At 33.6% G+C, this 72,089-nt stretch overlaps 4 protein-coding genes, 2 long non-coding RNA genes and 1 pseudogene across 20 annotated transcripts in view; 2 read left to right on the forward strand and 5 right to left on the reverse strand.

Annotated features, from left to right (window-relative positions):
• The first annotated feature begins 1,607 nt into the window (after positions 1-1,607).
• Positions 1,608-38,175, forward strand: LOC105429547 (uncharacterized). Of its 3 annotated transcripts, none has more exons than XM_089080390.1 (4): positions 1,608-2,750; positions 30,711-30,955; positions 33,581-33,731; positions 34,710-38,175. In XM_089080390.1, exons 1-4 carry the CDS (start codon positions 2,591-2,593, stop codon positions 37,868-37,870), a joined length of 3,717 nt encoding a protein of 1,238 aa, XP_088936516.1. In that variant the 5' UTR covers positions 1,608-2,590; the 3' UTR covers positions 37,871-38,175. The 3 variants fall into 3 exon arrangements, with proteins under 3 accessions (XP_088936516.1, XP_088936518.1, XP_088936517.1); XM_089080392.1 differs by lacking the exon at positions 1,608-2,750 and adding an exon at positions 29,804-29,901; XM_089080391.1 differs by lacking the exon at positions 1,608-2,750 and adding an exon at positions 30,057-30,182.
• Positions 2,691-7,118, reverse strand: LOC148936062 (uncharacterized). Its single transcript, XR_016139986.1, has 4 exons — positions 6,532-7,118; positions 3,911-4,016; positions 3,584-3,735; positions 2,691-2,821 (listed from the first exon to the last, which is right to left on the reverse strand). It is a non-coding gene; the product is annotated as an uncharacterized LOC148936062 (long non-coding RNA).
• LOC148936063 (uncharacterized) lies at positions 20,619-21,716 on the reverse strand. Its single transcript, XM_089079291.1, has one exon. It carries the CDS (start codon positions 21,708-21,710, stop codon positions 20,631-20,633), a length of 1,080 nt encoding a protein of 359 aa, XP_088935417.1. The 5' UTR covers positions 21,711-21,716; the 3' UTR covers positions 20,619-20,630.
• A 4,184-nt stretch (positions 38,176-42,359) lies between the features above and the next one.
• LOC105429416 (cysteine-rich PDZ-binding protein) lies at positions 42,360-44,624 on the reverse strand. 4 transcript variants are annotated; one of them, XM_089080398.1, is made up of 4 exons: positions 44,541-44,624; positions 44,146-44,215; positions 43,907-43,981; positions 42,360-43,830 (listed from the first exon to the last, which is right to left on the reverse strand). In XM_089080398.1, exon 4 carries the CDS (start codon positions 43,791-43,793, stop codon positions 43,491-43,493), a length of 303 nt encoding a protein of 100 aa, XP_088936524.1. In that variant the 5' UTR covers positions 43,794-43,830; positions 43,907-43,981; positions 44,146-44,215; positions 44,541-44,624; the 3' UTR covers positions 42,360-43,490. The 4 variants fall into 4 exon arrangements, with proteins under 4 accessions (XP_088936524.1, XP_088936525.1, XP_011640677.1 ...); XM_089080399.1 differs by lacking the exon at positions 43,907-43,981 and having other exon boundaries at positions 44,541-44,559; XM_011642375.3 differs by lacking the exon at positions 44,541-44,624 and having other exon boundaries at positions 44,146-44,534.
• A 177-nt stretch (positions 44,625-44,801) lies between these two features.
• Positions 44,802-46,552, forward strand: LOC105429418 (uncharacterized). 2 transcript variants are annotated; one of them, XR_968093.3, is made up of 3 exons: positions 44,802-45,136; positions 45,828-46,121; positions 46,196-46,552. It is a non-coding gene; the product is annotated as an uncharacterized LOC105429418 (long non-coding RNA). The 2 variants fall into 2 exon arrangements; XR_968092.3 differs by lacking the exon at positions 44,802-45,136 and having other exon boundaries at positions 45,147-46,121.
• Positions 46,553-53,889: 7,337 nt separating this feature from the next.
• On the reverse strand, positions 53,890-56,272 carry LOC148936064 (uncharacterized; annotated as a pseudogene).
• A 9,615-nt stretch (positions 56,273-65,887) lies between these two features.
• dia (diaphanous related formin 1) overlaps positions 65,888-72,089 on the reverse strand; it is a 23,294-nt gene continuing 17,092 nt past the window's right edge. For 7 of the 9 annotated variants that reach the window (XM_089079826.1, XM_089079820.1, XM_089079825.1 and 4 more), the window contains 3 exons: positions 69,899-72,089; positions 69,244-69,325; positions 65,888-68,720 (listed from right to left, as the gene is read on the reverse strand). The exon at positions 69,899-72,089 is cut by the window's right edge and continues 77 nt beyond it. In XM_089079826.1, the coding sequence (XP_088935952.1) occupies positions 70,763-72,089 (1,327 nt within the window). In that variant the 3' untranslated portion in view covers positions 65,888-68,720; positions 69,244-69,325; positions 69,899-70,762. The remainder of the gene's footprint in view (positions 68,721-69,243; positions 69,326-69,898) is intronic. The other 2 variants (XM_089079828.1, XM_089079827.1) reach the window with 2 other exon arrangements.

A 72,089-nucleotide genomic window follows, 5' to 3' on the forward strand; every position in this document is an offset into this window, starting at 1 on the left:
ATATTTGTCATTAAATTTGTGGACAAATTGCGATTCCAATGGATAACCAATTCTAATGGATAACCGGCCAATTAAATTAACCGGATTTGGTGAAAGTTATCCTAATGACCGATTCCATTTTTAATAGATACATGTGTGTACTCTTCATTTTTTTCTAATTCTTAGAACTAGAAAAAGATGAGCAAGTTAAACCGAGATTAAAGTAAATCTACGTTGATGAAATCGGGCATAAAAGTGATTTATAAGCCTCTGTAAGCCATTTTCAAAGGTACTTTTATATCAATAAAAGAAAATTCAAAATATAAGCTTTATATTTAATTGACAATGAGAGCAATTAAGTGTCATCCAAATTCAACATAAATGAAAAACGTGCATTGAAAACATAGATATACAAACAAATTTTATAGATATTTCTAAAAAATAAATTAAAACAAACAAAATTATAAAAAAAAAAACAAAATTATATCGTGTGCAATATTAAAATATAACAACATAAAGAAAAATTTGTGAAAATATATGAAATATAAAAAAATAACATTGCAAATGGATCAAAGTAAGATATTTGGACAATGACAGCGCTATATTAAAAAAGTTTAAAATATTTATTGGAACAACATTCGCGACAATTTCAAATAATTTTTATACAGCATTTCATGATTATAGATTATTTTTAAAAAGCAAATTTAGACTATTCTAAAATAATTTATTATTCTCCTTTATAAAAAAGGAGATGTTAAATCGATACTCACATTTCTCGAAGTTTATTGTTGGCTCTTTTTCGCGATGCCGATTGGTTCTCTCGCTGTGCTAATTTCGTGAATAGCTGTGATTATATTGATCTCACAGAGAATCGTTTGACAATTGTGTATTTCGCAAGAAGTTAAAAATATTATAGTAACAATAGTATAATAGTATTATATTAATTAAAAGATAAATAGCGCGCGCGCAGCGCGCGTTTGTAATGTCTAGTATTTATGAAATTTAATATTCGTACAATATTATTATATATTAATATTCTTATTGTTATAAAATAATTTAGATAAAATAACAATAATTTATAACAGCATTTATTATAAATTAAATTTCTCATAAATTAAACATTCAACTCACAAATTTCAGAGACAAACAAAACTACGAAATTTGCTAACACTATGCTCTCTCTCTCTCCCTCCCTCTCTCCCTTTCTCTCTCTCTCCATACACATACATATACCTAAAAATAATAACATATAACATATATATATATATATATATATATATATACACACACACACTAAAATATACTATACTATACTATTATATTTTTATTTTATATATTTTTTTTATATTTTTATTTTTTTTGCTATACTATTATATTTTTATTATATTTATATGTTATTATATGTTATACATATGTTGTATATGTTATTATGTTATACATTGTTATGTTATTATGTTTATTTATATTTAATTGTAAATTTTATATATATATATATACATTAAATTTATTTTTATTTAATTTTATTTAATATATATTATTTAATATATATTAAATTTACAATTAAATATAAATTCATATTTTCTTTCTCATTCTGTGAACATTTTAAAAACAATTTTAATAATAATAACGCAAGAATGTTAACCTGTTGAAAAATTTACATGTACGAAAAAAATCCGATTGAATTCCTCACTGGACTTCCGACAATCTTCCCACTCAAACGTTCGTGTAGGGCCGGCCCTGATAGTGAGAAGCGTCAACAATCTCCCTCTTCTCACCGGCCTCCGCTGACGGAGTCAGAAGCACCTGTTGCTTGCCTACCTGTTTTACTCGTTTCTACAGCACCACTCCGTCAGTACGTCGCATGGCGTTACGGCGAGAGGAGTGCGTGTTGGATTCGCGACGTGAGAAAAGCGTGCGCGCGCGCGCGCGCACACTACGAGCGCAAGTAAACGTGTTTGTGAAATCGCAAATTCGTGGAGATGTTTCGCCAAGGCGGCGTTTTCCAGATCAACGACTGAAATCTGAGAGGACTTGATCCATTGTCCGCATATTGCCGGCCGATCCATCCGCGTTTCGCGAATTAACTTTCAATACGTTACATGTCGTATCGGCGGCAATATCACTTTTCCATCTCCGTGGTAACGCGAGAACCCACGAATTGGCGCCGCGTCCACCGTCCACGACGCACTTCTCGCTGCGGGGGAATACCGCGCGCGCTCGAATGCGTCGTTCGTTTCGAGTCGACGGTTACGATAATCGACGACAATCGATCTACAAAGCGCCTTCAAATTTTCGCGTTCGGCGGGCAATCGCGAAAAAAATAACAAAAGAGAAAGGCAGAAAAATAAAATAGAAAAACAGAGGAGGAGGGGGAGAGAGAGAAAGAGAGAGAGAGAAGAGTACAGAATAGTGAATCTGTTATCTGAAAACTTTTTATCGCTTCACATTCGTTCACACGCGCGAAACTATGCGATCAAATTGATGAGGAAAGAAAGGGAGGAAGAAAACGAAAAGAAAAGGAAAGAGAGTGTGAGCAAGCGGTAAGAACACTGCGACCGGTTGAGACCGCACGAAAATATGCGCGAGAGGCGGTTCTGAACGCGAGCGAGCCATGGAGGACGCAGCAGCAGCAGCAACACCAGCAACGGCAGCGCAGGATACCTGCTTTGGGACGGGCAGCGTAGCCGGAGCCGTAATCGGGACCTTTCTGACGACGATCCTTCTGCTCGTCGTCGCCTCGCTTCTCTACCGGCAGTGGCGCCGACATAAGAGTGAGTCTTGTCTCTCTCAACTTGTTGATTCACCAATTCGCGGAGACACTTCTGCGGCAGATCTCGAAAACCTAGAGTCGAGTTTGTTGAGGTTCAAATGAATGTTTTGACGTGAAATAACGTAATGTACGGATCATGAAATCATGATATTTTGAAGGAAAATAACAGGAAAATCTATTTTATGATTATAATTACAATTCTAATATTTTTTCTTGAGAATGTTTTTTCAATTCACTTTTTAAAGTAAAGAAGAAATAATTTAAATTAGACAAATTTCTTATTATAACATGCTTAGTTTATCCTATTATTATGTTCACTTGGATTTAAATTCGAACTTTGATTGTATCAATATATATATATATATATATATATATATATATATATATATATATATATATATATATACGTATAAACAATAAAATATGACATTGCTCGGTCGACAGGATCTTAGATGTTTAATAATTTTGCTTTATTGAATTTATATCTGCAACTTCAGAACAATTGTTTATCGCAAACTATGTATTTTTAATGGATTTGCGCTGCAGTAGCACAAAGCTGTAATTAAATTATTCTCTTTTAATTGATAATTAAATTTTTCTCTTAAGAGAATTTTTATATAATTTTTCATAAGAATAAATTTCGGAGTAACAGAGGCAGGAATGATTTCGCGAAAGAAGGAAAAATACATATTCTTCGAATATATCCGCTTTATATTTAGGGATAAAACATCACTTCTTTCATTTAGAGATAATACCGAGAATGTCGCTTTTGGAAAAAAATGAAATCTTGTTCTTCCGATTAGAACAGAAAAGATAAATTGCATCATAGCTTACCGCAGAACAATAAGCCAATGTCATTCACAGGAATAGAAGCGAGAGGGAATGCACTTCACACTTCAATGAATATCCCAGTTTGAGCATTAATTGATGCTATTTTTAAAGGTGGCTCCCTCGATGGTTTGTTCTTGCTATTGCCATATTCTCTCCTACATTCAACGAATTCTCTTATTAATACAATATATCATTTATTCGATTCAAATGAATGCTTAAATGTTAGTCAGATGAAATTAGAACGTTCGATTTGTACGTCACGTTCGATTAACGCTTAAAGTTGCTCGACGTGAAAAATTTGGGAAAGGAATTGAAAGTGATTTTACATACCTTGACACTTTTCATACGAATTAGTGGTGTAAACGAGTCGCACGGTGCAAGTTTCCACGCGAATTTTACCGAGTGATTTGAACGATCATTTCATGATCGTTCGAAGCTAATTTTCGTAACAGAAATTAACATTTTCATTAGGAAAAATCTATAACGGAGAACTCTTGTTGTTAATAGTAAAATTTTAGAAGAAGCAAATTACTATAATTACACTGAAAACCATGTTACATTTGTTACATGTTACATTTTGAGACGAATTACAATAAATTGTAATAAATTTTATTTAAGGAAAATCTAAAGATTTTGTAGACTTTTCTCTATCTTTTATAGATTAAAACAATTTTTTAATAGAAAGTCCTTAGAAAATTACAGATTATAATAGAATTTTATAACAATCCTATAATATGTAATTTTATTATATTCTATTATATAAAATTATTATACTATATACTGTTAGTATTATAATAAAAAAACTCCATTAAATTTATCAAATTTAAATTCAGATTAAGAAAATGATGATACATTTGCATGAAAATTATTTTCTTATTAAAAAATATATTCTTAAAAGTATATTGTTATAAATAAAAAAATATTGATTTATGCAGAAAAAATTATTTCTTTAAATTAAGATAATTTTATTTATTATATCAAAATATTTGCTTTAATTAAGTAAATCATACTCAAATTGCATTATAAAATAAAAAAAATTTTTTCTTTTTAAATAAATATATAATTTTTTTAGATCATTAAATTTTTCTTTGAAAGAAATTTAAAAATCTGTTTTTACTCTAATAAATAATAAAAAGAAAATATATTTTTAAATATAAAAAAAATCTTATTTTGAATTGAAAAATTATTACATTAAAATTTTAGAAGTTGTTTTCTTTACATAGCAAACTTTGAGTGACTGTGATAGCACACATTGCAATTTGTCATTTACTAGGTCAGTTCTATAAAATAAGACAATTCTATTTCTATAAAATACAGAAACCAATATTTTATTTTAATCTTGAATTTTATTAATTAATATTTTAAAAGATTAACGGGAAATTTCAAGAACATGATGGATTTAATACACGATGGATACCTCATATCGGAGATGCGAAAGATATATTCAATCGTGTTTTTTAATTACGAGTTAGCTGTTAAGAAATGCTATCTATGAGATTAACTATTATCAGATTAACAAAAAAATATATTTTTAAATAAAGAAAATTTTTATTAAAGTTTGAAAATCTTTATTTTATATATAAGTAATTTATTTTAAAAACTAATATAATATGTTTTTAAATAAATCTCGTCATTTTATTTGAAAGAATTTATTTCTTCGATAAAACTTTCATTTACTTATTTTAATATAATTGCGCGTTTAGTATTATATTTACTTTTTTCAATTGAGCAGTTGAGATCTCCAAGATATATTTAATTTATATTAATAAATATTATTTTAATATTTGAAAAATTCTTTTCATGTTAAAAAGTCAATTACTATTTTTGAGGAAATATTATTGACATTAAAAATTTGCAGATTTGCAAATAAAATTTCAAATAAATATTTCTTGTATTCGAATAAATATTAAAAAGCAATTTACAAAGAAATTTACAAATTATAAAAAATTTTTTTAAATTAAAGAAATGATATTTTAAAAAATGCTATTTTACATTAATTTAATAGAAAAAATTTTTTGTTTAATATGTAATTCTACATTGTATAACAATATAGTTTACATTCTATTATATAATATTCTATATAGTAATTTTTCTATTTAATCTTATATATATTTCTAATATATAATATTATACGTGGATTATTCTTTCTCGAAAAGGAACAGAAGATACAAAACAATCTTCTTTTTTACAATTTGCAATATTAATAACTTTAATATCTGCATAATAAAGAATTGCGACAAAACTTTATTCTATCTTAAACATAAGCCGGATGCGACTATTCCGAATATAAGAATAAGAGATTGATATCTTCAGTCGTAAGAATAGTTGTATCTCATTAGTATTGTATGTTCTTACAGATTCGTGACAATCGACTGCATTTTTGTCGAGATTTTTGCGTAGTCGTTGCCACGCACGTATGATTCGGTCAGTGAAAGTAATTTAATATGCCGATCACCGTGGCAAATATATCGGTATCTGTTACGTTATTTGATGCCGGTGAAATTCCGATATTATATATGATATGTGAATGTCATCCGTATCTCTTCGATTTTCTTCTCTTTGTAAATTTTTCCTAATTTATATTACATTTGGATTTGCAATGTGAGAAAAGTCGTTGTTGTTCGCTTAGCAGATTTAAGGCTGGAGATGTATTGTTTTTACGACAATTTCCTTACACATTAAAAAAAATCATTGTCGATTATTTTCCTTTTTAAGAATGCGTTATTTCTCGTAAGGCCAAATTCTCGGAGCCAGCCATGACTTCGCGAAACAAAAGGGAGTAAAGAATTCTTAGAGGAAATACCACTGCCATTGTAATGCCGGCGGCAACAGCAACCGGTATGTACATGCGTGCATGTAATGTGTGTATGCAAGATGTTAGTTTCTCGGTGAATTCCGACAAGCGGTATCAACGTCGTGAGTGTTCGCGAATCGCGACAAGATTTACGTACCTCAGGAGAAACGCGGAAGCGGCAGGTATATGTACCTCTTCTACCTGTTCTCGTTCATCCTCAGTAACACGAATGCTCGATATTTGACGATAGAAAGCGACAACAGAAAGCTCAAACGTAACGAGTACTTGGAATACATTCGATGATATTGATTTGATTAATCAGCAAATGTTGAATCTCAAATTTGGACTTCAAAGTTCACTTATTAGATATATAATTCTAATTCATCTCTTAATCTTTAAAAAGATATAATCCTTGTGATGTTCTAATAAAGCTGACAAAGAGAGGTTTGCAATTTTGCATAAGTTTACGAAGGCTTTTGAAACGAAATCAGGTTGGGAAATGCTGGTATAAGCAATCGCAAAGAATAATACGCAGATCGATCGACAATTCTATCGACACGTGATGGATTCGTTTACTCGAGCGTTGAAATGCGCGTTCTATTATCGGATAAGAGATCTGGCGGCGTGCTTTAATAAAACTTCTAATCCCCTCGCATCATAATTTATCATTTAAATCATATTAACAATCTTAAAACTTATAGCACTTATTTATAGCACTGTTGGAAATCATATGTTTTTTTTTATCCCAAGTCAATTGTTCTGGCGACTTTTAATTTTGGGAATTTAAAAATGCAATGCTATATCCTAGGAAATAAAATCGATTTGAAATAGGCATAGCATAATTTAAAAAGAGAATTCAAAATAGAAAGATGTTTTGTTTCCTAATTTTATTTATTATTTTATTTATTTATTATTTATTCTAATATTATTTATTTTATTCTTCTTATTTTAAAAGTTATGTTAATATAAAGTTAATATATAATTTGCATATTATAATTTTAAAATTTATATTAATGCATATGTATATCCTATTATTTTTTTCTATTTTATTATTTACATACACACACACACACACACACACACACACGCACACACACGCGCGCGCGCGCGCGCGCGCGCGCGTGTGTGTGTGTGTGTGTGTGTGTAATTAATATATATATATAATTAATAATAAATAAATATTTTTCTACTAACACGTATCTAAAACAGAAAAATTTTTAGGTTACATACAAACGCGATAGTTAAGATTCGTTTTTTATTTTTCCCTTAATTTGGCGTTTATGTCATTTCTCGCATAATCTCGACGCCACGATAATAGTTACGAAATCGCGAATTCGCGAATGTCACGATAGTAAGAAATTACAATGATGCTATATATTCGCATGCAAGAATCCGAGTAAGTAATTCACACCGCGGCGCAAGTTGTAAATGTCACACTATATGTAGACACAGACGCGTGGGGTAGCATCATCATGACAAATATGGCCTGCGCCACCTCTGATCCTCTCGGCATGCCGCGGTGCGACGCGAGGCGACGTGACGCGAGGCGACGCTCGCACTTACGCACTCGAAGGTCATCTCATTAGCCGCTTGCGAGAGTCGCTTGCGAGAGCGTCCGACAGCGAGGATCATTTCCTATGCGGCGATTATGCGGAATGTCGAAATGACTAAAAGTTATGTCACCGCGGAATGCCGCGTCCCCTCCTGAAATAGTATTTCTTCACAGCCATGGAGATCTTTGATACGAAAATGCCAGGAACCGAGAGAACACTCGTAAATTTTTAACGATCCGCTAATGAGATCGTTATCGAATGAAGGATTCTTTCCCGATTCGAATGCCGTCGAAAGAGATCATGTCGCATCGAATTTTACATTCTCGGCGGCCAAGGTGGAACGATTCCCGAGCCGTAATCATCGGGCATCGAGGAATACGTCGGCCCACCTCCGGGTGATTTGGATTTGGCTTAAAAAGCGGAGGCAAGTCGATCGACCGTGCGCACGGTTTCATACCGGTTTTCGAGCGAAAACGTGGATCATCCGCCGCCTGCTTGGCTCTAGGTCGAAAGAAAGGCCGATCTCAGGGGCGGCCGTTAATGGATGGCATTGTACACGCGCGCTTACGCTTTCGAGGTACTCGCGATCGGCAATAGACAAACTCGGCGAAGCCGGCGAAGGTCTTTAGAAAGTGCGGCGGCTTCGGGGCTCCTAGCCGGGTCGTTGTGTCTGATACCACCGCAGGCATGTCGCACTATGCGTATGCGTGCGTGTGTCGTATTTCATTTTAAGACCGCGTTACACCGCGTGAAACGCGCTTAAACCGCGTTAAACCGCACTAATGAACTATAATATTTGTCTTCTGTTCCTAGGCTACAAACTTTCTATCTCGCTTTTGTTAAACTTCAAATATATATCTATTTCATTTTAATTACAACAAATGTACAGTAGTTCAAAAAACAGATCAATATTATTGCTAGTTACTTTCAAACTATTGAAAATTGAGAATTGGGAATTAGAATTCAATTAATTGGAACAAGATAAATTAAAATTATTCAATTGCTTGAACTCTTATTTTTAATTCACAATTCCTAAATATTTCTATGTAAATCTCGTGATACAAATTCAATACAAGTTTTATGCAAACCTTAGGATTATTCTTTGAATCATTGATCTAATATGATAAACGAATAAGGATTCGATTCTTGATTGAAAATTGTCTTGACCTGAAGTGTGAATTTATTGTTCTCTTTTTATAATAATATCTTTAATCAATTTACACTCAAAATATTTCGCTGGTCCAACTAGAATTTTAAATTAAAATGTATTGTTATTTTTTTGTACTTGCTAAAAAATTTTCTGTCGTATGTTGTATGTATAACAACAACATTTTATTAATAGAATGCAAAAAAATTTAGATTTCGTAACTAAATCATAGTCACTTTTATAAGAGATGTGATTGGCTCTTATCTATCTGGGTGTCACAGAGAGACTTTCTTGCTAAATTTGACGAATTATTCAGATATAAATTCTGTCTCTGTCTTCTGTCATCTATATTGATTAGATACAAAACATATCGCGATATCGCAGTGCTTATTACCTACTCATTTATCTATTTTAACTAAAATTTTTTGTATCTAAATAATTTTTGCTGTAACCGTAAAATCAAAATTTTTCTCAGTGTAACGAACGAATGACTGTCAAATGCACAGATGGAACTATGTAAAACAATATCGAAGATAGACTTGAATTACTTAAATCAGGATATTCTCTACGAGATTTTTAAAAAACGACACATCTTTACATATACAATATCCTGTATAGAACTGCAAACTACGAAATTGCAAACGAGAGAAAATAAATACGATGTAACAAGCGTCATAATAAAATATCGATTATCGACCGTTACTATTCGGACTTTCATCTCTCTGCGCTTCTTTCAATATAATATTTTTGTCGATTCGGACAAAACTCGGCCGTTAGGTACGCGTGACGCGGCCTTTACTCCTCTCGTGTGGAGGCACACCGTAATCTCCACACGCAGACGCGTGTTCACATGCTGAAACACGCGATTCACGGCGCTTAACCGGCTGATTCTCTCGCGGCAATAAATTACTTTCACGAAGTTGCATGTCAACGCGGCGTTGCGAGAATTGAATCGTGCGTGATCCGGACGACGCGACGCGACGCGACGTTCCGTTGCATAGGTATGACCGATGGCCGTCTGTGTCGCGATGCACCGTCGCCGCGCTGTCGTCGCGGAAGAGATACAAACATTTGCGATATGTCGCAAGCAAGGAGAGCAAAGACACCCGGTACATGCGGGCACTGCGCGACAAGGCTGCATCACATGCTGTATTCGTTACTGACTAGCCATCATTTATACGTAATGACTATCTGTTTACTGTCGCGTGGAAGAGAATATCGATCCTGTCGAATATTTTGAAACATTTAATACAACACGAAGAGCCAGATATATACTTCCAGAATGAAATGCGCGAGAGTAAAATATAAAATTATAGCGAATGATCGAAAATTTAATGTCGAAACGAAACGAAACACGGAAAGAAAGAAGACGCGATCGGAAAAGTGTTGTTCATCATAAAATCGTTATATCTAATTTGTATCCAAGTCGTAACGAATTTTATTTTCTTGTATCTCAAATTTTAAACTAAAGCAGTAAAAATTTAGCGATAATTCGATATTTTATTTTGAATTTATTCGCAGTAGGTGTATTAAAATATATCATTATTGTAATATATAATAATCGATTCGAGTTTTCTCTACCAATTCTTAAAGAATCATTTCTGATGATTTCAGGATCATTTAAGTCACATTCTTCATATTTCTTAAGTATTTTCTTATGACGTTCAAGTTTCGTAATATGATAATGTGTTGATAACTTGAAAGAAAATTTCTATGTCATAAGATTTGAATACGAAGAATATTGCTTGTAATGATGAGATTTCTCCATAGAAAGAACAGTTTTACTAGAATATCTAAAAATTTGGTCAGGGATAAATTTGAAAATAATTTCGTTGGATGCTCAAATTGGTCAGAATATAAAAAATGTTTACATTATTATCTTATTTAACCGTTCTATACATAATTATTTTGATAGCTCAACAAAATTATTTTCAAATATTTTATATCAATCTAATCCAACTTTTTAGGAATTTCAGCAAAAAGATTTTTTTTTTCGTATCAGTTTTCCTCAATAACTAGCCGAATTTTACTTTACATATGTTCATTTTGAAGATTACTTTAAAGTATTACAAGTATTATGTAAAATAGAATGGTGATGCCGAGATGTCGTAAAGGTTGCAACAAACGCATCAAGATAATACGTCAAGGATATAAGGTGTCATGGCAATGAGTGGTGTGGGCAGATTACAAATTGTAAAAAAAATGCGAGACATCGTTTTAATCGCAGCGATTAATCGCAATCTTAGGGCTGAAGAGGTTTATATGTCGCGAAAGTGCACGTCAATCTTCGAGATAGAGGAGATTGAATCATCGCCTTGTACTTTTCACGCAGCATCGCGTGTGTAGCGTGACAGAAAAAAATGCGACAGATATAATAATATAATAAATATATAATAAATACAGATTCATTTTCCACACAATTCCAACGAACTTATGATTATATCGCTAAAAATTAGCCATATAAAACTATATAAACCCGCTATATAAACGAATTTACAAAATTCAACAAATAGGAATATCGTTAGTCGTTGCACTTTCCTTCACCTAAAAAGCATTTCACGTAAAGATCCATAGATTGTCCCTAGAGGGTTAAATACTTTTTTTCCGCTTAATTAAAGAAACATCAAAGCGATGGAAGAGAAAGCGTGCGAAAGAAATTTATCGGATGCATCCGCGAAATTCGTCGGCTACAGTAAAACGACGACGCGAATCGCATTCGAATCTGGGACAACTCGTATGAGAATCGGTCTGCGAGTTTCCCACACCTTCCATTCGCTCGACGATAGTTCTCGGCGCACATAAGAAATCTCAATGTGTTGAGAAAATGGATTAATAGTTCACTTGCAAATTACGCTCGTTACTTACATCATGTACAATTGATGCGATAAATACGCGAATAAAAATTCAAAAAACGTATTGCGTTCATGTACGCATGAAGATTAATTATTATTCTTCAAAATTGTACTCGAGGTATTAATTAGAATGAGAAGGCTTATATATGTATATCGTTGATAAGGAAAATAAATCACGAAATTACGAAATTGATCCGCGGTAAAATCTTTCGATAAAAAATGTCCTGGAATGTGATAGAAACATTTGAGCTACAAAAATTATTTTAATAAATTATTAACAATTTTAATAAATTATTTATTATTTTTTTAGTACAGAGAATTTTGTTTTAGCTTTAATATATGTTATTATTCTCTATTCCTCACATCTTCTTATGTTATTTTTTTGTAATTAAAATTTTTTGTAACTTTTGTCCGAAAAAAAAACGTTTATATTATCATCTCTACAAATTAGCAGAAATGAAGTTCTCTCTGAACTGTCGACATTTCGACAAATTGATTACGAAATTCATAAAAGTTTCGTTATGCAAGCTGCTTTTTATTGTCTCTTTGTGAATGTATACGCCTCTTAACGAGGATGTTCTTCTTCTTTGCAGCGACATTATTCTATTAAATACGCGGTTGCATTAACGCGAAGTGACGCAGTTCCATGAATCACGATGTGCTCGTAATCAGATCACGCATATACATGCGCAGGAGGACATACGCATTGTCCAATCTTCATTCATAAACAAGAGCATTGTGGGACGCACAAAAAGGAAAAAAGAACGCGCACTAGGCCGGGCCCATTTGATTCAATGGGATTTTCGCTTTCCATTAGAACGCAGAAGCGCGCCCATCTGAGCGTCTCAACTACGGGGAGCGGGAAAGTTTCGATTAGAGTGGTAATAACGTCTTCCTGTTCGAGATAAAGTGAAATATTTCGAGTCGTATATACGCTTTTAGAACAAGATTCTGTGAGACTTGACACAACATCGCGATTTTCTCTTGCACAATTTCACAAATCTGCGCAAATTTGGTAACATTGCGACAAGAATTAATGAGAGTTGAATTTTATTTATTAAAATGTAACTTATTAGAATATATAAAAAAAGATGATAGAACATACAACGTATGCACGTCAATAAAATAAAATTTAAAACATATGTATTAACAACAAATAAAGAAAATAAGAACTATAAGCTCAGTAAGAAAAACGCAAACGTTATTTTTTATTTGTTTATTGTTTATATTAGTATATTATTAAAGCCCTATAATTTATTTATTATGTATATGTGTATATCAACAATTTTTTTTGCTTTTATAATTTTTAAATATTTCTTGCGAAAATACATTATTAGCTTCTTCAATGAAAAAAGAATTGCAGCATTTTTTAGAATATATCTAGAAAATATTAGCTTTATGTATTATTGGTATTTATTGGAAAATTGTGACTTCTCTTTCTCGGAGTGAATAGATCTAATTGATAGAACTTGATAAAACAAAACTTCCATTGAAATCATTTTCAGCTTTGAGAATCATTTCTTTAAATTCTCAAAGAGATTAGACCCGATCGTCTAATCTTTCTCAAGATCATTCGAATGCACAATCTATCCTGTTGGAGAGCTATGGTATAAAAAAGGTATAAAAAAGAAAGAGTTAACTGTTTCGTGTTATGGCAGTGGCACCGTACAGGGAAAATTACATTGTACGCGCGGTTCCATTGAATCACGAGGAGGAGAAGGAGAAGTAGAAGGAGGTAAAGCGGGGCGAACTCGCGAAATCTGGGCGCAGAATGCAGGACCGCATAAGAGTGCTACTTTATCTGCTCGCGTATGAGGGAGATATCGGCGAACGGATTTCGCGACTTGACTTTGCAGAACGGAGTTCGGCGAACACATACGCGGTCCCGTTTACACCGGGTGTCCTATGATTTTCGCAACTACTGATGCGTGTTTTTCCGAAGAAAAATGTACCGATCCTAGTAGCGGCATGATCGATTCGCCTCAGTTCTGCATGGATCAATTTGTGGAGCGATACTTTGTCCAACTTTTCATTTACCATATTCATTTACATTTTTATATCATCTCGTTCTCATTTCTTTTTCTTTTTTAAAAAATTATTCTTTTACAATGATTACAATATCAAGTAGAGAGTATAAGATAAAATAATAAAGAAAAATAAATATATTCGTGTGTAGCGATTTGCCATTTTAAATTATTTAAAAAATAGCATACTGTCTAATTAATGGTATGAGTTACTTAACTAATTAAAAGATTTTATCGGTCAAATTTAAAATTTTCATAACAAGTCCGATAAATACTAATGAAAGATTCATGAAAGACCTCATTGCACGATATTTACATGATACATTTCTATTAAAATTTAAGAAAGTAAAATAAAAGCACGGGGGAAATTACAAGATATAGCGAGTTTATGCGAGCTGCGATATCTAAAGTAGGGCAATACGCGAAGGCTACCAATTGTTGACGATGCAGTAAAAGATAAAACTGGCGGCTGACAACCTATTGTCACTTGATACGCACCTCTTACATAATAATAGTAAACGTGTTCCTCTTAGCATACCTATTTCGGTGAAATCTAAAATTGTGCACGAAAGTGTGGAAACACCTTTTAGTTACAGAATCTATTTGCTTCTCGATTCTGTTAACAAGAAATAAATAATTGTTCGAAATTCAATTCGGGAAGATGTTTTCCTCATATATTATTTCTACTATATTAAATTGAATATTACATTAAATTGCAGACGTAACATAATATTTCTCAAATAGGAAACTTTTTAAAATTTAATCGGGACCCAATCTGATTTTCCAGAAATCACATAAATTCTAATGGGAAAATAAAGATTAGAAGTATAATATGTGAAAATCCTAAATTAAAAGTTTAAATATAAATTCTATATGTTCTTTCTAATTGTGTTTGCAAAGTTCTTTTTTTATTTTTACTTAGTTATCAGAATTAAGTAAAACATTTGAAACACTTTGAATATCTACGAAATGTAAAACGTCTTACTGAAGTTCTTTTAAATTGAATGTTTTAAATGTAACAATATACTTTGTTATTTTAAATATAAAATAATTTACATGTTTTGCAACTTTGCAGAAATTGATAATAATAATGATGGATGATTGTTTTAATCTTTGATATTTACAAATCCTGCTTCCAGACCGTATACAAATTTTTTAATGTTCCTGTGTTATTGAACTTCCATTGAATTAAATATACCTTGTTATGAAACAGAGAACATGAATGAAAATTTTCTTGTATATGTGTAATTCTAAAATAAATTACTTCTCTGTAATAAGTTATCTCTTCCGCATTGATCGATCTCTTTCTCCCATTAGACAACTACATTTCATTAATACATCTCATACATCTCATAGTTCTTTGGAAGATTTCGCGTTGTCGGATATTTAGCGCATTCGTGCATATTACAAGACAATTATCTGTCTTTCACTTTGATGCATTCGGAACGCATTCGTGCGTGCTCTGTCTTTCCAGAGAGAAAGATATAATAAACATATCTTTCCGGCAATAAAAATCCGGCATCGTACTTCTGCCACCGCGTTCGTTCAACCGATTCTACTTACTCCTCAATCGAAACAGATTGACACGTGAAAGAACGCGAGGAATAATCTTGTTATCTTCCGTCGGGATCAATAACGCGGTGTTCTTACGCATACAGCCGCACGAAATTACATAATGGAAAGCAATCCCACGTTGCGCTCTACTCCGATTCGGATCGGACGAGATCGACGTGGACTGGGGTCGCCTCGTTTATAAAAAAGTCTCCTACTTTTCCGCGCGGCGTTTCTTTTACCTCTTTTTCACATCTCCGAAGCGTGATTTACGAGTCACGCATCTTCGCACGCGCGCGCTCGCGCGCTTTCTCATGTAATTTGATTTTCTATATGCACGCGCGGCAACACGAATTTCGTATTTAGCGAACGAAAGGTATTGTAATGCTTAACGGACGACTATCTCAATTGCGTGCATGTGATACTGGAAATTAACATGTTATTACAGATGTTGTAAACGAGAATAGAGGTGGAACCGGACGTGGCCTTGAATGCAAAAACTGGCAAGAGTTTTGCATTAGATGCGGTTTGAAATTTATTTCGGTGGCTTTCGTAGCGATTCAACAGGGATGCGTTGGAGAAGCCGCGATGCGGCAAAATTTTGAACTTCGCTAGGCATCTTAATCCTAGCTATCTCCGCGATTATTAGTTTCCCATGTGAATAAGATGTAACTATCAGGTATCGTCGTTTGATATTTTATTATCAATACCGCCGACATTTCGCACGGCGTTCCAATTGTTAACGGCGATTGTTATGAAGCGCCGCCGACGAGTTCCGAATAAACGCATATGTTTGCATGTACACCACACCGCGGCGTGCGTACGATGTAAATAACAACGATAATGACGCCTTACCGCACGCGTGTAAAGCCCAATGGTGGCTGCGGCATGTGACTGCGACAATAAGCTCTTGAGAACACGAGATAGGGGAATGCCATAGCAAAGCGCTGTATGCCTTATCATCGCGATCGAGACGTCACGAAATGTAGAATGTAACGCGAACTAATTAACATAGATATTGTCGCGTTCGCGGCGTTAATTCCCGTGATCGCGATACTCGGCGGAGCGCTCTCGGAAAGGAAGAACACTGTTTTAAGAAAGACTCGCTCTTTATTAAACCAACGGTACAGAAACGCGTCCGGCCACCGCAGAATCCGGCCGTCAAATCTATAAAACAGTCGGAGAACGACGCGTTGCCAAGGGCCGATCCTCTATTCGAACTCTTATCGATTGATATTGATTATTTCTTAGCAGCGCCGAACGGAATACCGCACGGCCGCAACACTGCCCCCCTCTTCATAAAATTGTCGTCCCGACAATTCTTCCTCTTTCAAGAACTTCTTCTTAGGAAAAGACTTCTGGGCTCCTGCGACTTCCTGCCCTACCCTGGGCTGCTGCCTCAGGTTACCGGGCGCCGCTACTTCCAATCCCAGTCTTCTCTACTCTTCAGAAGAATCTTGTTCTTGAAATTCTCGCGCGTTTCACTCTTGACTCTTCGTCTTGAGCTTTGCGCACTTCTCTCTTCTATTTTTCGGGCAAAGTGGGGGTAATCGTCGTGGACCCTTTCGTCTTTCTAAAAGACACACTAAGCCCCTGCCTCGGCATTCGCCCATCGTCCCCCGGAAAAACCACGACTCGGAAAACCGGGGGCGAAGCAGACTTCTTTTCAGTTTGAAGCACGAGCCTGAAGATCTTGCTTGGTGGTCAGGCTCGAGGATCTCCCCACGACGCTTCTCACGACGGAAGGAAGCTTAAAGAAAAATAAAACAGAACACAGTAACTCAAAACAATTAACAAGAAATAAAAGTAATGTCGAAATTGGAAAACCGGGCCCCGAAAATCTCTACTTAAAATTCTTCCCTTTCCCTATACGGAGCTAACCTGTCAGCATGCACAACCTTGCTTTTCCGACCACCTGAACGAGAAATACAGAAAACTACATCACTAATTTTCTTAATTATCTCAAAAGGCCCCTCCCAATCGTTCTGTAGTTTGGGAGACCTACCCTTCTTACGATGAGGATTAAATAACCAAACCTTCTGTCCTTCCTCAAAAACGGGATGCCTAACCTTTCGATCATAGCGGCACTTGATCTTCAAAGACCTTGATTCTAATCTCTCTCTTACTCTCTGATGAATTTCATCCAGCTTCTGCCGCAAATTTCGAACGTACTCCTCCGCTGACTCGGAAAAACCATAACTGGGAGGAGTACCTCTTAGCAAATCCATCGGCAAGGTAAGATCTCTTCCGCAAAATAATTCTGAAGGAGTTACGCCTGTAGCCTCATGTTTAGAGGTCCTATAGGCAAGAAGAAACATGGGAATCCAACGATCCCAATCCTTTTGATTCTCTTCAATAAACTTTGACAAATACTGTAAAATCGTCTGATGTTGTCTTTCAACTTGACCATCAGACTGAGGATGAAGAGCGGTCGTCCTCGTTTTCCTAATTCCCAAAATTCTCATCAATTCTTGAAAGAGCTGTGATTCAAAATTTCTTCCCTGATCAGTATGAAGTTCCAACGGGACCCCATATCTAGAAACAACCTGATTAACAAAAATTTCTGCTACCGTAGTAGCTCTCATATTTTTCAAAGGAAAAGCTTCTACCCATTTAGTGAAACAATCAACAACAACTAGGAGATACTTGTTGCCTGAAGAAGAAACAGGTAACGGGCCTAAAATATCCATCTGAATCCTCTCAAAAGGAGCTCCTGAATTAAAGATCTGCAAAGGAGATTTCCCCTTATCTGCAGCACCCCTCTTCGCAATACAAATCTTACAGGTTCTGCACCATTCCTCAACATCCTTCTTACAGGTTGCCCAATAAAAACGTTTCCGGATCTTTTCCAGCGTTTTATTGATCCCGAAATGCCCTCCAGAAGGAGTATCATGAGCTTCTTCTAAAATCTGCTTCACTTTGCTTCGCGGGACCATCAACTGAAGAAAACTGTTTTTCAAATTAGGAGCCTCCCATCTCTTATGCAAAATCCCATTTTGGACTTCCAAGGCATGCCATTGTTGCCAATAGATCTTGGCTGACAATCCTTTCGAAGAAACTTCCTCCCAAGAAGGTCGCAAATCATTTTCTTTCGCAAGTAAAAACATTGCCAGTTCCTGATCCTCTATTTGAGCCCTTCGCCAATCCTCAGAAGAATCCTCACGCAAAACAATACGAGCAACTACTTTATCCTCCAAAAGCCCTCTCTGAACTTCCACTTTAGAACAGAATCTACATTTTTCTTCTACACAAGGGCGTCTCGAAAGACCATCGGCATTACCATGTATAATCCCCTTTCGATGAGCAACATCAAAATCGTATTGTTGTAACCTTTCCATCCAACGAGCCAATTGTCCCTCCAAGTCTTTGAAGGACATCAACCATCTCAAAGAAGCATGATCAGTTCGAATAGAGAAACTCTTTCCGTACAAATAATGATGAAAATGTTTCATCGAATCTACCAAAGCTAATAACTCTCTTCTTGTTGTGCAATAATTCCGCTCAGGTTTGTTCAAAACTCGACTATAATAAGCAATGACCCTCTCACAGCCGTCCTGAACTTGTGAAAGTACCGCCCCTATTCCAAAACCTGAAGCATCCGTATCCAAAATCATCTTTCCTTCCCCCTTCGGAAAGAAAAGAAGAGGTGCAGACGTTAATGCCTGTTTTAACCTCAAAAATGCTTCTTGACATTGCTCAGTCCATTCAAATTTAGTCAAATTCTCAGTTAATTTAAATAGAGGCTTCGCAATTGAAGAAAATCCTTTAACAAACTTCCGATAATAAGAGCAAAATCCAAGAAAACTCCGGACCTGTTTCTTATTCTGAGGAACTGGCCACTCAGTGACCGCTTCAGTCTTCTCAGGATCCGTAGTGATCCCGGCAAAAGAAACAATATGACCCAAATATTTTACCTGTCTCTTAAATAAATCACATTTTTTTGGGTTAACACTAAGTTTCGCAGCACGAAATCTCAGAAGAACCTCTCTTAAATTCTCTTTCATTTTCTCAAAGGTTTTGCCAAAAACTATCACATCATCTAAATAAACCAGGCAAATTTTCGAAAGTAAACCCCGTAACACCCGTTCCATAAGACGTTCAAAGGTAGCTGGGGCATTACACAGACCAAAAGGCATCGCAACAAATTGCCAAAGTCCATTCCCCACAGAAAAAGCAGTCTTTTCCCTATCTTCGGGACGAATTTTCAGTTGCCAATAACCACTCTTCAAATCTAGAGTAGAAAACCAGGCATTTCCCGATAACTGATCAAGAAGATCGTCAATCCTTGGTAGCGGATAAGAATCTTTTTTCGTAACCGCATTCAATTTCCGAAAATCAATGCAAAATCTAAGAGATCCATCTTTCTTCTTTACCAAAACTGCTGGAGAAACCCAAGGACTTGAAGATTCTTCAATTACCCCTTGTTCTTTCATGTCCTCCATAATTTTTTCAACTTCTGAACGCATATGAATTGGAATTCTCCTAGGAGCCTGTTTGATAGGACAAGAATCCATTAATTCAATTTTATGTTGAAGAACTTCACACTTTCCTGCAACAGCTTGCTCCGAAAACACGTCACGAAATTCTCGCAACAATGTAGCGAAAACTAATCTCTGATCTTCCTCCAACTCTCGGGAATTATTATTAAAGAATTCTTCCAACTCCGCGGGCACAGCTTCGTCCTCTTGCTTAATTCGACGACAAAAATCTTCCCTATGACCTCCACGGAGAAAAGATTCTATAACAGTTTGCATCCCTATTCGTGAAAAGAAATCCGCGCCCAAAATACAATCCTCTCCAATATCGGCAACGAAAATCGGTAACTCTAAATCAAATCTCCCTAACTTTATCTTAGCAAATATTTTAAAACTAATCGGGACTCTTTCCCCCGTAGGATATCTCAAATTTTCTTCCTTAGCTGAAAAACGCTTCCCTTTTCTCCCTATAAATTTACTACTCACTAAGGTCACATCGGAGCCCGTATCCAATTTAAAAAAAACAATCTTTCCCATTAAGAGAGCCTTGAAAAACAAAATTTCTTGATTTTTCACACCCTCTCTCAAAACGCCTACAAACACCCGGGGCATTTCTTCCATTTGTCGAGCCCGCCCCTGTAAGTTCGACAAAACCTATTTTCCCTGCTGTGAAATAGAAAGTGATGGACACTCGGAACGGAAGTGCCCTTGTTTTCCGCACTGCCAACATTCCTGTTTCTTTTGAATTTTAAAATTCTTCTTTTTCATAAAATTTAATCCCCTCGTTCCACGAGATTCTACTTTGAACCCGTTCAAATCAGGATTGCTCTTATAATTCGAGCAATCTTTAACCTCCTTAAAATTAAAATTTCTCCGCTCTTTTAAACAATTCTCCCTAATAATTTTAATAGCCAAAGCTCTTTCTACCGCAGCCCTCAAAGACGTTAACCCTTCTAGCTGCAATGTCTGTTTAACATTCACATCAGACAATGCAAGTACAAACTGAGAACAAGCAATTTTGTCACGAACTCCAGGAGAACATTCAGGATAAGCTAATCGAGATAAACGCTCGATATCCGAGCCTAATGCAGCTAAATCTTCTCCGAATCTCTGTTTTCGATTCGTAAATTGATAATAATAATTTTGCGAGGATAAATTTTCTCCAAAACGTAGTTCTAAACGCGCGACTAAATTTTCAAATTGAGAGTTCTCAAAATCCGTGCCCCCTTCCAAAATCGCACGCGCTTTTCCTCGGAGACATGACGCTAATACGACAGCCTTTTCCGCGTTTCCCAAATTATTCGCCCGCGCAATTAAATTAAATTGCGTAAGATATTCGCGCAACGGAACACTACCATCATAAATATCGGGCTTAAGTTTCAAGTCGGAATTAAAATTTGAAAAAGGAAATGACTGGCCTGATATCGGACGTTGCGAAATCTCTTCCTGCGGACCGGGCATAGAAAATGTTTCTGTCTCTCGACGAGCGCGCTCCTCCCTCAGAGAGCGAAGCTCCTCCAGCGTTAAGCGAAGAATCTCCTCCAAATTCGGAGACGCCTCCGGTCCTTCCGCTCGAGTGCAGGCCCTTTTCCTCGCAGAGATCACTCTCCGACTTTTCGCCTCTTCCTGTCCAGTCCCCGTCTCTTCTGTTTGTCGCTCCGCCATTATCTCTCTCACACACACACACACGAATCGAAAAATTCGATCCCGGACGAGCCCCCAAAATTGTCGCATTCGCGGCGTTAATTCCCGTGATCGCGATACTCGGCGGAGCGCTCTCGGAAAGGAAGAACACTGTTTTAAGAAAGACTCGCTCTTTATTAAACCAACGGTACAGAAACGCGTCCGGCCACCGCAGAATCCGGCCGTCAAATCTATAAAACAGTCGGAGAACGACGCGTTGCCAAGGGCCGATCCTCTATTCGAACTCTTATCGATTGATATTGATTATTTCTTAGCAGCGCCGAACGGAATACCGCACGGCCGCAACAATATGATTAATTATTAATATCGCTAGCATTTGAGAATTATTGAGATCATAATTAGTAATAATTAATTATTAATATAAAAAATAATTTAATGTATCTATGTTTATTTACAATGAAAAAGTTATAGATTATATTTAAAAGTGATGCCAAAAATTTTGCGGCAGTTTAGAACCTGGATCAAAAATTATTTAAATATAAAGTAGAAATGTGCTTTAATAGAAATGTAATTAAGAAATAATGACAAAAATATCAATTTTTTTATAAGTGTTTTAAATATTCATGATTTATGTACAATTTCATTGCAATGTAGAGATTACTTGTTTTATAAATAAAAATTAACTTTTAATTTTAACTTTTTTATTAAATTTTATTAAGAGTATGAGTGGTGATACAAATAAAATCAAATTTTTCTAAATCGTTGTTAAACTTTTTAATATCATTTTTAAATGTAATTTAGAATAATTTAAAAGTATTTTATAATTTTTTTATTGTAAATTAAAAAATTTACATAATAAATATTGACATAATCGATAAACGATGTAATGACAACAAAGAGATTATCTCTCTCTCTCTCTCTCTCTCTCTCTCTCTCTCTCTCTCTCTCTCTCTCTCTCTCTCTCTCGATAATAATATCGCAGGCTTGAGATAAATAAATTATTCTCTCGCATATCGTTGCGTATAGTATTGTGTCGACAATTCGAACGCTTAGTTTCGATTGGTGATATATAGGCGTGGAAGTGGAAACAACGTTATTCTCCAGTTTCTCACGACATCGACTCGAGTTCGCGTTCGTCCCGTCACGTGCGCGTTCACGCGGGAATACGCGGCGCAACGAACTCTCCGCATTCCGGCACTCGGTCGCGAAGCGGAACGAATAAGCCACGATGATTCCGCCGATCGTTCTTCTCGTCGCGAGTCCTGAAAAGTGGACGAGAAATCACGAGTCCTGAAAAGTGGACGAGAAATCACGAGTTTCTCTTGTTATTGCTTCGCGATCGTTGATGTCACCAATGTCATCGTTGAGATGAACGGACGGATGTTTTCTCCGTGCAGACGCAAAGAGAGAAGAATGTTTGACTCGGTCCCCGCGGCCCTTAATGCATGTTCAGTCGTCTCGCGGCGGCACCATGAATATACGGACTTCGGTTAAGGCGCTCTTTTTTCTTTTCCTCTTTTTTTTTTCTTTTTTAAGAACGCCACGCCTCGCATTTCTGCATAATCACGGCTGTTGTCATTCCCCTACCCTGCCACATTACAATCCCCATCTCCCTTCTCTTCCGTCATGGAACCACCTTTAGAGGGAAACCCCTTCCTTCGATCCTTAATACCTTGCATAGTTCCTTTCCCCCACTCTTCTCAAGAATCTGAGTACGCTGTCCGATGCCCACAATGTAGATAGTAGCAGGCGAACCGGTGTATTATTGAATGCACCGTGTCTCTAGTAACGGTGAGAGAGAGAGAGAGAGAGAGAGAGAGAGAGAGCTTAGTGAGCTACAACGTCTGCAACGTTGGACCACAATCAAGTCCATGACTTGTTACTATCGTACTATTTTGGATCTTTGCTTTAACTCTTTCGCGATGACTTCATCAGGAACTTTAAAAATTGAATTGCGCGTTCTTGCGCATTTTTCGATATTACGTAATAAAAAAAACTGAAAAACACTTATTTTGAAAACAACTTTATGGATCTGCTGTAAAATTCTTTTTTTATTTTTTTTTTTGTTTACATTTACACAAATATGTGACACAAAAAAGCGAGAGAGAAAAAGAGAGCAATATATATCATAATTATTTATCTATTTTAATTATCTAGCTTAAGAAAATTGGCTCTTATTCTTGTCATTAATATTTTAAAAGATAATGGAAATCCTTGAGTGTTCTGTGATACGGAGATATTTATGACTCATACAAGATAGATCTTAATGCGAGCATCGTTAGCGTCGTGATGAAACGAATGCAATATCCAGACTAGATAGGAGTCAGTTAATAACGTCCGCTAATAACAAATCTCTGAATCTATGAAATATATATATGTACGATTTATAATAGACTATCGCGCGTAGCATTGATTATACGTTTCATGACCGACTCATTATCTTTGTTTATCCTACGAGTAAAGTCATTATAGAATCGATTCTAAAGCGTTCCCTATAGAATCGTTTGATTGTCGATTTGGTATAACCATTAGCGGTAATAATAAACTATCAACTCGTTTTCAAAATGCTACAAACGTGGAAATGCCTAATAAAATCGATCCGAAGAGCGACAAACGCGTGCAATATTTATTCCGATTTTTGGAATAATGCTTTGATGCAAGTAATTAAATTACATAGAATGCTAATTGTATGAGATTTAATTTGGAGTCGTCAAAAAATTGAGTTACATGAAAAGTTTCGCATATATTTTACATTTACTTTTTTCACAAACGAGATAAAAAGGAAGGAAGTTATAATTAACAGTTACACATGCGAAACTTTGATACAAAATATCGACTTTACAAATTATTTCAATGTTAATCGATTTATGTTTATCACTATCAAAGCGATACCATCACCGTGAAGAAATAAATCGAATAGGCCAAAAGATCAAATTTGGTCTATGTTCGACGATGAATGATGATCGACGATGAATCGACGATATTATTTATTGTCAGCATTTCTGCACTATCATATGAAGCGTGCCACTCAAATTTAAGAATCATTGATCAAAGAGTATCACATTATAATCCATGTAATTTGGATTACGCATATGTAAAAGAATCAAGAAAACAATTATTATAATAATAAGCATCTAGGGAGTTATTAAACGTATTAAGAATAGAATATATTGTAATATATTTAAATATATTTATAATATAATACAATATTTAAATTTAAATATATTTTTATCGATCTTTTTGCATCATGCATTGATTTATAGAATAAATTAACAGAGACAAGATAGGAAAGAAATTTAGGATTTATGAGTTTTCAGATATTTTTTTCAGAAATGCATACAGTATTAAACATGTATTTATGATTCGCCACAAAGTCGTTGTGATACACTCAAATGGATGAAATTCCTTGTTCCTCTAAATGCTCATTTTACGATTCTCATTCATTCTGAATCTTCGTTAAAAGTACAACAGAATACGAACGAAGAATACGAACATTAATCGATTCCCCGCTACATTTTCATCCATCGTTGGACCACCAATGAAACAAGATGAAGCCGATGGTCATCACGTACGGACCGATATTTATGGCGCATCGCCTTTTTCTACGCCGCGCCGGCGACCTCGGCCGATGCGACGTGACCTTGAAGAATGGCGAACCGCTGTGATGCGATGCGATACGATGCGATGCGATGCGATGCGATGCGATGCGATGCGATGCAATGCGATGCGGCAGGTCCGTACCTAAATACCAGATCACTGGAGTGTGGACCGAATCGCTTGTGCGTGCTGTTCTGAGGCGAGTCACTCGAGTTTCTTCTCAATTCACGGAAGGTTGCGCAAGGCTAACAAGAATTTTCATTATATTCACTATATTCGCATTCAAATGCCGGACTCACGAATACCTGCCTCCGCACCGATGAAATTCTCTTTTCTCATTGTCAGATAAAAATTATATCTCACAATCAGTCGATCAGTTACGCGGATAATTTTCACAAAATTTTCTTAAACAAAAACGACAAAGGAGAGCCCATTTTTCGCAATTTACATTGCGACATTCCGTACCACAGCAATCTAATGACAGAAAGAAAGACCATTTTTTTTATCCTTAAAGTCACTCTTTCCACGAATAAAGTTTGATATCAAGAAATTTTATTTTTTGAATCTGTTTTCGAATGCAAGAATGTTTTAAATTTGCACTATTTTTGTATTGACAAGAACACGTTTCCAAGGAATCGCAATTCGCATGATTCATGCCAGTACATAATTGTCTGATTATACTCCATGGACATTCCCGAAGACGTAGTGCCGTAATTATGATGCTGTCTGCACGAATTGATTATTCATTTGCAAAAAGTATTGCACTGCGGCTTGTTTAAGAAGCACGGTGTTTATCCATAGAAGAAAGTTATCCACAAAAGAAGTGATTCTACGAAATATGGGATACTTTAAGTGACTCATTGTCGGTATAATCCACATAGATAATTTTAATTTGAAAATAAGCTTAGTTACACCCACTGTACTCACCTACATTGAAACTCGCTCAAAGTAACCGGTTTTATCATTGTTTAACGCGAGCGATTATGACATAAATTTAATTTTTTTAACATCTTCTCGCTTATTTTCCTGCCACTCAACTTTGAGAGTCGAGATGGTCTATTTACATAAAAATCTGGCACGCTTGTGTTTCGTTACATGTTTGCCAAATATGAACTAAAATCCATGTTGTAGATTCTTATTACGAGAAATACGTAAAACTGCAACACAAAAATTATTTCATCATTGTCGAAATCTGTCGCATCGAAACGTATTTTCCGTGATATTTTTGTTAATCATCTGCATTTGTGAGGAATTTGAAAAGAAAAAAGAATGAAGATGCAAGAAAAAGAAAAAGATGCAAGATATGCGACCGAGATTCTGCAAACCTTTCCACTTAGAGACATTCTGGGTTCTCTTTCGCAAAAGGCCATTATCTTCACGACAGTCGACATCGTCACGTTATATACTGTTGCCTTTAAACAGTGGTGGGTCACGAAACTAGCACATTAAATATTTACACATAAGTAAAGCGCGTAGTAACCATTGAGAAAATCCGTAAAGAAATCCGAGAAAATCCAATAATGGTATCTCTAACTCTTAAACTCTATCAGATGTCTAAACTCTATCAGATATCTCATTAGTTTTTCGCAACTTGCTCTGAACTAATTAAGAAAGCTCGAAATTAATTGGGAAATAAAAAAAAAACCCATTCATTTAAGTTAACGGAAAAAGAGTTAAATGTTATTTATATATTAATTAAATATCTAAATCTGTGATGTGTGCATTGAACTCTTTTTCGCGGGGTCATCACCGAGCATTTTCTTATACTACATACTGAAATGTTCGTTAAACGACTTATTGCCACAAGATATGCTATTGCTGTTCTCCTGAAAGAAATGTCACTCCGCGGCCGATCATGTCGGCATCCTACCGAAAGGAGCTTCCGAGACGAAACGAGGAGCAGATCACTTGAATCTCGATAAGAGCAACGTGGTCGGAAATAATGGTAGGGTGTGTGGATCGCGAAGCTCACGGCGAAGAAGAAGAAGAAGAAGAGGAGAAAAAGATGCGGGGTGAGAGAGAGAAAGAGAGAGAGAGAGCGCTAGCTAGCTAGCTAGCTCACCTTGGCGTCCATGGTATGAGCCCATTGGCGTTTCTCGCAAAGGCGTAGCATTTCATTGCGCTGGGCAATGGTACCGATAAGAAATCTTGCATGAAACGAGAAGAAGAAAGACGGAGAGAAAATAGTCGCTGCGACAGTGCCATTTGTTGTTGTGGCTATTTGTATCCTTCGACCGTGTCGTAACGCCGCAAGAGCGTTTTATGCACGCTGCAAAACAATGCGCGTAACCCTGTTAAAACTGTTGACGTATTTCGCGTTATTGTTACACGCCTTATTTTCGTTAATTTTACGCAGGAGGTGTCGTCGGCTGAAAGGGGATGAATTACATCTATAAAAGATTATTGAAATAAGACACAATTCGATAAAGGCGAATATAGAAACACGAACCAATTTTTATTCTCATCAATGTTTTAGAAAATTATTTTTGTATCGTTTTAAATCAATTTTATAAGTGTCATCTAATCTAATATATCTGCATTCCTTCTTTCTTAGCTTTGTTTAATTTTAACATAAATGTGCCATCCATTAGCAGATTTTCGTCATTGAAACCATGAATATGGAAAACAGAATGCTTGTTTGGTATGCTGATACATTGCTGAATCACATATATCAGGCACTCAACGGACTATATAACATGCCAAACATTATGTATTCGAGGTTATTGCATCAAGGGCTGTAATCGTAAAAAAATTACAGTAATTGAATGGAAAGAAAAATATAGGTGTAACATTAACATTGAAATTATCGTTTTTATTATTGTTAATTTTATAATGCAAATAGACATTAAAAAACAAGTAATTAATATAAAATTAAATTAATTTTAAACGTTCAATGTATAAGCTGAGACTGAGTGCTTTCCATTTAGTGACACAAGTCAACACAAGTCGACACAAATATCGTTCTATCTTTCTTGGCTTTCAATGATAACAAGGACAAAATAATACTTGTGTCGACTTGTGTCACTAAATAAAAAGCACTCAATATGTTCAATAGAAAAGATTACAAGCAATATTCGACAGACAGGATTTTAGACAGACATGCTAATAATTTTTTTTTATCTTTAAATTTATTTTTTTACAAATTCAAGATAATTGTTTATGTCACGAGACATATTGTTGTTTACAACGAGCTTATAACGTAGCGGCTTAAAAACAAAGTTAAACTTTCCCCTTTTTTCTCCACAAAAAATTCTTATTTTAAATTAATTTTATTTTATCAGAGAACATTCTTGTTTTGCTATGCTGAATTATCATACCTTATATTATCAATTTTTCCAGAAATGGGGAATTTCCCAAACGAAAAAGCAGTAAATCGACATAAAATTGAAGAAAATTCTCCAATTTGATTAATTTTGTTAAAATATTTCGTTTATTTTTGTTATTACGTATAATAATACTATGTGTGTATATCTCTCTTTTCCTCTCTTTCTGAAAAATTCTCTGCAGCAAGCCGAGCTGTTTCGCGGTATCGCGCGTCGACGGTGCAAAAATATGCGTGTCGTTTTATGGTAGGCATATCGATGCCCGCAGGCGCATCTGCATCGAGAAAACGCGGCGTGGCGGTCGACGATGTGCGCGCGCGGCTTTAAATATTTCATTTACTCGGCAGAATTTGCTCGGCGAGAAATACGATTCGTCGGCACGCGCCATAAATTTTTATTGGCTTCTTTTTAACAAGAGCTATCCTTTTCCTTCTTTCTTCTCAAGTCTTCAAGTTTGGTCAATCCTCCTCTTGCAATTTTTCAAGTCAAGGCGTCGCCTCGATTGTGCATACCGAGCACGATTAGTCGCCTCATTGTACATTACGCAATACAGAAGTTATGGAAAGGAGAAGAAGGGAAGGAGAAGGAAAAGAAGAGAGAAAAAGGAGAGGAACATTAATCTCGTGATTTGCGCGTGCATGTATGCGCGAATACATGGCTGCCGATGAATAAACAAACGCGTAGGTGCCGCGAATGCGCAGCGAAAGCGCGACTTGAGGAATGCCGCGCCTGCGTAGCTGGAAAAAATCCGGGACATCCTTATGCAACATTGTGCGTATGAGTGATCGAGTAAAGGAAAAATAAAAAAGAATCTTTTTACTCATATATAAATTCACGCTTGAGGTATTTCGCTATGATAAATAATCACATATGGAATTTACGTCTCGAATGTAATCTGAATCCTTCGTTGTCTCTTTTCATGATTCGAATATGACACGATTTATCGTATTTTTTACTGTAATTTGAAAAAAGTAAAGGAGGATTTTTTTTAAGAATTAAATAAATTTAATAGCAAATAAAATTTAAATGATTAATTCAATAATTAAATTCCTAAAAATCTGTTTTAATAATATATTAATTTACAAAATGTACATTAATTTTTTTTTAAATTTATTGAATTTATATTTGAATATGCGTATAAATGGACAGCAGAGGACTGCGGGGGGAGGGGGGGAGAGAGAGAGAGAGAGAGAGAGAGAGAGAGAGAGAGAGAGAGAGAGATATTGCCGTGCGTAGTCGTCCGACACTAATGTATTATACAGCGTATGCCTGAATACGGTCAGGTCAAGTGAATAGATATCGAATACATAGCGGGACATGGGCGATTTCAAAGAATGCGTTTCCTTCCTGTTGATACACAGGTACGCCATATTTAGATACGCGCGCGTGATCGATGATCGCTTATACGTTTTATAAGTAACGTACCACGCTAATGAGTCACATCGTGATTACGATTCCATTCATGTGCCGCGACGAATCCGCGAGAATGTCGCGCGTAGCCGCGACAAGTGGGAGACTCACGATACAATAATCGTCAGGATTGCAATCAACAACGAGCATTCCATGTTGGCTTTACATAAATTCATGTATTGTTTTTACATGATCTAATCGAGAGATTCAACAAAAATTTTAAAATAAACAGGTGTGTGCATGCGCGCGCGCGCGGTGTGTGTGTGTGTGTGTGTGTGTGTGTGTGTGTGTGTGTGTGTGTGTGTATTATGTAATATCTAGACCGATGTATCATTCGGGCAATAGGAAAATTCGCGACTATATACAAGAAAGAATCTTAATTTTATTAAATAATCTCGAAAAATCATTTCTAAAATCTTTGATTCCCTTTATCAAGAAGCAAAGTGACGTTAAGTAATGTTTCAATGATGTTTTATTAACATTAGAAATGTTATTAAGATGTTAATAAAACATTATTTGATATTACCTTGTTTGGATATGTGCTATTTACCTTTATACCGAATGCATCTGAAATATTATATACATTATATACATACTATACCATGTACATCTGAAAATGTAGCAATCGAAAGCTATAAAAATATTGAAAATAATTAGTGTTCTGTCCAAGAGAAAAAATGAAAATATCTCGTTTTAGAAGAAGACATCCTAGACATCGTAGACAAGCTAGAGTTACGAACCATTACGTCCATTTCCGTAGGTAAACACTTGGTGCTGGTGACAGATCCTGAAATTGCTGAGGATGCATACGCCTTCGATAATCCCTGTTTCAAAGACGCCACACCTGCAGCAGTCGGTCGCGTCACGGAGAGACCGTCATCGACTGTACCAGGAGACACGCCCGCGAAGGATTCCACGCGATGGTCCACGCCTTGGACGTCCCTGGGCCTCGGTTCAGCTATCCGCAATGATAAACGCCGAACTCTCGATGACTCCTGCGTCGGAGTAAGTCGCTCCACATTTAATTCTTTTTCTACTTTTTTCTACTTTTTTTTACTTTTTTCAATTACAATTATAGGAAGTTTTATTTATAATATCATTCCAGTATCAGTATAGTCGATTTCAATTTCGTTTAATAGCGGTCTGTTTTCATCTTATAATAATTAAGACATAAATCGCTAAAATTGACGAAAAAAAACCATTAAACATACCTCTCGATGTATAGAGAGAAATTTTTAAACAAGACAATGAAAAAAATGATTAACTAAAGCTCAGTAAAGATCTCGATAATTTAATAATTTTTATTCTCATATTAAGCAATACAGTTATATGTCGTATAAATATATTTTATATATATATATATATATATATATATATATATATATACGTACATACATACATACATACATACATACATACACGTTATTTGCGATAAATATTACATGCCTCTATAGTCGAAAGGATAAGATGCCTGCCCGGTAAGTAGAAGATCCAAGTTCGATTCCTGGCTGAGGTGATATTTTTCACAAAAATAATTACGAATTCTTACGATTGGTTCGTGGTCGAGCCTCGTCGTGGCACACGCTCTCTCTTCTTATCCTCTTTTTATAAAACTAAGATCACCAAATATAATTATTAAGATAATAATCTAATATATATATATACATTATATATATATATATATATATATATATATATATATATATATATATAATGTATTTATACGACATATAACTGTATTGTTTTAATATGAGAATAAAAATATATACATATACACACAGAATAATATTTACATTTAGTATGTAGTTTTAATTGAAGATTCAATCTGACTGAATTATTGCGCAAGATAGGCAATAGATTCCGCAATTGAACTTAAAGAAGTGTCACAATAATGATTCTCATTTAATCATGCAATAATAACGACGTAATAATTGCAGGATGAGATGAATAAAAACGGATATGTAACATTTATAATTCTTCAAGATTTAATCTACTTCGAAATATCCCTCTTGCAAAGGAAATATTTAATTAAGAATAATTTCCAGAGATACTCGTAGATAAAAGAATTGTATATTTTGAGTGTATTTGAATTTTTTTATCATAGGATAATATAGCTCTTGTTTGTTAAAATGTTTATAATAATTAATTTAAAAATAAAAAGGAGATAATACATAACTTTGCATGTAAAATAAAGATAGTGAATGTATAAATTGGACATCCATTCCGAATCATTTATTATATTTAAGCTTTTTATATTTTTTGGCGACTAACACTATAAGAATATCAAAAGCACTTATTTAAGTTTTAATCAATTATTTCTTGTTTAGGGAGCTTTATATTTTATTAATATCATTAAATAATAATAACATTAAGATGTTAAGGTATTTTTTAAATTTAATCAAAGTTTAATATAAAGATCAAAGTTTAATATAAATTTTGTAATCTTAAAGTTTTTACATAATATGATAAATAACATTAGATTTCATGTAAAGAATCAATTGAAATTAAATATGGCAATATTTGACGCAAGCAGCATAAACATATGTTATTTTAGTACACGTAATTCAGTATACAGAATAAAATTGACAAAGAAATAGGTAAAAATAGGTAAAAATTTTAATGTCTAGTATAAAAATTTTTATTTAGGTCAAAATAATGTATTGCAGGAGACTTAAAAAGAGCAGTAAATATTATTAAAAAAGAAAAACTTTAATCATTCTATTTTTAAATCTTCTATTTTTCTTTAATTATTTAAAACTATTTAAATTTAAATATATTATAATATATATTATAATATTGAAGTATGCTAGTATCTGATTCATTTAGACTTTGAAATTAGATATGAATTATTAATGTAATGTAATTTTGTTATATTTACATTGTAAATATATAAGCACAACTTAGATTATACTATTTTGATAAAATATAGTAACACCTCCACGATAAAACGTTTCGAAAATTGATGATTCGTATCATCCAGTATCTAACGATGGATCATTCATAACATTTTATGTAATTGAATTTATAAAAATATATACAATTATTATAAAATATTTATACAATTATTTATACTGTAGTTATTAAATATTTTTGATAGCATTTTGGATAAAAATATAAATTTTTATTCTTATAACGATCCAAAATTAGTGTCCTTATTCTATATATTACGAACGAAAATGAATAATCTGAGATAAATATCGTAGTAAGTAAACGATTTTACGACTTTATTTGTATTAAGTAAGATCCGAAAATACGGATCTATTAGCTATAATTTACGTCTCAGCTGGATATTGTATACATACGTGACACGTACTGCTGGACGACGTATTAATATCGTTAATGGACACGACTCCTCTTTCATAAGAATATGACATATCTCTCCTTCATCCACTTGTCCCTGCGTTATTAGCTTGTCATCGACAAGGTTCCCGTTCATTGATCGTCGCTCGTCGAATCGCACTCGGGAGTAACGATTCAACAAATTCATCACATATCTCTTTCTCACATACACACGCATATACGGCAATCGGCGAGCACGACCCACACGCAATAATGCGGCTCCCGTGGCGAGAGTAGTGAAGTTTTTTTATCGCCTGTATAACAATTGACCCGTCTGTTTTCTTACTTCAGCCCAAGGCTACCAGGGTCAGCGTGGTCAGTCTGCGTAGCCGTGACTTCACCGGTCTAGGCTTTAACGTGTGTGGTAACATGAGGGAGGGCATCTTCGTCAAAGATCTATTACATCGCGGCCCCGCATCCGAATCTGGACGGATACACCCTGGTTAGTACAATTATAATCACTCACCACTTTTTTATTTTACAGTAATTTTGCAAATATCTATTGCTCATCGGCAACATTGAAGATTGATTCGTGAAAATTAACTTCATCGAATCCAAAAGTTGACTCTCATTGAATCCAAAAGTTTAAAAATTTTTTTCGATCTTCTTTGTTTATAATATCTAATTTTTGTTCGAGAAAAGCATATATGTATCTCCACTTTGATTATCTGCGATTCGATTTTCACACTTAATCCTGTTGTACACGATGTAATGAGAATTTTCTCTTCGTTCGTCGTACCGAGATTGAGATGTAACACGATTTCTGTTGAGAAATAACGATTGCTTCGCTATGATTCTAAGCGAATTATAATTCAATACCTTAATTAACGATTAGACATGTCTCTTGACGGGAGCCGTCTGCGGATCTGAGAATCACCTACATACCTACATTTCGCAGTGAAGACATTGTTACCGCCGCATTCGAACATTTGATAATGTGTGTCGAGACGATTAAAATGGAGTATCAAATCCTTATTAAAGTGCATTTGCTGGCGTAAGTGGAGTACGTGAATCGCTATGATACCGAATGGCTCAGTTTGGCAAAAGCAGCAGCTCAACAAATTTCAATTTCGAATTAAAAGCGTAATTTACAATGTTTTTTATCTAACAATTACCTGGATATCACCAAATTACAGAATTAATTTTCTATCCGTGTACAATGTTACGGCTAGAATTCTTGAGATTTTGATTTCTTCTTCTTATAATTTAATGCACTTTCAATTGTTACCTTCTTGTCCAGAAATACGTAATTCAAAGCGCGTATCTGATATCTCGAATTAACATTTTTACAATTTTCAACGATATAATTTACAAAAACTTTCTTTTGCAATTCGAAATATAGTGCGATATTATTTTTTCCATAATTTCATTACATCACACTATGGAACGCATTTGTCACTCTTCTTTTCTTTTGTTACAGGCGATCGTATCTCCAGCGTGAAAATCAGCTTCCGCAACATGGTATACGAGGATGCGTTGACAATCTTGAGTTATGCCTCACCATACGACGTAGAGCTGGAAGTGGAAAGCGGTGGTAGCGGTTCAAAACCGACGACATTGCTGAAGAAAAGCGTGGGTCCGAGTCCGACGAGGATATGTCATCCTCTGTACAGGAGCCAATCAATCCCGGAACTGTCGCGGGCTCACAAAAGTGTTGCGAAACGACTCTTCATAGCCGACCCGAACGAATCCGTGGGTTCCAATTATTCGACGATGAATTCAACTGTAAAATCCTCGAAATCGACGTCGGGTAGTGGACAGAGTCTCGAAAGGCATCATGACGAGACGAAGAATAATCACCATCACAAGTTCGGTATCAAAGTGCTGCCGGCCCTGGACGGCACCGTGCACCGTATCGAGAATCAGAACGAGCATAATACGAACTTGGAAAGAAGACACTCGCGCAAACTAGACGCGGAGAAGCTATTGACGAACAGACAGTCTACAACATCGAGCGACACTGACGAAAAGAAACTTTATAACGAGCGCCTTCAACAACGTGCGGATCATAGCATTGTCCCAGCGAAGATCATTGTTGATGATATTCGCAACGTTGACGTGCCAGACAAAGGCGGCAAACTCGCCGATAGAAGTCTCAATATACCATCGGAAGTGCCGACAGAAGTGCATAACGCGGCTATGGCGGCTCGCAGAAATCGAAAGAGCAATTCTGAGCCTTTGAACATGCAGAAGGTTAGCGAGAAGGTATCCGATTCCGACGGAGCCAAAAGTCCGCAGAAGAACAAACGGAAGGCACCGGCGCCACCGAAAAACACCAATGAGATTGTGACGCTATCCGCGAAAAAGGATGCCATTGATATGATTGACAGTATCGCTGATTACACCGAGTCATTATGCGATTATGTGAATAAAGCGCGTGAAAACACGGACGCTGCCGCGGATGCTCGAAGGCACCGTCTGGAAAATCAGCCAATAGTAAACAGACGGCGGAGCTCCGAATCGGATACCGATAATGAAATGCAGAACAATTTTACGATTGAGCTGGATTCGGCAGACATCACCATTCACCGCACGCCTGTGCCGGAGGCGGATGACGATGAAGATGAGGATGATATATACAGGAAAGCGGCTAGCCTGGGCGATCTGTCCAAATATGAGAGCAAGACCGCGGCGACCTTGGAGAGGGCGCAGAGCCTCGATATGACCGCCGATACCGGGGCAAAGAAACGCAAAGCACCGCTGCCACCTGAGGATATTAACGAAACTACAGAAGATCTCACAAAGCTCGATCAAATTGATGCATTTGATAAACGGAAGCTGAAGAAATCGAACGAGTGGGGTACCTTGGAAGATGTAATTTGGAGTGAGGCTGCTAATGAAGTGTACGAGAAGACGCGTGGAAAAGCACGAACGAGAAAGAAGAGTAATGGTACTTTGGAGCGCTCCAAATCCGCTGTAGAGATCAAATTAAAAGAAGAAGTCATTCCAACGACGACAGTATTGGTGGCAGCAACGACGGACGACTTGTCCGAACAGAAGTCGGGCGATGACTCGGATCACGAAATCACCAGCATCGAGCTGTACAATTTACCATTGAGCAAGCGACTAACCGAGGAGTTCATTCATACAGAACGGATGTTTAATCCGGACGAAGATAATTCCCTGGCTAGAATCGTGAATGATGGCCAAGTGGTAAAGAGTCCAACTCCAAAGGAAGTAGAGCTGGACTTCCAATTAGCCAATGAAAAACGAATTACTGAGAAGAGTCAGCGCGAAGGAGAGACCGAAAATAAATCGGAAGATAATTCCATATCGGAGAAATCGGAAGACTTCAGTCGCGCCTTGCGCTACTTTGAATTGCACGCGAGTGACTCACCAACATCACCAGAACCAACAAAGATCAATTTAACGCGACTAGATGAGTGGAGAGAAGAAAGAACATCCATTAATGATGATGCGACGTTTTATGCTGGCAGACAAGCGGTTGTAGAAGAACCTGTCTTGAAAGTAACTATAGATAGAGGCTGTCACGGTTGCGAAGACAGATGCAGCCAACACAGCTCCAACTGCAAACGCGAGAAGCATACCGACAAACAGCATCGAGTGACCATGCGATCGTTCTCAGAGGACAACAGGTCGAGCACTAAAGAGAACGTGGAGGAAGAGGCAGATCAGACATCCGTGCCGACGCATTTGCGAGTACATGCGTCCAAATCGGAGCCGTTAGCTAGACACGATAAATTCCAGGATAAGAAAGAAAATGCGGAGGGTAAGAATGGCGATACCTTCTCCACATTCTACGCGCACCGGACGAAGTTTGAGCAGCGTAATATGGACAATCAACAACGCGATAAGTATTCGCCGATCAAGACGAAATCACCAATCGAATCCACATTCGCCGACACGCATTTCGCTAAACGCATTATTAATGTTTCCAATCTCGACGAGAACAATGAGGAGGAAGAAAACGAATACGAGTTTGGTTCGAGCATGATGGCGAACAGCAAGAATCTGTCGTCGCCTAAGGAAGATCGTTACAATATCAGTAGTATCAGCATATCGAGTGGCGAGAATAGCGAGGATAGTGGTCTGGTCCGAGAGTCGATGGATTACACCAATCCGCAAGACACGGGAAATCGCCCATCCTTGCCTAATACTCCCGTGCCAGCAAACGCTGCTCAGAAGATGACTTATATTACGGAGATTAAGGTGTCATCCAACAAGGATGGCGTCCGTGAAATCGAGAGCGAAAATGAGGAGGTGACAACGGAGACTAACGGCGAGTCACAGGAACAAACACGACATAAGATTAAAGTTACATCGAATGGTAAACCTACGTCCGGTAAGAAACCGCCCGTACCGCCGAGACGATCAGATATCACGAAAAGTCCGAAAGAAGACCGAACGAATAAGCAGGTCGTCTACGTATCCGAGTATAAATCCGCGGGCAAAGGAGCCCAGATCTTGGATACAGGATCAGAAATTAAACAATCGGAAAATAAAAAGTTCGAGCACTGGATCTTCATGGCTGACAAAGAGCAGAATCGCTGGAGACCGACTTCTGGCCAACCACAGCCCGTAACGAATATTATGTTTTCGTCCAGAGATGATACAAATTAAAACGTTTGTGAACTTCAGGGATGATCTTCCTTTTAGGAATGCCAAGGGAAGTAATCAGTAATCGCGTACCACATGGCTTAAGAGAGACATTTAATTGAAAACATGTGGAAAGTGAAATTTCTTCATATATGCGTTTCTTTAAAAAGACGAATAACATGATTGCATCAACATTAACAAATGTATTAACATTTTCCGAGTTCTCAAAAAACCAAGAATTTTAAAATAATATTCTTCCTAAGATAACAGAATTAAGAAAATTTCAAATGGAAACAAGTGCAATAATAATTTGAAGCTTTTAAATGATATTTCTACACGTCACGTATATTTTTTATGATCTTTTGATGATCTTTTTTTGACACTCACTCTTATTTTCCTTTTCACATTTCCAATTTTCAATTATTTTCAATTCGTTTAACCTCAATAAACGATTCGGATGAAAAGCGAAAGGAGTACGTAAACTGAAAGGAGAGAATGTGATTAACTTTATGTCACGTATGTGATGATGCATTTCTTGAAACGATACGTATCACACATACACACACACACACACACACACACACACACACACACACACAATATGCTATAAAATATGTACATATACTATACATCAGAGAAAAGTTTCTTTGACAGTTTTATTAATAAGAGGAGATCACGGTGAATTTTCGATTTTGACAAGTTTTGTCTTCTAAAATTTAAATAAAAAAATAACTCGACTCTATATCTAAACGTTTATATACAAAGTTCCTTAATGTTTAAGATTTTAATATTTGAAATTTAATCTTTGATATTTATGTTTCATATAACATATATATAAGAAAAATCATTGACAAAAACAAATACAAAGACAAAAACAATAGTTAGCGCAAATACTTTATTAAATTTAAAAACTTATGCAAACTTATATAAATTTTAATGCAAAAACTTTATATATATTTATATATATTTTATATATATTTTCATTCTTAAAATAAATTTATTAAACATAAATTAAATCTTAACAAAATTTTTTTACACTTTCATATAAATAATTTTTAGCATTTTTACATCTCTAAACTAAACTTATCATAACTAATATTTTAATTTAATATTTTAATATTATTTTCAATTAAAATCCCACTTATATTTTCTCTAACCTCGCAAAAAAAATACATCAATTAATAAATTTTATATAAATTTTATAATAATTTATAAATCTTTTTATTGTAAATAAAATATTTTATTTAAACTAAATTAATAATTATTAATATACTTTCATATAATAAAATAAATTTTTTAATAAACTAAATTTTTAATATAAATAATATTATATTATAATTTATTTTCAATTAAATTTTTAATATAAAATAATTTTAACATTAAATTTTTCTGCAAATAATTAAAAGAAAATTTACCTCTTAAATTCTGTCTTATTCATAAAATATTAAAATATAAAATATAAAATATATATCTCTCTCTATCTATACTTAGTTTTTTGTATTAAGAGATGCAGGATTTGAAAAGGCATTTTTTTATTATTTTTATGAAGACAAAAAATAAAAAGTTAAAACTCATCAAAACAGTATGTAGCTTCACTGTAATTTCCCCTTGTAACAAATTTTATATTCCAGACGGAGAAATACATCTTCGCCTGAAATATGAATATGTAAGATATTTAAAATTATTGTCAATTTCTTTAGAAAAAAAGAGAAGCTTTACATTCTTTTTCTAATTTTTATTGACGCGTTTAATTTTATCTTTTAATTTTCTGTATGTAATTTATTTTAGTATTTTAAAATCAAAAGAATCTATATGATTTGAACAATATGATATCGTTGCGCTGATAAAATTCCAATAACAGATTGTTCTATATCAGAGCTGTCCAGGATTTGTAGTTTTAAGTTTAAAATTGATGTGTGGTCGGTATTTACGCCTATTTGCTTTTCCTATTTTTTGTAACTATTCTTTCAAAGCGTGCGACGATCAATTTCAGGAATGAGACTTGTTTAAGTTCATTAAAAATTCTTTAATATGTGTTAATGTTATTTAAAAATATATTAAAAAATGCTTTATTATTTTTAATTATAGTATATTATATAATAATTATTGAAGATATATGTGAATACATATGATATTTATAAAAAAGTAAAATTTTATACGTATATTCTAAATATGTATACACGTTAAGAATTCATAACAATCTCGTCTGAAATCGTCGCATGTTATGAAAATATCTTCAAAAGTATCAAAAGAATCAAAAAGATAATAAAGGTGTATCGACATGTATTACTCAAAATCCTGTTGTACATGTATTTATAATATCATATTTATACATTTTGATTACATTCATTTAGATTGATTACATTCATTTAGAAGTTCGTGTACTTCAACGTGAAATCTTTTTTTCATGTCTCTTTCCTTTTTTTTCAAATTGATTTTAATAGAAATAGCGCATATCAATATATCAAGAAAAGATATGCATCATGCCGATAATAAATACCAGATATATCATGCGAAATAATCAATATAGTGCTGAGAAACTGCGTGCCATAAAGAGTAATTATAATAGCAAAGATTACTTGAGATAAAATTAAAGTGTAAATGTGCATGTTACAGTGTTTTCGACTACAGTAGGTTTGAATTCAAGTGAATTCAAGTAATTAAACTGGATATATGTTATAAATACAGGTTCGATTGAAAGAGTATAAAGAAAAAGAAAGTATAAAATATTAAATTATTAATAAGTTTATTGTGAAATAATTTTATATAATTATGTTTTCAATTCTTTCTGAAATATTAAGCATCTAATCATTTAAATATAATTAAATATAATAAGTTTAATTATAACTCTAATAATTCAAAGCGTATCGCACGACATCGTACGACATTAATCACTCTCGAAGTGATCAAAACTCACTACAATCGAAAACGCTACAAGATTGCCGTGTGTTAAATCTCAATCAATCATTTATACAAATAAATAATAATTACAAATGCGATAATCGTACACTTCTTTCCGAATAATTGTATTGTATATAAGTGTAGGCCAGTGTTGTAGACGGCTAGCAAACTTATTGTTAGTGCATTTTATAAAAGATTACGTACATTTTTCTATTAACTCTTGATTTCTCGTTTTTAATCAAAATAATTTTAATAGAATATTATTAGGACCGATTAATGATATGAGAAAATACGTAATCTTAATCTTAATTAATCTAAAAACTGGCAATAACTTTATATGCATTTTATATTAATATAACTTTCTTTTTTTGTTTTTATTCTCTTATATTTTTGTTGTGATTATTTCATTTTTTCTGGATTGAATCCAATTTTTATATTAATATATCAAATAACAAAATGAAATAATCACATTTAGTAAATATGTAGTGAAAATGCGATGTCTCCTTTTTAACTTATATTGTTTCAATTGTTAAATATTTAGATTATTTTCTGAAGAGAAGAGAATACAAATTATTATCTTATTGTGCAGTCAAAATATTACAATTTACTTAAATATTTTATATATATCATCATATACATCCATTATGAAATGCAAATAATTTTGTCCATAAGACGACTCCGTAATCAAATAATAGACCGTGTAACAATATATCGTATAGCATATAAATAAAATAATTTGTAAATCCGAAACTTTACATATGATAACCTTGTTTAATGTACTAATATCTGTGTAATTTGTAGATTTTACATTTTAATTGTTTGCGTATTACATGAGTATTGTCCGTATGAGACATGAAGTAAGTATAATTAATAAAATCTTGTACCATTCGCTTCAAATATACTTCTGCTCAAACAAATATTGGGCGTATTGAAAATTTTAATCTTAATGTTACATATAAAGAAAAACGCATTTTTTTCTGCTGTGTGTAATCAGAATGTTTCTTTTATGATATTATATGATTGGCTTTTCAATGAGTTTTTATTGTTATCATATTGTCTTTTTACATGATTATTCGTAGAAAAACCAATAGAAATACTAAAATATACTGAATTTAGTAATTATCAAAACGCATAGTCGACATCAAGATATAAATGTTCCACTGTGTGAAAAATTGTATTGCTACTTTATTAAAAAAAAAGTATTATTGTTAATTGATGCAAGTCTTTCTGTATACGTCAAATGTAATATAATTTATTTCAAGATTAATACGTTGATAACATATGCTATTGTCCATAATTTGTTAGTAACGAATGTATAAAGTTTTAATGAATAAAAAATATATATTTTTAGACATAAATAATATCGACATAAAAATATATTTTTTTATGTAATAGACTTTTGTGAGAAGATAAAATTATTATTTTTGTCCATTATATTTAGTATGCTTTAAAATTCTATTATATTAAAATTATATATCAAAATGTGATTGAATTTAATAATTGATTTTAACGCTAAGTAATCTTACTGTAAAAAAAAATTGTATCCAATATCCTAATAAAGATAATACGGTTGCATAAACCAGGAATGGAAAAGTAGATTGATCGAACACAATTTAACAGCTGCAATTAATATTATTAATATCACAGTTATATAAAAGTTACATATAAAAGTTACATATTATATTGTTATATATGATAGATATGTGTTAACAATTTTTATTATATTTTTTCTGTACAAGTGTCTGTACAAAAGAAATTATTATAGAAAGATATGTATATGTGTAAACATTTTATTACGAAATATATATCCATCGATTTCTCATACATGATATCCTTAATTTTTATTTTTTTTTTTATCTTTAATTATTACTATCATAAATTATATGTAGCAAACTAAATACATTTATGAAAAAAGAATTTTCATTTATATTTAATCTTAAAATAATTTTTCATTCATTTTATTAGCTGTGCTTGAAAGTTTCTTGATGAAAAGTTTCTTGAATTTATATTTGTATTATTCTTGTATTAAATTGCATCACTATAAATACTATTTTTAAAAAAATATACAAAGTAATAATTATTGATACAACGGCCGTATGCGAATAGAACAGATTAAACTAAGTGGAAAAGACTTGTACCATTCTGCAAGTTTCGCAATTACTAATAATTACAAATAATAAGTTATATATTAATAAAAATTTATAAATAAGCATATGAAGAAACAGTGCTATATGTATTTATGATTGCTAGGAATGCAATGAGGTGTACATTATAAGTGAATATTCTATTATTTGTAGATCATATCAAACATTTCGTTTTATTTCTAGCAAATATGCATAATGAAAAACAATTATTATTTCGCCATGTACTTATCTTGACGGAATGAATTATTCGGCGATAATTAATCATTAATTTTTCATTAATCATTGCGAAAATTGTGAAATAATATAGAATTCTTCCATTCGGTCTGTTCTACCTGCATATACTGTAGCAATTATCAGATATCTTGTATGTAATAGCTTTACTGTATAACAAACACATTGTACATGAATGTTTTCTGCAATAATTTATCATTATTGCAGAAATTAAAATTTTATTCTATCTTAATATATTCATATTAGATTACTCATTCAGAAATCTGTTTATATATGAATACTTGTCAGACTTACATTATGATATACTCAGGAAATTATTTTCAAATATCCATAACATTTTTATTAATTTTTACAAGTTTTTAGAATTATTACGTAGCTGACTGCTTGTAATTCTTTGTACTCATCAGTTTTTTACCACACATAGCACATATAGCTTTCTTATATGCACAGGACTGACAGTAATGAGATCCAACTTGATGAACTTTCTGTCTGCATATTCTACAGATTTCAAATTTTGTAGTATATGGATTAAATCGTGCCTTTCCTGCAGAAAGAGCTTTATTTTCTCCAACTTTACGTCCTCCGCTCTCCGTTGTGTTCCTTGCGCCAGTTTTCCAAGGATCAGGAGTAATAACTTTACCTAATTTCTTTTCACACTTCTCGCAAACCATGTTGAAAGCTTTTATTTTGAATTTAAATATCTCAAATCTGAAAATAATTAGAAATTAAAATATAAAAATATCTAAAAATAATTTTTTTTAAATTAGAAAAACAATTTTATTACATTATTGTGTCTTGAGTGTCTATGTAATCCTTTTTAAAATCATATCATCATATTTTATTTGTTTGATATTAATATCTGCAATATTGTAAAGTTTTTCATTAGAATAAAAATAATAAAAATAAAAATCTGCTTAAAAAATGTTATATAAAATCTTGTAAATATAAAAATAAATTATTTAAATCAGAATTTTTAAATCAAAATGATATTATATTAATGATTATATCGTTATTGCAACATACCTTGAATTTTTTAGGTTATAATGTTTCTACAAACTGAATTTTATTTTCTCAGTTTTGAAACTCCAAGCAACTACGAAAATTATATGTAAAAATTTGAGAGCCAAGATTAAAGAAAACGACTGTTTAAACATCTCCGAGTATATCGGAGTAAATATGACGTGTTATCAGATTCAGAAAAAATCAAACGAGAGTGATAGCGAATTCCATTCACTGCACTACACCGGAATAGTGCATACTAAATGTTGATATACATGAAATTATTGAAATGTAAAAATACATAAACAAAATGATTAATTCAAAATGATTATATAAATAGTCAACAATGAATTTGTCATTATTTAGCTGAATATGAATTAATAATTTCATTATTAAGGAAGGTGATATTATGCTACTACATTTAGATATTTCATATGTAGCAGTCTTTAATGTATGCTAATCTGGATGGATTACGTTCGGAAACATCACCTGAGTGATTCCGTATATCATTTTATTCTTGTTGTTCATCGAATGTTAAATAAGGATAAGACAATATACGGAGTCACTCGGGTGGTGTTTTCGAATGTACCCTGGGCATCGATCACATATTTTTCAGTGACATAGTTCACTTTTAGATTTTTATGGCCGATGGTCATCTTACAGGGTGCTTTCCAAAAAGGAGAGTTTAGTGTTACACAGTGTGATACAGAGAGACACTGTAAGACACAGTTATAGAGTTTAATTGAAACACATAAGTTACTAAACACGCTCACTAGAGAGTATAAAAGATTGTGACATAGAGAAGATCATCACGCATAAACATGAGCGCATTTTTTTCATTATTATCCATTACTGCCAGTGCATTTTTTGAAGAATTAATGATACATACTGAAATAAATTTAAGTAAATTATATGTATTGATTATTTCATTCCTGGCTACAAAGCTTTATTTTATATTTGTGAAATAACTATGATCTTTTTGATTTGACATTACATGGAATCTTATTCATTTTAGGTGCGTATAATTCCTTTTCTCTTTCAAGAAAAACTTCTTTTTCTTTGAAACAAGCATGATGCTTAACATCATCTAAGCGTCGGTCCACAATAGGTGATTTAAGCTTTAAGAAGTAAGAAATTAACCAATTATAATCGAATATGAAAAGAATACTCGACTATGATTAGTCAATTTCTTACGGCTTAAAGATTAAATACTTATTATGGACCGACACTAATTTAGAAATAATTCCTTTACAATGCCGACAAAAGAACATATCTATAATAAAAATTAATCCAATAGAATTTGTACTAATAATGGATCATCAACAAATACGTTTTTAAGCTTATATAGTTCTTTAAATAAAAAAGGACTGAATATTGATTACCTAAGAATTCCGGGTTCGGTATTACGTTATTCGAAAGCAACGAAGACATTTTTTTGCAGATAAAGAATGTTCCGTTTCTCGCATGATACGCGTGATGTATCATTTATCCTTATCACAATACATTAAACAAAGATAAATTATGCATTATGCGCATCATGCAAGAAATGGAACGCATCCAAAATGACAATAATGACCGGAATGTATATTAGCCACACTTAAAAAAATAATTTTGCTCGATATGTTGGCACTATTGACGTCCGACATGGTTAAACTTAGGATCGAGCTGTGTTTCGCAGTGTCATTCTGTGTCTCTCTGTGTCATAGATGGAAAGCACCAGTGTAGACATACAGTGTCGCCTGTGTACGTTGTTGGAAAGCACCTACGATTTCACCGTTCATTTTCACTGCGAAAGAAATTATTAGTGACATAACTAGAAGTAGTAAAGACCTATTCATATCAAAATATTCCAAAAACTACACTGAAGGCAACTTCACGACTGTAAATATAACTTTAATATTTAGCAAAATAAAGAGATACGAACTTAGGAATAGATATTCCTATCCGTGCAAAAAAGATAAATACATCAACGGCAATAAGGAAGACAATTACTGATAATTGTAAGTTGCAACAATTTATTAATTTATTAACTTAGAATATGTAAACTTTCATTTAAAAAATTTCTCTCTTTCAGTGTATGTATTTCAAACAAACAGAAGCATAAGAGCTAAGCCAGCTTTAAGAGCTAAGGTCGCTTGAAGACGTCCAAAGTGATGAACTGCAATTCATCGAAGAGTACGAGTCGTTAAATGAGTTTGCATCTAACGAAAGAATCTACACATCAAATTTTGCAGGAAAAAAACGTTCTTTAATCATAGAAACTGCAAATCATAATTCAAATAATGAAGCTGATAAAGAAATTATAAGTGGCGGAAATGATAATTGTACGTTTTAAATGTGAAATTAGATAAGTTTTCTGAAAATATTATAATTGACTAAATGACGTTTATTTGGGGAAGTTTAATAAATAATAAAAAATGTAATTACAATATTTTGTTTCCTTTCTTATTCACTCTATTTTTTTAGATATATTTACATCTTCTCAGTTTACATCTTGACAATAATGTATTAAATATACTAGCAATTTATCTTCGTAAAAAATTTGAATATTTATCTACAACGAAATATATACATAGTCTTTAAAAATTAAAATTAAATCTTCTATTGTCAGGTTTAAAACCCAAAAAACTGTGGCCATTTTACCAATTAATGTGCTATGTGTAGGTTAAGAAACATTAGATTTTTACCGTTTAACTATGGATTCCGTAAAGCGCATATACGCACATTTATCTATAGTTTATGTCACGTGTACTAACAAAATGCATATGCGTTTACGGAACCCAGTCTATATCAGCTGATGATGAAAAGTTTCGCTAAATATCTCACGCTTCCATTGGAATTAAAATGGAATTCGTTAGCGGACGTGAAGCGGACTCACCGGACGTCGACCATTGTTAGTAATTATTTGAAAACGAGCGGAATATTTAACTTTTTTAGATTGCAAATCTCACTTACATTTATATATCATCTTGATGTATACATCCTTTTAAATTATTTATTTATTTTTGTTTATTCAAAATCTATTTCAATATTTAAAAGATATTGTAGAAAATAATATTTTATTTGCATTTATCAAATCATTAAAAAATAAAGACTTATGTAAAAACGTAAAATATGCGAATAATAACATTAGTATATATAATCAAAATTTATTTATAATTGCGAAATGTACTATAGAATTTATTTGTTTATCCTGTACATTAATGGAATTATTAAATAATATTTTTTAATACCCTAATAGCATAATGTACTGATGCAATATTGGGAAGTAATGTAAATCCAATATTATGTATTGGGTGTGAATTGATCTTCAACATTGATCTAACATTGCAAGATGGACGCCTGCTCTTATTTAATCAATATGTCAAAGCAATAATATTGGTGCAATAACCAAAAACAATAATATTGGACCAATATCCCCGATAACAAAATCTGCAAAAATAGATTTTGAGCAAAGCCTGCTACCAATATTTGATGATAAAAAAGCAACAAATTACATACAGAGTCTGTAATATCTGATGTTGTGAGCAAACTGCTTCTCCCAAAATAGGACAGAGCTTGCTAATATGTTATGAGAGCATCCGTTTGACCACGTTGTGATTGACCACAGCCACTCACAGCGGTCTGTGTTTAGAGGTTTTTCTCTTCAAACGCTATGTGGCTGATCATCAATTGTAACGTGGCCAAACGAACCCCACCCCAAATTGCAGGGTGAGGTCTAATCGAACACCGATTGCCGATTGGTCGATTAAATAAAAAAATTTTTGATAGATAGCTCATTAGAAAATTCCTAAGCATCGGCTGATGTGAGTGGTGTGTCCGATTAAAAATGTGTGCATCTGGAACGCTCCCAAATTGCACACAGAGTCTATAATATCTGACGATGGGAGCAAACTATCCTCAAAAATATGACAAAACTTACTGACATGCTATGCCAGCAAATTGCTAGCAAAAATCGAGCAAAACCTGTCGACATGCTATGCTAGCAGGTTGGCAGCAAAAACCAAACAGAGCCTGTTATTACGCATATTTAAACATAGGATTTGTTTTTTATTCTCGCACTAAAGCTGCATTAGAACTGAACTGAACTGAACTAGTGCAAGCCAGAACTAACGAGTGTAAGCTTGCAATTAGGGAATAGAATAGAACGATTTAGTGCAAGAAAGAAATGGCGTCCGATATTATCTGTATAAAAATATTAGATTTTTTTTAGATGTTTTCTAATGAAGACAAATTATTTATTACAAATTACTTATTCAATAAATTATGACTTTTATGCTCATATTGAAATGTAAATATTAAAGTCTTTTAAGAAAGGAAGTCTTCTCAAGAGAAGTTCTTATTTTCACACAGTTTCACTGTTTAAATATTACTTAGTTATGATTATAAATACTAAATTTAGATGGGCAATCTTAATACTTTCGGAAATATATGTATCTATTTTCATTTACGATAATGTTTCCTGCGCTGCTTTTTTTTATAATTGTTGTGTTTCTTCACTGTTTGCCATTTCAACTTTTTCTTTCTCTGGGTCAATCATGTAACTTTACGTGAAATTTTTCACTTTTTATTTTTCACATTTTACTTTTCATTTTTCACACCTTGACATTTTACATAAAACTTTTTATGTACAGCGATTATGTATGTAGCTTGGATGTGTGAAAAGTAAAATCATGAAACATAATTTCATAGGTTTTATAACTAATGAAAATTATTTTATTGGTACAGTATTACATCTTTTAATAACCAATTGTATATGTACGTACACTTAATCCTAACGCAGCCCTAATCTTCTCTAATTCCGAAACATATTTATTAATTCCTTAGATTTCTACCTTTCCGCCGCCAAGATCATGGTGAAAAAGTTCACGTGAAAAATTTCACGTTTGAGAGAGTTACATGATCCCGCAAAATCGTACATGTAAGTTCACGTGAAACTTTTCACTTTTCACGTTTCCGCCCTAGGGGAAAAGTTACATGATTGATCCTCAGGAAGTTCAGGAATAAAAAACAAACCTAATAATTGGAAAACTACCGCTAGATGGTGTTTCTCACATTCAAAATTTATCAAACTTTCTATTTAAGCGAAGTCATAATTAAAATTTAAACATGCATTTATTATTTACGTATTTTTATGATATGTTTGATGCAAGACCATAGACTTTATATGTATGGACTGCTAATACAGATATGATTATGTCCGCGGGAGGTTGAAGAGAAAAACGTCTTTCTTTTTCTAAGTGTCCGGAAATACGTTTTTTGCGCATGCTTGATATATACTGTACATTAATGCATTCTTATTGGTGTATATTTATGCAAGTTAAAAGAAAATTTGAGGTTATTTGTACGTGCAAAGTATCGTTTATAGAAAATCATTTATTATTAATCTCAAAACATTTATTGTTCAAAATAATTATAACTATCATATTTTTCTAAAAACTCCCATTTTTAAAAAGAAAATTATTCTTCTATAATTTCATTATTTAAAAAATGAGTGTATTGTGTATCATGTATATAAAATAAAACAACATTAGAAACTATATATAAAACTAAAATTTAAGTATGCAGCAAATATGCCATGCATGATTCATTAAATATTGTAATTCTTATTTTACTATTTTTTTATTATTTTACAAAATTATTATAAAAAATAAAAACTTCGATATAGAATTACATATCGTTATCGTAATTATATATCGTTTATTTTAAAACTCTTTCCACAAATTAATCTAAAAGTTTTATCTGATGTTTTTTCACTTTTGTCGCGAGCGCCGAGAACGCAATCACGCCCACCGCTGACAAAGCGGATTGCGGCAAGCGATACTTTACCCGACGAATTATTATTTTATCAAGTGATTACCAACGCTACCGTGCTAATCGCGCAATTATTGCGTAACCGCACCACGTGAAGCAACTGCTAACCGGGTTGCGCGGCCCTTACGTGGAAAGCCGCCGCGCGACCCAGAAATATATCGCGAACGCTGACGAACATTTTGATGACACGGCAAGGACCGGCCGCCTGGAACAGGATAAAAACGGGAGACCGATACTAGAAGAGGACTCGTCGAGATCCGTGCCGTCACGTCTGTCGCGGTTCGAATTAAAAAGGACAACCTGTATCAAGTTTTTAATAAAGTTTATTTAGTACAAAGTGGTGAGCGCCTCTTTCCCGCCGACTCCTTGATCGATCTCCGAAACGACCCGCACAACACTTTTCTTATATATATATTTTTTTATTTTATTGCATTTTATATGTTTGACTATGAAGTCTTTTATTTTTTACTCTTCATCAACATTTATTGTTTTCGATCATATTATTATATTAATCCGCCATATGCTTCAAACTCATGCACAATATATATTTCCGGACATCTTAAAAAAAAGAAGTGTCAAAAAGTATGTCTCTCTGTCTAACCTCCCGGACACTGTTTCTTAGTGTCGGTCCACAATAAGTGATTTAAGCTTTAAGACGTAAGAAATTGACCAATTATAATCGAATATGAAAAGAATAATCGACTATGATTGGTCAATTTCTTACGGCTTAAAGATTAAATACTTATTGTGGACCGACACTTATGCAGAAACTATAGCAATTGCCAGTCCATATCTATAAGGTCTATGCAAGACATAATCTCTAACAAAGAAATTAAAGCTCTGCTCGGTTTTTGCCGCCTGCTGGCATAGCAGGCTTTGTCAACAAATCCTGAGCTTAATGCGAACACAGGCTATGGATTTGCAGTCAATATCCGATCAAATTTGTTGCCAATTTGCTAGCATTTTGCTTGCTGGGATAATACACATCTTCTATTTATATAAGCGAAAAAAATAAAAACATGGAAAAAAAAGATGAAAGTGAAACATCTTTTATCTTGTATTACCGCATGTTTCTACACGCCATTCATCCTATTTAGGATCCTGCTCAATGCTGCTTAACTTCTATATTGAAATGAAATCTGCTGAAATAATGATATAAGTAAATATAGAATTTTGGCATAAAATATGATAGATCTGGTTAATGAATGTTACTATATTGTCATATAAATAGTCTCAATTAAAAAAAAAATATATATATATAAATGTACATATATATATGGTAAATACATATTTATTGTTAATGTTTTATATATGTAAAATATAAATATTATAAAGATTTTTTTTATTTTTTAAGTAAAAGTATTGCATCTTATGTTAAAAAAAAGAAAATCTTAAGTTGATATGTAATAATTATTTACACGTTTATCCTGTAGGCACTTCCAATGTAAACGCAATACGTATATTGATAGCACATTACTATTTCTTCTGTAATTAATATTTGTATAAGACTGGGCGATCTTGGCCAATGCACTTCCAATGTAAACGCAATACTGTATAATTATTGGGCATTGTAATACATTAGTAATACATTTGCATTGATTTCATAATCAATATTGACTTTCCATTGGAAATAACGGCCAATGTACTCCCAACATAAATGTATCGCCAACATTGAGCCAATGCATTGTGTTATTAGGGATAATATGCTTTGATGTGATTTTAGAGATGTTTCTGAAATATTTATGAAATATTTCAATAATAAATCTTTGAAATATGTCGAGAATATTTCAGTTATAATTTTCTTATGCAATGCCAAAGAAAGTTTGCAAAAATCTTCCAATGAAAATTGAAATCTTTTCAAAAAATATTTCAAAAAAATATTTTAAAAGGTATGTTTCACATGAGTGGAGTCCATTTGAGATGCGTTCCTTTATTCACTCCGAATGCTCATGCTATGACGTAATGGAAGTGTACTGCGGCTATCGTTCTGTTTTAATTTTATTTCAATAAAATATTATAATGTATTTTATATTTACATTCTGATATACAATACTTATTACATACATGCCCGCGCATATGTCAAAAAGAATGTGCAAACCAACTACTATTTAAACAGTGCTACTAATCCATAGAAACTAAAATTATTTCGTTTAGAGGATTTTGTTGATACCAACATTATTCCATTTTTCGGAAAATTGTCATCTAATCAACGATATTCGTAATACTGATAGTGCTCGAAGTGAATAAAGGAACGCACCCTTGATCACGTTGCAATTGACCACCAGCCACTCATAGCGTTTGAACAGAACAAAATCTCTAAACACCGGCCGCTGTGAGTGGCTGTGGTCAACCGCAACATGGAACGGGACGCTCCCGATTTTCACATTTATCTTATGTCCGCTTTTTGGAAGCTTTTTAAATGTTTTCTGAAACCTTTTGTGGGTATATTATTTCTGTGAAATATACAGGGTAATTGAAAACAATTCTCGGTCTTTAAAAAGACATGATTATGATTATATTCTGAGATAATTTTTCCTCTTACAAAATTTTGCCCGGAGTCTAGTTTTCGAATTATAAAAGACTTATCAAAACGAATACAAGACATAAACAATAATGATGTAACTTTTCCTCAGGCATATAGGATGCTTACGATAATCCAAGTTCGAGTTAATTTCACTAGGACCAAAAAATATAATACGCATATCCATCTAGTATTTTCATGAATTATGACAACTCAACGCTCTTATATTCCCTGAGTTGAGTTAGCTGTAATTAGCCGATAGAAGATATCGAAGGTATTATAAGTAATATAATATATTACTTATATATTGTCTTATATTCCTCGAGTTAAATTAGTTAGTTTATTGTATATATATATATATATATGTAGTGTGTGTATATGTATGTGTGTCATTGAATTGTTGACGTGTTATTCTGAATATGTTATTTGCGATAAATATCATCATATGCCTTTGTAGTCGAAAAGATAAGATGCCTGCCCGATAAGCAGAAGATCCAGGTTCGATTCCTGGCTGAAGTGATATTTTTCGCAAAATAATTTCGGATTTTTATGACTGGTTCCGTGGTCGGGCACCATCGTAACATACGCCTTTCACACTCCTTTTTATCCTCTTTTTATAAAACTAAGATCACCAAGTATAATTATAAAGATAATAAATTAGAGTTTACGCAAGCAAATCTGATTTTAAAAAGAAAATATCTACTGCAAATATATTTATGAAAGAAAAAAATAATGTTAATATGTATGTGTAACATACTGCTTGGAGAGGTAATATGATTGAAGTGTACAGTTTGAATGTACCAAACGCGAGAAAGCGTATATCGTGGTAAATAATGTGTGGCGAATCTGATTTATTTTTGCATGTAATGCATGTTTTTATGAATATAAGATAGTGGTTCTAAAAAAATCTTAAGAGCAGAATATATGTTTGTAAACACAATTCCAATTATTTTAACGCTTTAAACCAGTGCACTTGCGTAGGTGGCCACATTAGTAGCGCTAATGGATCGTTTTACAGAAGCAAATGAAAGCAAAAGCGTCTGAAGTATTTGTAGCATTGAGTGAACTGCACTCATAGTCGCTTAAATATGAGGCGGTTGTCAATTGTTACGTCTGATATGTGCGGTCACTGCTTAGCTCCTATATCCGTCCTGTGATAAGAAAACTATTTCTTGTTATAATACAAAAATTAATCTTTGAGCAAAGTTTTGGAAAAAGAAATGTCTCAGAATGTAATCAGAATTATATCTTTTCAAAGATCCAAGGATGTTTCCAATTATCCTATATATTTCACAAAGATTACAAACGTAATCTTGAAATAATATACTTATATAGCACAGAGAGAGGGATCCGATAGCACACAACGCTGATTGATCAATTAAATATAAAATTTTCTGATTAGTGATCCATTGGAAAATTCCTAAGCAGCGGTTGATATGGATGTGTGCTATCGCACTGTGCGCTAACGGGAACCTCCCAGCACAGATGATTTTAGAAAGCTTTCAAAAATACTTAAATCTTTCTATAAGCTTTTTGAAAGTTTCTAATCATGATATAATAATTACACAACTTTGATTTATCTATTGTAATCAGAAATCAATTTTGTCATTAGAAATGTTGTGTAGATATTAAATCATTGATATACCGATTTATCAAATAATTCCTGTTTCTGTCTCATATTCTTTCTCTTGTCAATACGAATATTTTTATTTTAATTGCGTTCTTGTATATTAATATAAAATATTGGAATACTAGATAAACTGACTGCCAATATTTTTATAGGTTACATTATATCGAAATTGGTCATGTCATTTATTCCAATCAATAAATGTGTAATCTATTTTCGATAAATGTCATAGTCGGTAATGTAAATAAATAACTATGTTTGGAACTGTCATTTATTTTTTTTTATGTTCTCAGGCGGGAACAAATAAGCCTTCACTCTTCCGCGGGCTACAGCATATGTCCTCTATCTCCCTTGTCGCGTTTTTTTTTCTATTAAATTACTTTTCCAATATTTTTGAAAAAATTAATTATGAACTCCAAAATTAATCAATTTCCTCTTTTGATGGCCTTCTCCACACTATATTTCTCCAATATCCCAAGTTCTCATAAATTCGTCCATTTTGATCTTCTCCTCATCATACTTGAAGCACTGTCTAATCACGTGATCAAGAATCTATAAATGTCTCCTCTTCATGCCCGCAGTCGCATCTAGCGTTATCTATATAGAACTAGTTATCGCTAGTTATCTTTCTTGCTAGTGATGTATTTAAGTTGTAGTGATTAGACCTAACTCTGTTGATCCATGTCACGAAATATCTATTCATTTTATGAAACCATGTGTTTTTTTTCTTCCTTTATAAAAATTCTTGAAGTAATATATCCTTTTATATCTTGCTTGTCTTACTAATGTCTCTTGCGTTTTATTCCACTTTTTTTTTAAAGTTAATTTACAGTCACTATTTACAGTCACTAAGGCGTCATAATTTCTCTATATGCTACTTTCGTCGTTGCTTCTTTAGCCAATTCATTCGCTTTCTCATTGCCTTCAATGCCCATGTGAGCCGGGATCCATCCCAATATAATCCTGATATCTATTTGTTTATATACTGTCTTTATATACTGTGTCCTTGCTTCAAAAGCGTATCTATTTCTGTAATATTGCCACATCTATAATTGCCTTCAATCGCCTGTATAGCAGACAAGGAGTCAGTAAGAATCAATACATTCCTATCCCTATATTCCTGTTTGTCATAGACTAATTGCAACGCTTATTTTATTGCAAATACTTCTGCTGTAAATGTCGTGCAATCCTTGGGTAGGCTTATTAAGTATGCTATGTCCTGTTCTTCCGCAATTATATTTGCTCCTAAGACTATCCCTTTCTTCCTCTTTGAACCATCCGTATAAATCGTTTTGACTCCTTTTATTTCATTGTTGGTTATGAATCCACGAATCAGTTTCTCCTCCATCCTTTCTTCCTTTATTTTTTTCCATTTCTTTCCTGTGTCTATGTCTATTTCTACCTTATCCGTGATCTTTTCATATTTCATATTAAACACTTCAAATTTCCTCGATATTTTCTCGATTTAAGTTTCTGTTCTTTAGAATCCTCATAGTGTTCCAAACATATGTAAAGATTACTAAAACCATTAATTGAGCTGCAAAATTTTATAAATGTCTGTCTCTTCTTTGCATTAATAACTTTCCTACAAATTGCTTTGTGTTTCTTATATTCTATAAATATCTATATATTATGTTGCTTTTTAAATTCTTTGAGTGCTCTATTTCTATTTTTTATAACCTCTTCGCATTCCTGGTCCCACCATTTCGCCGGTGGTAATGTGTTTCTGCTTTTTATTCTATGTCTATTACTATCTTGTTCATTTTTTTTAGCTTTTTTGGATTACACTGATATATGGCTTTCTTCTTTGCGTTTGTATGCAAATTATATGCTGAATCTATATCCTCTTCTCTTATCCTTTTACTCACTTCTTGTGATTTATATAATCTCCTCTGTATTAGTATAATTTTCCCAAGCCATCTTTTTTATTGTTATCCTATTTATTCTTACTGTATCTGACTACCATCCTAGCAAAATGAATTCTTATAGAATAATGGTCCGATCCCTACGAATCCGTTTCCTATTTACAATGTATTTCGTCAATAAAATCCATCGATCCTACTACTAAGTCTATATTACTATCTCGTTGCCCTATTCTCGAGCTAGTATCATAATTATAACAAATGAGGCTCTCCTCGTCCATTATTTCTTCCATCCTCTCGCCATTAAAGTCAGTATGATAGCAATTCTAGTTCATGTCATGTGCATTGAAGTCATCTACAAACAAGTTCGAAAAGCTATTATATTTCGTATCTAATACTTGTTTCCATTGCGTCCTCGAGTTTATGTAGCCCGGTCTCCTGTATATTGTTATGAAATTAAATGTGCTATTGACATTTTGGATCGTTATGCCTATAACATCAAACACTTGATGATGTATTCCTATATCTTTTTTGATAATATCAAAATTAATATTCTTATTTACTATTATTGCGATCCCTCCGCTATTTCCTCTAGCGTTTATCATATGTGTACGGTACCCTGCAAAATAAACTTTAGCACTTCTCATGGCTTTGATTTCAGTCAATACTACTATATCAATATCCCGTATTTTATGCTGTAGCTCATTCTTCTTTGTGTAAAGATCTCTATAATTCCAAACTACCATGCTTAAATTGAATGTGTCTAGTAAAGTTATGGATATTAATGTTCTAATAAAATAAAATTGTACTTGGAATCTTATATATTGTCAAGAATATATTGTTAGGTATAATGGAGCAATAGATATATTAACTAAAGTAGCAATGTTTTGTATCATATTGTCAGTCTTTCCTTTTTCTATTATACTACTGTTACGTCCGAGGTTTTTGAAGAAAGATAATACCTTCCGTCAGGAGGAGGAGAACTCGGGTGGACGCACGGAACCTTTGTTGTTCTCACAGATCGACGTCATGAGGTCGATCCGCGAGTCGAACGTGCGTTAAGGGGACAGAAATCGGGTCAGTGTCAGCTGACCGTTATAACCCTTACCTGCGCCAGCGTTATCGGTGGTCCGTTTTAGGTCAGAGAACCGAATCTTTTTAACCAGGGATGGACCTCGTGCGATCTTCAGGAAGCCGTGAACGGTTCGGGGTCAAGTTTTTTGGTAAATAAATCGAGACGGAATTCGAGTTAACTATGATTTAATAATAAAAAAAAGGAAATACAATATGTTAATTCTAAGATTCTACGAAGCGGTGCAAATATTACAGTGTACATTTGAATATGGAAGTACTGGTTTCAAAAATTTTATACATAGAACTTCAAATAATAATAAATAAAAAAAAATCTGATATCTATATTCTCAATTGTTCTAATTGGGGCAAAACATTGGTAATTGCGAGTATATCGATGGGATCAGGTTGCAGATATGGCGGAGGATTAGGGTGAGCGCTACGGAAACCCTTCACTGGAACAAAGTAGGAAAGAGGGTCATGGGAAATATACATAGCGATAATATCGTGAACTTGGTGTTTTGAGATTTGATCCCAAAACTGACTGTCGGGTTTGAACTTTCTTTTAATGTAAAAGGTTTCCAGGAGGTGGATGGGTGGGAGAGCGGGGAAATTGACGGACGAGGTCGTAGAATTTTTTCACGTCGAAGTGCTCTGGATTGCACTTTCTCAAAGTCTGCCTCGGAGCGGAGAGCGGTGGCGTAAAGAGATGTCAGAGAGTCTCGGCTCTATTTCGATTAAGCGCTCCGCGAGTTCCTCGTCGGTTTCGCGACGAATTCGTTTGTTGAGCTTCTCCCGACGGTGTCGCAATGCCCGTTTCGTTCGCTTGTTCAGGATGGCGTTCGTTTGGTTCACTATATAAATACAAGAGTTAGATGAGAGAGAGAGTGAGATGAGAGTGGTAGAAGAATTGAGGAATCGTGATAAGGCAGCTTCACCGAGTCAATCGGCGGCTTGCCAAGTCAGTATGTGGAGAAATCAGGGAAGGCAGCTTCACCGAGTTAATCGGCGGCTTGCCCATTTGGAATGTTGAAGAATTTTAAGAAAGCAATTATATCAAAATCACGAACCAAACAGCCATCTACCGCAGGAAAGGGGTAATAAAAATGGACTTACTTTTGTCGTGGCGGGCGCTGGTGATGGGCGAGAAGTGTGGTGCCTACGCTGGATCGTGGATCGTATACGTGAATAAAGGTATCGCGCACAGATTCTAACTGAGAGAAAGAAAAAATTGGCGACAACCTCGGATGGTCCTGATCCGTCCGTCAAAGTGACGTGGGGCGATGTGAAGAGAGAAGAGAGCGATCCGCTCCAAGTCGCGGTTTTTAAAGGGTTCCGAAGGGGTGGGAATATCTGACGGCGTGATGGATTTCCGCGTTGACTTGTCGAATGATAGTTTAGAAAAATTGTGAGTATAGAGGAAGGAGGGGAGCAGTGTTCTATGAATTGTGGTTGTTTTTATATTTCCAGATTTCCTAGCGAATAATGGAATTAGTTAGTGAAAATTTTCCCGCCATTCCACACCCTCAATCATTCATTGGTGTGCTCGTCAACGGCCGCTAATCATTTCTTCTTGATTGGCGTTTCCCTTAGTTTCCCCACCAATTTGGGGAGTGTCATCCTCGAACGACGCGTTTCTTATCCGTTAGGAATTTGCTTTTATTAATATTTTTTATTTTTATTGGTATGTTATAAATTTGGTGCCGACAAAGCTGTCTATCGCAAGAATTATTTTTTTGATAGTGAGACATATCTCGAGAGGAATTTTTGTGTATTTATTTAGGGTTTCTCTAGATCGTTCGAAGCGCTTCATTTTCTGATTAGCAGCCGTTATCTTTTCCCGAAAGAGAAGAATTCGTGAAGTCCCCCGAACGTAACACTACAAAAACACTCAATAGTGGTTACTTAAACGAAATAAATTTAAATTAAGCTAACGATCTCTTCTTATTATATTCGTACTAATAAAATAAAAGACAAACAAACTTATTGATCACCTTAAAACAAACTTATTGATCACCTTAAAACAAAGTCACAATAAAATTCGCGTTTAAATAAACTCAAATAGTTTTAAATAAACTCTATAGCTTTTCTCTCCTTTTTATATGGCTAATAAGGCTTTGGTTTTTAGATTAGTTTCTTAACCTATCTAATCTTAATTCCTATACTTTAATATTCTGTACCGAACTAAATGTCTATAATTAGATTATTTTCACTATTCCTCTGAGTCTACTTCTTCTCTATTATCTTGGCTCATTTCTATCCAATAGTTCTTTCTTGTCCTATCAATTCTCCTTCTCTTGTATCTCTCTTCCTCTTCCTAAATTCTTCTTTCTTTTTGTATATCTTCTTTTTTTTCTCTTGTTCTCTTTGTACTATTTCGGGAAGAGAGAGATCTCAAATTCACTATCTCTCTCTACCTCATTGATTAGTTAGTTTCTTGAGCTTCCAATCTCTATCAGCCACTGTTACTATTCTAACTAATTCTAATTCTTTCCTTTTTTCCTTTTTGTTTAGAACTTGCCCTATTGACACTGCTTCTTGTTTCTTCCTAGAATTTTCTCTTAGGACTATGCCTCTTTTATCCTTTGTTACCTTTCCCTTGTATTAAATTGCTTATAATAGTCCTCTCTTTTCTTTTCCAAAGGTCTTTGTTTTTTTAGCCCTCTCTTCGTTCTGTAGAAATCCTGAGTTGTTTGGTGAGAAATATTCCGACTTCTCCTATCCAATTGTCTCTCCTCTTCTTCTGTGCTGTGTTGGCAATTCCATTTCTATTAGTGTTTTCCTTTCTATTGCTCTGTATAACTTGTGTATAGGTTCGTCTCTTATTATGTCCCTTCTTATGTTTATCCTAATACTTAATGCTTTCCTTGCTTATCTTAAGCCATCTATTCGGCTGTACATATCTATCATATTCAACATTTGTGATATCTTCTGTCCCCTCTAATGTTCTAACTCGATGTACGTGCAATTTCTATACGCCATGATTGAATTGATTTGTTGGTTTTTTTTATACTTCTCACATTTCTTGTTAGATCTATGGTTCTTCAGACAATTCCTGCACTTTTTTTCTCTATCACATCTTCCATGAGTCTTTTCATCGTATACTATGCATCTTTCCTCGCTGCGACATGCCTTTTTTCGATGACCGGACCGGAACCACTTGTAGCATTGCATGACCGGTATAACGTATGGTTTTACCGAGAGGCTCATTAAATTGTCATAAAATGTAATACGCTGTCTCTTTTCATTACCTCTAAATGTTACTATAATGTTATCCATAGGTTCCTCGACCAGTACCGTGTTTTCTTTGTCCCATTTCTTTCTCGTGAGGCTCTAACCGCATAACCTCTTTTGGGTGAGTGAAAGCTTAAAAGAATTCAACAACTGTGTCCGTATACATCAGACCCTTCTGAAACACGTGTCTCTTTCTTCTATTGTGGCACTAAATCCTCCCTCTTCTGTGTCCCTATTGATCACTTCGATACTATTGGCATCTGAAGCATATAAAAATTGTACTGTCGCTGTTCTAAAACCCATCATCATTACTTTGATTGGTTTACTTCAATTTATGATTAGTTAAACTTTTGATTATACTAAAGTAATTCCTACCTTTCGTGGTTCTTATCTTTTTATCGCTTATTCTTAACGTGATTCTGAAGTTGCCGGCACTATTTTCCTCAAAAGTAAATTTTTCTTTAACTTCTTTTTTTTAACTTAAATCTAAAATACTGAGCAGTCAGGAGTATAAAAGCAGAAAAGATATATACGTAAAACGTATATAATTCGTTGACGATAAAATCAGATACAAAGATAAAGAAATATAATTAAAAGTAAACAAACACAAGAATAGATTCGGCGATGATAAAACAAAAATTCAGTACATGACAAATGAAAACAAAAATTCAAGTTAAAAATAAAAATTAAAATTAAAGAAAATAAAAAATAAAAACTAAAAACACAAACATCGTTTCGATTTTATATTAGGTCTTCTTCAGTGCGGTAATATAATGCGATGATAAGACATAAAGACAATTAACGAAATAATAGATGTGCAGAGAAGTACAAATGGTTAAGAAATTAAAACTAAAAAGCAACGCATGATCGTGTTAAGCATCAACCGGCTGATGTGCGCAAATGTAGTGTCCAATGTAATCTTGTCATACCTGCGGATGCTCTCATTTTGCGTATTGTTGTGATCTGAGATATGTGTAATCGCCTTACTTCTAATTGCCACTAATCTCGCTCTTTTTTAATTCTTGACATATATTCCATGTTTAGACGATGTGAACAATCCCCAATGTGTAATGCCAATGAGCATGGAAATGTCATTAAGTAAGAGATCCGCTTCTCCCAGGTATGAAGAAAAAGTATTGACCACAATGCAACTTAACATATTTAAGAAGATAAATTGTATAAGATGGAATTGATTTTAAATAAGTCTCAACGTTGTGAAATAGATAAAACAATGCAGATACCCCCTATTAATCCCCTGAGGCTATTTTTTAATGTGAATCACTTCGGAGACAATCCTTTTGTGGGATTGACGGTTGATGGGAACATGACGGTTCTTTGTCTAGAATCTTAATATTATTCCAATTAAACTCATGTTTAAAATTCATTCTGTGAATCGAAACCACAAATGGGGAACCAGTAGCTTTTTTAATGTCACGAATATATTCGTTTATTCTAGTTTTGAATTGTCGTTTGGTTTGTCCGACATAGGTAGCCTCGCAATCCTTGCAATTGATCCTATAAACCATTTCCGTATCATTGGATCTAATAGATCTTTGCTAGTTCTAATGAATCTGTTCAAGGGATTCGTTGACCGATAACCTAATTTCAGGTTGTATTTTCTAGTAATTGTTATGAAATTTTCGGATATGTCCTTGATATATGGAATAAGAAAGAATGGCGTGCGGGGAACCGTAGTTTCAAAAGTGTCAGTAACCTCATATGCAACTCCAGAATTCAATTTTGTGAAATATTTGATTCTATTATTAATAGTCGTAAAAATAAAATTCAATGAATAGGAGTTGTTAAGTAGAGTGATAATAAATTCCATAAGATTTTTCTCATGAAACTGAGGATGGGAAAGTAAAAGAGTTCTGTCGATCATTTCGAAAATCACATCTCTTTTGTGGATAATAGGGTGATGGGAATAAAAGTTCAAATATCTACCCGAATTTGTGGATTTTTTGTACATAAAAAATTAGTCCTTTGTCACTAACAATCACACGAGTATCAAGAAAGCTGATACCGCCATCATTCCCGATCTCCATTGTAAATTGCAATCTTTCATAGCATTAAAAATCTTTAAGATGTCAAAAAATTCTGAAGGTGAAGTTAGCAAAATGTCATCGACATATCTAACGTAAAATGGAAAATCTATCGGAATCCTGGCAATAGCATCCTCCTCTAGGTCCTGCATAACGATGTCGGCTATGATTGGTGACAGGGGCCCATGAGACTGTCAAAAATCTGTTTATAGAAAGAGTTGTTAAATTTAAAATAAGTGTTCTCCTAAATCTATTTCCGATATGTTCTTCAGTAGACTTTTTTATCAACAATACGTACTTCTTTCTCCTTATTTACTATTCTGCTTTCTCTATTATTTTCCATTTCGATATTCCTTATTCCGTTATTACTCATGTTTCTGTACACGTTTGTACACGTACCTACCCTTGTTTCTCCCGGCATGCCTTCCTTCTCCTCTTCTACTACCATACTTTTCTCTGATTGGTCATTCTCTTCTATATTAGTTTCTTGACTAATCACTTTATATTTCTCTCCCTTTGGCGGGAATCTTCAACCTTTCCTTGCTTCCTTTCTTGCACGGTTTCTTGGGCTTCTGTGTCTCCCAGCCTTCCTAGAAGTGCTGCATTCCATTGATATTTCGTCAAGCTCTTGTTTTGTCGCTTGTCTTTTCCGTTGTATCTTTCTTTCCATATTGCACTCCTTGCTTTTATCTTCCAATACTCTTGCACTCACTTTAGCTACTAAATTGGCTAACCTCTCTTTATAATATGGAACGCCTCTTGTCCTCCCGTTTCCGGGGGGAGCCTCTGCTTTAGGATATTTGCCTATAGTTCGAATCTATTCCTAACCTAGCACAGCCTGACCTCTCTCCAAACGCTCTCTCCCTCCCTATCTCGTCAAAAATCGCAAAACTGACGCCCTGAAAAAGTCGCTCGACCATTCCACTTCCATCGCATGCACCGAACGAAACTGTCATTTAGAGTACGTTCCACTTAACGACCCCAACGCTCACAGCATCCGCAAGTCCATTAGTGTCGGTCTACAATAGGTGATTTAAGCTTTAAGAAGTAAGAAATTGACCAATCGAATTATAATCGAATATGAAAAGAATATTCGACTATGATTAGTCAATTTCTTACGGCTTAAAGATTAAATACTTATTGTGGACCAACATTTATTCTACATAACGACCGAGATCGTGTGGTCGCGATCGTCATACATAACGTCATAGATGATGTCATTAATCGCGACCGCATCGAACTCTCGATTCGTAAGTGGGTCGGTGCGGCCGTTTCGTCGTTTTCGCGCTATTTTAATTAATGCTTTCTCGGCTGTAATCCATTTGACATTACAAATATTCTTTTCTTCTTTTTAATGAAAAGAGAAGAGGAAAAATGCTTTTAAGCATTTGTGTTTGCAATTTAATGGCATTCATGTTACAGACTACACAAAAATTCGTTCCACTTAAGATTTCGCCCGCAGCGCCCGTAAGTGTCGGTCCACAATAGGTGATTTAAGCTTTAAGAAGTAAGAAATTGACCAATTATAATCGAATATGAAAAGAATAATCGACTATGATTGGTCAATTTCTTACGACTTAAAGATTAAATACTTATTGTGGACCGACATTAAGACATATCCAAGACATGTTCAAAAGACATATTTATGACTTTTTTTAGTAAAGCTTAAAGACGTCTCTTATAAGTGTCGGTCCACAATAAGTATTTAATCTTTAAGCCGTAAGAAATTGACCAATCATAGTCGATTATTCTTTTCATTTCGATTATAATTGGTCAATTTCTTACGTCTTAAAGCTTAAATCACCTATTGTGGACCGACACTAAGACGTCTTTTAAACATGCGTGCTGTCTGGGGACATTACAATATTAGCTGTCATCATAATATTTCAATGTAATATTTCTGAAATTTTTCAATAGTATATACAGGGTGTAACATAACATTATCTGAAAATAAAAATAAATTTAAATAATACGGTGTATAAACTGAGCATTCTTATTATTTTAATTACTGCGCAATTGCATATGATATAATTTTTTTAACTTCTCTGATACAAGGTATTAGAAATTATTTTACACATTTACTAAACATGTGAAAATGTTTTAAGATATCGATACAACCGTTATTGAAATTTTATGAAATTATGTAATTATTGTAATATTATAAAGATAAATATTTTTGTATAAATCTTTTGTTAATTTTTTCTGAAAAAATGAGAAGAGAACCAAAACTTCTCTCAAAATATCTTAAATTATAAGTTTAAATATTTTATCTTCAAACACTATCATAAAAAAACCAATTTTTTGACTTTTCGTGATTACGTACTTACGTAAGTATTTGTTAAATTCAGTATTTTTTTTATTGTCATAAGCAATTGCGCAGTAATTAAAATAATAGAATGCTCAGTTTATACACCATATTATTTATATTATTTAAATTTATTTTTATTTCCAGATAATGTTATGAAATCAGATAATTCTTTTATTGAATTGTTACGTAAAGAATGAAAACAATATTTATTTTATTAACTTTTATCATATTTTAAATAATATAGTGCGTGAAGTCGTCAAAGATTAGCTACTAGGCCGTGCCGGTCTGAGAAACGCGCACCGACCTGAGGAATGCGCGCCGGCCCTGACCGCTACATATATACGTGCGCTCATTCGTCACTTTTAATCTGATCCACTGTAAAAAGTACTCGTCGCATGCAATTTTGCTAAAGGAAAAAGTTGTTTCTTTTAGCATAAAGAATCACGTAGTGTACTTCAAATGCGGGAGTTTTGAGACACCCTGTATTTTAAACATTACGTATGAAATATTTCTATGAAATGTTTCAAAATATTTCTGAAATATTTCAGTAACAAAAGTAAGAAATAATTTCAACGAAATATTTCCCAAACATTTCTGAAATATTTCTATATTACATTTCAATATTAACTTTCGATTTATCTTTCCGAAAGATTTCTGAGAGATGTTGTGCTGTATGGGATATATCTATATGATATATAATTTCTAATGTAACATATATAATAAATTATATATATAATAAATTACATAATAAATACATATATAATAAACATATATAATAAATAATAAATTTATATAATTACATTTGAAAAACGATATATAACGCAGATATAATTTATGTATGAATATATGTATAGTTGTATACGCAATGGAAAAAACATAATAAAATTTAACACATTTTTTATTTGAAATTGAAAATAAAATAATTAGATCATACTTAATTGTATTTTACGATTACTTTTTCTTTTATTTTATCATGTTGTACTTTATAGTTTTACGTGTACATTTTTAAATAAGAAATAAATAATCATAAAAATATTTAAATTTTACTGAAAAGAAAAAAAATAGAACTCTAAAAAAAGATTACCTATTATTTTTATAATTGTTTTTTATTCTAATAAATTTGCACGCGATTATCGACTCAATGCCGGTAATGTTACGCGCTACTGTGACCCCGCGAATCATTGCACCGCATTGTACAATATGTAAAAGCAATTTTTATTCTGATAAAATGTATATCAAATTTGTAAATATTTCATAGTGTACTGAGAAATAAAGACACATAGTAAATAATAGTAATGATTCACTGATATTATTTAGATCTGTATTCACAATATAGATACAATTACTTCTTAAGTATCTAAATCTAAAATATTAACAAATCATTCGTTCGTTATGAGATTCGATTGATAGACAATACGGATTACATTTTTGTCGTGATTTTTTTTTCTTTTGTGCAGGCATGTGCGATTACCTCGGGGAAAATATTACGGCTAGCGTTTTTTATATTTCTAATTTATCCTATAAATCGTTCGGTATGTGAAGAAGCGTATACTAGGCTAAAATGTATAATTGTACGTCCAAGATAGCCACGTAACGTGTTTTATCATTGATATTATAATGTAGCGATTATATCGTCATGACTCGCACGGCCACATTTTTTTATGCGGCAATATTTGGATTTCGCCGAACAATCTATTCTCAGAGAATCGCACTAAATACACGCGAATACAATATGCGTTGCATGTATTCAAATCCGATATTAGCCCACTAGAATAGACTCATTTTCTGTAATATTCTCTTGTAATAATTTCTTTTCGTATTGTTCGGAAACTAGACATACATTCTATGATCGTTATTTTCAAATCTTTGTAATCATCGAATTCTTACATGTTGAAAAACATAATTCAAAACGTTTAACGATTGAGACAATGGACAAGCAATAATAGCAAACAGCTTCTCCTTCAACATTGTACTTGTTATTAAGAATTAAGATATTTATAAAAGATGATATAAAGATATTCGATTGAAGAATAATCTCGAAGGAGAAAGTATAGGGAAGAGAGCTGATACGGACCAGAAATTCGATCAACGACATTCGATCACCGACGTACAGACGTATAATAAAAGCGAGAATAAGATACTTTAAGAAATCGGACTTTACGCACATTATTCCTTCCGACTCCATCTGGAATTTCATCCCACATATACTCACATATAAAGATACAAAAAAATGTCCGTGCAGAAATCGAGCCGAAGAATGTCCGAAAATCGGCTGCGCGGATAAAACTTTTACAACTTATCCGTAGAAATACCTCTACGATTTTTGCAACTTCGAAAACCATCACGTCATCTTTCGAGCGTATCTGGTATAATTACCCCACTGCGCGATTCGCCATTACATGTCAACTTAGCTGAATGACATCAATTTAATGACACGTCATGTCTATCTTAGACAGTGAGATTTACCGTCGTTTTCCTCACGGATGTTGGTATTCAAGGATTATTATTTATATAAGTCTCACCAGTGATACTAGAATATCCAAATTAATTTGTTCCATTCCATCTCGCCCGTTGCCGAAAAGGATGATCAACATTCTGTCAACATTACGAATCCGAAAAGTCATTATAATTTCCCGTTGGTATTTTATATATTTTTTTACATTTACGCGATATTTTTATGCATGATTTTAACTTGTACCTTCATTTATATAAAATTTTATAAAAAAATATATTTTATCTATTGCTAATTAAAATAAAAATAATACCAAATAATACCAAATGTTAATAAAAATGTTATATATTATATATGTTGAATTCGTAGTGTTCACATCACTGGACAACCGTTTACGGGGATTTTCTTTCCTTTTTCTTTTCTCCCTGAGTTTTTCACCGCCGTGAAGATATCGAATGTCTAAGCTTATTATCGGACTTATTTATTATCACAAAACGCGAATGTTGCGTTAAATAAGCCAGCCGCTTCTTGTAAAAGTTGTCTCAGTTCTTTTGGTTCATAAATTAAAGCTATTACATCAATAGTGAAATGCTTCTGTTATAAAAAATGTAAATACAAGTGCCTTTTAAAAAGATATTATTAAAAATATGCCGCAAAATTTGTGTCTCAATTTGGTATACAAATGTTTCTTCATACATCAAAGTGTTTCGAACAGTTATTGTATATATTCTTATTAAGAGAATTATATGAGCAAAGAATGATGTAAAAAACGCCAAGATATGCACGCTTTGCAATCATTCTATCAGAGATTTTTAACAAACTGATCATTATAGTTAATTACCATTATTATTTCCATTTTATAATGTCAAATAAGCAATAATTATAAGTTTCCTAATCATGTCACGCAGCAATATCCGTCTTTAGAGACATTTTCATTGAAAAACTGAAAAGGCGCATTATTGCCATGTTATCGCTCTATAACCATGTTACTTATTCCCGAAGTAAATTATTTTACAAATAACATCTCGTAATGTCGGAATAATTTCGATTCGCAGTATCTATGCACATTTATGATTCTCGAGATGAAATCTATTTACAGCGACGTACATAAATAAATGCAAGTTTGCCGCTTGATTCATAGAGTAAACGGCAGTAAAAATGCGAGAACATGATGAAATAGTGTGTCTAATTGCGCCCACAAGCACTTTCAAGAACTTTCAACGATTCATCACCAGTTTCTCTATTTACAAATGCGTTTGTCGGTGATGAATTTTATTTTACATTATCTCGGGATATCGTTTACGAAATAGATTTTCGCACGCATCTTGCCGAGTATCAACGCAAGTGTCATTCGGTTATACAAATCTGCTAGCTATATTTGTACAAGTACAAAATACCTACAAAAGAACCAAATATTCAACTACGTAAGGAAGACTGTTATCAGTTCGAAATAGTAAAAATTCTATCTAGACCGGAGGATCGCTGATGTAAAATCGCTCTTTTTCATCCTCCTCTTCAGGATACCGATTTACATACGATATAATGTTTTCTATTATTCCTCTCAATATTGTTCCAATATGATGCATGTAAAATCATCACAGCAACGAGTTTAGGACGGAAACATGATGTATTCCGATATTTGTAGATTAAGCCGAACTTAAAAGTTCTCTGTAACAATAATGAATTGAAATGTGATTATTTATATATATATATATATATATATATATATATATATATATACACACATATATATATCTTATTTAGGAAGTCTAAATATGTCAACAAAGACCAATAGTTGGAAAACAGGAAGTAAGCGAAGTCAATTGTAACACTAAAATACTCTCAGAGAAAGGAATTATCTGATTACTTTATTAGAAATTCTTGAGAAAGACGATTATTTATTTTTCGCAAATATATGCGACATTATTCTCATAAAAAATATGTAAAGATAATTAGTGAAATTAAAAATTAGATATTTCTATGTATAGCTGTCATGTACTTTCCGGTAGACGAACAGATTATTCGTACAAAACGCGAAATGACATTGGTAGCGATTATTATCCACTTTCCAAAAGTGTGGAAAAATATTATTTTCCTAATATGCATGTAATATGCATATAAGAGACCAAACGTTCCATTCAAGCGTGTCTCGTTCGCGCGTTCCTTTTGCAATTAATATGGCAATACTTACGTGGAAAGTTCTCTCCCTAGTAAGCCAGTTCCGATTAATCCGGTACGCGATCGACTTCTATTTAGTTGTGCTCTCCTTTCCGCTGTAAAATTAAAACAGAATTGAACTCGTTACAGTAGACTTGATATTGTTTGAGAATAATGAAATTTATACCGCGCTAATAGAACATAGTATAGTATTTCGAAAGAAGTTATGCACTTTTTAAATTAGATGTTTTTTATCTTAATTATTGCACGAAAAATTGGAATGAAACGTTACTACGGATTATCATATACTACGAATTATATCGATTTTTCGGCAGTATACTCTTATATTAAATATACAAATACATATAAAATACATTAAGTATATCGAGGAAAACAAGATTAAGACAAACAAATCACTCATTACTGCATTTAATTACAATGTATATATATATATATATATATATATATATATATAAATATTTTTATACAAAACAGTCTTTATTACATATTTTATCAAAAACTTGATTGCTCAGTGTCATATAATAAACTTGTAGCCAAAATAGAGATACAAAGTCATAAAAATAATTTAAATTTTTATAAAGCAATATATATATACAGAAAACAAAAAGTGTACTTTAATATCATATTACAATCAATATTAGAAAAAAATTATAAAATTACATATTCACCTATATCTTATTGAACTTTACAGTCTAAATACATAAGCGATTGGAATGTATGATAGTCACATGTATGACAGAATCTTGACTTCGTTTCTACCATTGCGTTCTCGTAATTTCTGAAGTAATCAATAAAACATAATTTCTGCATGTTAATATGTACATAAAACTCAAGATCAAATATTTCTATAACAAATATTCATTTTCGTTTGCCGAACTTGATAATTCAAACGAAATACTATGATGCTTTCCATTTAGTGACACAAGTCGACACAAGTATCGTTCTTGGCATTCAATGATTAACAAGGATAAAATGATACTTATATCGACTTGTGTTACTAAATGGAAGCACCCTATGTTAACATAGTTATATACTATATGAAAATATTGCAAATCTTGTATCACAATTATCAGTCTTAAAGAGTATGTACGGCGCTCGGTTATAATTACATGGTAAATAATTAGATGGTAAGTAATTACATGGTAAGTAATTAGTTTTATTGTATGTATTGTTTTTATTTATGTATTGCATCAAAAATCTATATATATATATATATGAATTTTGTTCTCAAAATAAGTAAAAAAATGTAAAAGATTATTATTTAATACGACTAATGCAAAATAATTATTCTTACATTGTACTTTAAAAATATATAACTATAAGAGAGTATAACATGCAAATATTGTGACATGCATACTTTTCGAATTCGGAGTTATCGCTTATTTCAAAAAATTCATAGAAAGGTTAGATGATTTTTAAAGCATCTTAACGCTTTTAGGAACAAGTTTATCCGCAATAATGCTGAAATATTTTTCTTTTTTTTTTTTTTCATTGTCAGTCTTTCCATTTTCAGTCTTGTGTAAAGAACAATTCTATATAGTATTTATCGATGTTTGCCAAAACTTCCATTTCTTCTTCCACGATGTATCCTTTGATTTTTTACGATCATTTTTTGCACGCGAATTGCTTGTTTCGGAAACAAATGATTTGTACACGTTTGCGAGTTTTCCAGAGGTTTCCGCGGAGATATTTGTATTTTTTGTAATATGAGACTGCAAGTTTATTAAATGTAACGGACTATTTTCCGACAATAACGTAACTCCGCTTATTTCTGTGATTACCGGCGATTGCGTTTTAGTTATTTGTTCATTACTCGAAAACTGAGTAGACATACTCAAATTTAAAGATCTATTTCTTAAATCTTGTATATTTTGAGTTTCATCATATCGTGTTAGATTCTCAAAATTTTTCGACCTTAAGAGTCTCATCGGCGTAAACGCTGGTTTAGATATCTTGGTATGAAGACTTTCGATTGACTTGGATATTTTTACATTTGTATTTGTGACAATTGGAGTATTTGCGATCGATGGCATAGTAGTACTCATACTGGGTGGACTTTGCATGTAAGTGTGCAGTTTACGACGCTTTGCAATTGTATTGTTTGCGTGTATATGTTTGCGATTCAATATGGTACGACGTACGATACTATTTCTCCGCCATATTTTGCTAACTACAACGCGTCTTTGTTTAATCGGACTAAGCATGCACGAACGCTTGATAGAAACATTTCCGTTGATTAACGGGCTCAAGTCTGATTCAGTTTTAGAACATCTAGATTCTAAATTTCTAAAAGTTTTTAGTAAAATGTCTCTTTTTGGCGTTTCGTCGAACACCGGCATCGCCGTGTAGTACGCATGATTACAACGACTGCACAGTTTCTTTTTTTGAAAGAATGTGACTCTGGACGAGTGCTTTATCTGCTTGGGTGTCTTTTTGGCCTCATTTATCAGCATTCGCTTAAATATTTCCTGGTTCTCTTCCGGCGTAAGATATTTCGTTGAATCGCTCGTGTATATTTCAGCCAAAATCTTGTTCGGAAACATATCGCGTCGTGCGATCTCAGTTGGAGTGAGATTCTCGAATCCGTGTGTTAGCTTAGCAGATTTGTCTAAAGTATTACTAAATATACATGCTTGAGCTGCTTCGTCCTTCTTCGCCATTTGTCTCCCGATGTATGTCCTATATAACTTACCACCAGCTACGCGCGTTTGTCGCTTGCGCCGTTGATCCGGACGACTGAAGGCCGAACCAGTTTGCAGTGCTTCCATCAGACTATCCATGACACCTTCCTGTGTTTCATGCGCATTCATATCAACTAATGCACGTTTACGTGCAGCACGAGCCGCCTTTTCCGCTTCC

The sequence above is a fragment of the Pogonomyrmex barbatus genome, unplaced genomic scaffold, assembly GCF_055798465.1.
Source record: "Pogonomyrmex barbatus isolate J1 unplaced genomic scaffold, ASM5579846v1 scaffold3, whole genome shotgun sequence".
Lineage (NCBI taxonomy): Eukaryota > Metazoa > Arthropoda > Insecta > Hymenoptera > Formicidae > Pogonomyrmex > Pogonomyrmex barbatus.

Coding starts and splice junctions, on each gene's coding strand:
- LOC105429547 (XM_089080390.1), top strand. CDS start 2,591: ATGGAGGACGCAGCAGCAGCAGCAACACCAGCAACGGCAGCGCAGGAT. Junction 30,956..33,580: donor TCGATGACTCCTGCGTCGGA/GTAAGTCGCTCC, acceptor TTCTTACTTCAG/CCCAAGGCTACCAGGGTCAG. Junction 33,732..34,709: donor ATCTGGACGGATACACCCTG/GTTAGTACAATT, acceptor CTTTTGTTACAG/GCGATCGTATCTCCAGCGTG.
- LOC148936063 (XM_089079291.1), bottom strand. CDS start 21,710: ATGCGACAATTTTGGGGGCTCGTCCGGGATCGAATTTTTCGATTCGTG.
- LOC105429416 (XM_089080398.1), bottom strand. CDS start 43,793: ATGGTTTGCGAGAAGTGTGAAAAGAAATTAGGTAAAGTTATTACTCCT.